This window comes from Piliocolobus tephrosceles, chromosome 8 (assembly GCF_002776525.5).
Source record: "Piliocolobus tephrosceles isolate RC106 chromosome 8, ASM277652v3, whole genome shotgun sequence".
In the NCBI taxonomy this organism is placed as follows: Eukaryota; Metazoa; Chordata; class Mammalia; order Primates; family Cercopithecidae; genus Piliocolobus; species Piliocolobus tephrosceles.
In genome coordinates this window covers 139,579,040-139,645,864 of record NC_045441.1, presented here as the reverse complement: position 1 = coordinate 139,645,864, position 66,825 = coordinate 139,579,040, and the positions used below count along the sequence as shown (strand labels likewise).

The 66,825-nt window shown below is 52.3% G+C and overlaps 5 protein-coding genes across 8 annotated transcripts in view; 4 read left to right on the top strand and 1 right to left on the bottom strand.

Annotated features, from left to right (window-relative positions):
- The window catches only part of CHPF2 (chondroitin polymerizing factor 2), a 6,750-nt gene extending 265 nt beyond the window's left edge, over nucleotides 1–6,485 (bottom strand). The window contains exons 1-4 of one of the 2 annotated variants that reach the window (XM_023225332.3): nucleotides 4,246–6,485; nucleotides 2,894–3,458; nucleotides 1,948–2,130; nucleotides 1–1,184 (exon numbers count right to left, since the gene is read on the bottom strand). The exon at nucleotides 1–1,184 is cut by the window's left edge and continues 265 nt beyond it. In XM_023225332.3, the coding sequence (XP_023081100.1) occupies nucleotides 1–1,184; nucleotides 1,948–2,130; nucleotides 2,894–3,458; nucleotides 4,246–4,508 (2,195 nt within the window). In that variant the 5' untranslated portion in view covers nucleotides 4,509–6,485. The remainder of the gene's footprint in view (nucleotides 1,185–1,947; nucleotides 2,131–2,893; nucleotides 3,459–4,245) is intronic. The other variant, XM_023225333.3, reaches the window with a different exon arrangement.
- Nucleotides 6,486–10,808: 4,323 nt separating this feature from the next.
- Nucleotides 10,809–26,678, top strand: LOC111551475 (ATP-binding cassette sub-family F member 2). The gene is made up of 15 exons (XM_023225418.1): nucleotides 10,809–11,023; nucleotides 11,686–11,885; nucleotides 13,230–13,442; nucleotides 14,111–14,293; nucleotides 14,376–14,547; nucleotides 15,622–15,717; nucleotides 16,538–16,640; nucleotides 19,002–19,097; nucleotides 19,288–19,407; nucleotides 19,496–19,585; nucleotides 19,958–20,068; nucleotides 22,110–22,172; nucleotides 22,407–22,535; nucleotides 23,068–23,271; nucleotides 23,967–26,678. The coding sequence occupies exons 2-15, from the start codon at nucleotides 11,729–11,731 to the stop codon at nucleotides 24,102–24,104; spliced, it is 1,875 nt and encodes a 624-aa protein (XP_023081186.1). The 5' UTR covers nucleotides 10,809–11,023; nucleotides 11,686–11,728; the 3' UTR covers nucleotides 24,105–26,678.
- Nucleotides 26,679–27,674: 996 nt separating this feature from the next.
- LOC111551458 (late histone H2B.L4) lies at nucleotides 27,675–30,616 on the top strand. Its single transcript, XM_023225387.2, has 2 exons — nucleotides 27,675–27,971; nucleotides 30,346–30,616. The coding sequence occupies exons 1-2, from the start codon at nucleotides 27,753–27,755 to the stop codon at nucleotides 30,580–30,582; spliced, it is 456 nt and encodes a 151-aa protein (XP_023081155.2). The 5' UTR covers nucleotides 27,675–27,752; the 3' UTR covers nucleotides 30,583–30,616.
- Nucleotides 30,617–32,985: 2,369 nt separating this feature from the next.
- Nucleotides 32,986–47,393, top strand: IQCA1L (IQ motif containing with AAA domain 1 like). Its single transcript, XM_023225325.1, has 19 exons — nucleotides 32,986–33,032; nucleotides 33,645–33,972; nucleotides 34,964–35,083; nucleotides 35,371–35,556; nucleotides 37,991–38,062; nucleotides 39,446–39,651; nucleotides 40,378–40,462; nucleotides 40,957–41,082; nucleotides 41,236–41,311; nucleotides 41,737–41,843; nucleotides 42,627–42,710; nucleotides 42,801–42,856; nucleotides 43,670–43,752; nucleotides 43,906–44,013; nucleotides 44,779–44,978; nucleotides 45,442–45,528; nucleotides 45,818–45,995; nucleotides 46,396–46,634; nucleotides 47,179–47,393. Exons 1-19 carry the CDS (start codon nucleotides 33,022–33,024, stop codon nucleotides 47,284–47,286), a joined length of 2,460 nt encoding a protein of 819 aa, XP_023081093.1. The 5' UTR covers nucleotides 32,986–33,021; the 3' UTR covers nucleotides 47,287–47,393.
- A 3,003-nt stretch (nucleotides 47,394–50,396) lies between these two features.
- On the top strand, nucleotides 50,397–62,180 carry ASB10 (ankyrin repeat and SOCS box containing 10). Of its 3 annotated transcripts, none has more exons than XM_023225519.1 (6): nucleotides 50,397–50,777; nucleotides 51,568–51,835; nucleotides 56,439–56,958; nucleotides 61,200–61,313; nucleotides 61,583–61,768; nucleotides 61,914–62,180. In XM_023225519.1, the coding sequence occupies exons 1-5, from the start codon at nucleotides 50,507–50,509 to the stop codon at nucleotides 61,766–61,768; spliced, it is 1,359 nt and encodes a 452-aa protein (XP_023081287.1). In that variant the 5' UTR covers nucleotides 50,397–50,506; the 3' UTR covers nucleotides 61,914–62,180. The 3 variants fall into 3 exon arrangements, with proteins under 3 accessions (XP_023081287.1, XP_023081288.1, XP_023081286.1); XM_023225518.2 differs by lacking the exon at nucleotides 50,397–50,777 and adding an exon at nucleotides 50,971–51,413; XM_023225520.1 differs by lacking the exons at nucleotides 50,397–50,777; nucleotides 61,200–61,313 and adding an exon at nucleotides 50,839–51,413.
- Nucleotides 62,181–66,825: the final 4,645 nt, after the last annotated feature.

Genomic DNA, 66,825 nt, shown 5'->3' with positions numbered 1-66,825 from the left:
TCCCGCAGGGAGAACTTCTGCACCAGCCCTGGCTCTACGGCCCGAAAGAGGTGGAGCCCTGAGAACCGGAGGAAAACATCCATCACCTCCAGCCCCTCCAGGGCTTCCTCCTCTTCCTGGCCTGCCAGTTCACCTGCCAGCCGGGCTCGGGCCGCCAGGTAGTCAGCGTTGTAGAAACAGCCCTCTGCAGAAGCCTGCCGGTCAAATCTCCCCCCTATAGGAGCCCCCCGGGAGGGGTCAGCACCAGGAGGGGAGGGGGGGTCAGGGCCAGCCCCCGGGGCCCCTGGGGGTGATCTGTGTGGTGACAGGGCGGGATTGAACTCCTGGAAATGAACTGGAAAGAAGGCCTGCCAGCCAGAGATGGCATTCATGCGACAGCGGTTGAGGACTTCGGGCCCAGGCCTCGTCCACACAGTGGTGAGGAAGAAAAGAGTGTCCACAGGGTGCTTCTTCGAGACCACGTCCATGAGTCGCACCTGGGAAGGGGCCTCTGCTCGCACGGCGAGCCAGGCCAGCCTCGTCCCGGGGTACCGTCGCTCTAACTCAGCTGCTGCAGCCTTCACCCCAAGAAATGGGTCTGGAGCTCCACGGCCACCTTCTCGTGGCCCGTAGACCAGCAACAGAGTGAGCAACGCATGTTCTCGTGGCTCCAGGACATTGGCTGCAAAGGCCTCGAGGAAAGCCGGGGCTGCAGCAGCTTCAGCCACCAGGAGCGGCAGCACCAGCTGCACTCGGGTGGCCTCAGTGACATAGGGCATAGGTAGGATTTCCACCCGGCTCAGTGGCCGCAGTAGGCTGACCCTGCGAGCCAGGGCCCGCCGGTGCCCACGCTGTGTCACACATTCCAATAGCAGGTCCAGGGTGTACTCCATGCCCCGTGCTGGGTCGAAGCGCCGGTAGCCGTTGAGCAGTCGCTGCTTCTGGAAGCGCAGGCGGGGTTGATAGCGCCGATTAAGCTGCTCCAAGGCAGTCTCCAACGCATCACCTACGTCCGCCCTGCTAGCCCCCTGTAGCGGGCACTTGGGAGCGCCATCTGCACAGGAGAAGGTGTGCTGCTCTGTGAAGTAGTCCCAGCCCAGCACCTCAAAGCGAGAGTGTGGTATGAAAGGAGCAGGGAGCCCAACGGGCCAGCTCAGCCCTGCCTCCCCTTCAGGGGTCAGCACGGTCAGGTTCCGGATCTGAGCCTGGGTTGGAGGGAATGCGCCTCAAGTTAGTGCCAGCTCCAGCTGCCTGGGCTGTGAGATTCAAACAGCTGAGCTCTGTCCCAACTCCATCAACACTTAGTGACAGGTCCCTCGCTAATCACTGAATCCCTTGTACGTTATTCTTCACCTCTAAAACGCAGACAGACAGGAATCCTACTCGCCTTACACAAATGCCATGAGACGGAGGTGGAAAATGTGCTTTTTGCACAGGTAAAAATATCTTGAAATAGAAGCTCAACAGCCTTTCTCTCCCATACCCAAAGGACTCACATCCTCTTCATAATCACACCCTTGTTTTCATCTATACTCCACCTCTGCCAACCCCGACATTCAACTTGAGAATTCTACCTTCCACCCTTCGGCTTTCTTGGGACAGATCTAGAAGTTAAGAACTTCAGAGTTTTTGCCTCCTCAGTGGACAGGCACTATTGAGGAAGAGCTAAAACTATTCTGTCTGAACACTGTGCAGAGCTTCCTGACCCTCAGAGTCTACTTGCAAACCCCTTTAGCTGCATTCAAGTTGTCCTGGGAGCTTACCTTATGATTGCTTTGGACCCCCAAAGACCTTTGTCCCTGTAGTTGTTTTAAATGTAAGTATGGTCAGCCTCTTCCTGCCCTGCCATTATATAGGGCCTAGACCAGCCCCACTGCCAGCTGCTCGCTCATTGTACGCCTGGACATCTCAGGCTCTCTCTGACCCTCCGACTGCAGTCCTCTGCCCACCTGCTCCTCTTCAGCTCACCTGCAGTTGTTCTATTTCACTGTAAGCCTGCTCCAACTCCAGAGCGCTGAAGCGTTTGTGGAGCCGGTACATGAGGGTACCTTCGGAGACAGGGTGCACGGCGAAGGCACTCAGGAAAGCCGAGCTCCCTTCCTTTTCAGGGTCCCTATTTTTGGCCAGTTCAAATGAGCGATACTGCTGCCCCTAGAGGGACAATCAGACCAATCAATGACACACACAAGAGTTGCCAGTCCCAAACCGCCCTTAACCATACTCAGTGTTCATGTCTGTTAGCACTGCTGCGTTAGAACAGAGGAGGCACCCTTTCCAGCACCTCGCTTAACCCCAGTTCTTTCACTGCCCACATTTTGGAAAGTAGAAAGTAGGCAATTAAGGACACTCTCAGCTACTCTCAGTGCACCGTCTATGGGCTAGCCCTGCTCTGCAAGGCGCCGTCACAGAAATAACATATTAAAAGTAATAAGGATACTCTCTTCCCCCAAAGATTCCCATTGTTCCTCAAGGGAATGAAAGAAGCAAGCCAGAAAATCTTCCCAATACTTTGGTTTGAGAGGATGAGCCACCTCTGGGTTCTTCCACTCTTCTCCGGGACAACAAACAGGGCAGCTCTCTGGGCTGGAAAAGTGATCACCTCACTTCTCTGGGGAGTAGCCATCTCTAAGACATGCCCACACTGCCATAACTGAAGTGCTGATATCGGGGGAGGTGTGGAGGGCAGGGGAGAAGGACTGGTGAGTAGGAGCACCCTTTGGTCTTGCTTAGGGGTTCCTAACAAAATACCACTTTTGATAGCCCCAGGTTCTCAGATTGCCAAAGGTGAGCAACGGAGGGCCCACGGGGCAGTCAGTGGCCAGGAAGGAGGAACAATGGCCTCCAAGGTGGAAGGCGAATCACTTATCCCCCACTAGCTTATCAGGGACTGGGACTGACTTGAAAGAGCTGTCACCTGGTGCTGTGAGACACAGCCGACACCCAGAGAGTCAATGAGGCAGCGTCCAAGCCACTCGTCAGGACGGGCACTGAGAATATCTCCTCGGCAGCCATCCAGATGTGGCCGCAGACGAAGCAGGAGACTCCGTGACAACAGGTAGCCAAAGCCCCCATGACAGTACCGGGCCTGCTCGCCTGCGCCAATGAACTCCTCCGCCCGGCCTAAGTACAGGTCTTGGTTGATGCTGAGGTGGCCAGCAAGGGCTGCCAGGCGGGGGGCCTGCACATATGTGTCATCCTGCATGATGAAGAACCAGTCGTAGTCGGCCCCAAAGTGTGTGTGAAGGTGGCGCAGGGTCTCTGACATGAGCCAGGCGGGCCGCTCATCCCCATGAGACACCACCTGCATCCCTGCTGGAGCCCGGGCCCCCCGCTGCCCAGTGAAGTAGAGTAACCGAGGGAAGTGATGGGCCACTGTACGGTTCACAGCCACGGCCAAAGTGGACAGTGTAGCTCGGGAGGTCAGGACAGCCACCAGCAACCGCTCACGGGAGCCCAGCTCTGTCTGGATGTACCGAGTCCTGTGGAGAGACCAGTGTGCCAGGGGTCAACTCCCTAATCTTTAGGAAGCCAGCTTGTTCAGTATATACATCCCCCTCTAGAAGTGAGTGAGCTGAGGCTGAGAAGGGAGAAACCTCCCCCCTTGTCAATATTAATTAGGTACTCAACTGAGTATCCACTAAGTAGCTGACACTGGAATTGATTTGGGAAGGGAGGGTGCCTACTATGGATAGATTAGATAGGTTAGATGCAATTCCTGCTCTGTTCAAGAACATGGAACCCTGGCAGGCGCGGTAGCTCACGCCTGTAATCCCAGCACTTTGAGAGGCCAAGGCGGGCAGATCACCTGAGGTCAGGAGTTCAAGACCAGCCTGACCAACATGGAGAAACTCCATCTCCACTAAAAATACAAAATTATCTGGCCATGGTGGTATGCGCCTGTAATACCGGCTACTCGGGAGGCTGAGGCAGGGGAATCACTTGAACCCGGGAGACAGAGGTTGCAGTGAGCCAATACTGCACCACTGCACTCCAGCCTGGGCGACAAGAGCAAGACTCCATCTCAAAACAAAACAAAACAAAAAAACACAAACAAAAAACAGTGAACCCTAATTTAACACCAATGAATGTGAGACTTTCTAAGACCTGAGAAGGAGGGAAAAAACAGGAAGAAACCATGATGGAAAATAAGCCAGAACTGCTCCAAGTCACCTGACACCAATTGCCAGCAGAAAGGCAGAGGCAAGGATTTACACCAGCCCAAAACAGGGCCAGTGTCTGGGGACTATGCATACATGTTGCTCTCACCTGAGCACCTTCTTGTAGGGCTTGTTGGGGTCCCTGTAGTAGGGGACAATCCGGGGTTTGAAGTCTTCATCACTTTGGTCTAGCCGAGCTCTCGAATCTGGATTCTGTGGCCCTCCTCGCTCCCCTACAGCCTCGACACAGGGATCTTCTCCCTCCCCCTGAATCCAGGAAACCCGCAGGAGGCTCAGGCTGCACCCCAGAGACAGCCCTAGGATGAGGGGAAGCGCTGGCCGCAGCAGGGCCAACAGGGAGCTCAGCCGCATGGTCGTAGGCCCTGCCAGGTGGGTGCCCAGGGGCACAGCCTCAAAGATCAATGGATTGATGGGTACCAGGCCAGTAGTAGGCTTGCAGTTTTAACCAGGGAACCTGGGGTCAGTGAGGCCAATGACAGAGCAAGGCCCGCGGGCTTCCAGGCCCAGCATCCCCAAGAAGATTGTCCTGTCTTCACAGTTCCTTCTGCCTGCTCTTCAAAGGTGAAGGTGTCAGATCCAACCCCCAGCCAAAACGGTAATAAATGTAACAATCAATGTCACTCACACTGGGATTATGGTCTGTCTTCCACTAGAAAGAGGAGGAAGTAAAACTCAATACTGCCAAAGCTAACCCAAAAAGGAGCACTACACACATCTGCAGACTGGGCCTAAGTCAACAGATGACAGCAAGTGATTAGGGAAAAGCACACCATCCATCAAAACAACAGCCCCCAAACAGAGGAGCCGGAGCATGCCTCTGGCACCGGTTCTCAGGCAGGCTACTGCGGCAGGCCCAGCGGGCACAAGGGAAGGGGCCAGAGCCTCTTTCTACTCTGCTCCCTGCGTGTGAGGAGACGCAATGGCTACAGGAAAGCGGTCAGGAGCCACTCGCATGGCACACACAAGTTCTGCCCACCCGAATGAGGTAGATCGGTGACTCAGCACTGACAGCCTCTCAGGAGCACCATGGCCGATGGAGCCATCTTGCAGGGCATTCTCCTCGGAACCCCAGCTGCTGAGGAGACAGCAGGCAGGGACTGGAACTCCTACTGTGTGCAAGCGATTCGGTGCCTGGTTTAACCAAGGTCCCAGGGAGCAAACGAAACAAACCAAAAGCAAACAGAGAGGACAAGCAGCAACTAAAGACAACGCCAGGGTCCTGGGAACTCAAAGAGAAGCGCGGCCGGCTTCCGACAGGACCCCTGCCGGGGTCCCAGAGTCCCTGCTCTACCTCTTGGCGATCAGAGACCAAATCTAGCCCTAGAACGAAGGCCCGACGCGAGTCTTCGCCGTTCGTCTCAAAACAGAAACTGGCCACGTCACCGGGCTGCTAGGAAGGGGGCTCGGGAGTCCAGCTCGGGTCGTTCTGCGAGCCGGGGTCGGAGGTCGCGGCTGGGAGACTGGGGCACAGACCTCGTTCTCAGGCCCGTCGGCGGGAGCGGAGGCCGCGCCAGAGACAGCACCGAGGCAGCGAGCGCAGGACCAGGAGGGACGCCCAAGGCCCTCGGGGAGGGGGCCCGGGTTTCAGGGCCGAGGGCCGGGGGCCGGGGGCCGGCGGACGCCGGGTAAAGGACAGCCAGGGGCTACCGGCGTCCAGGGAAGGGGCGGGGCGGAGGCGTGGGGACCAAGAGCGGCGTCCCACACGCGCCTGGCAGAGAGCAGGGACGGGGAAGGGGGAACAGACCCCAGTTCCCGCTGAGGCGCCGGCTCCGCCGCTGCAGCCGCTGCCACCTCACAGCCCCTGTCCGCAGCTTCCTCTTCCGCTGCCTGTCAGTCACCCGTCTCTATGGTGACCGCATCCGGCCGCTCGCTCCGCCCGCGCGCTCTCTATGGTCGCTCCCACGGCTTAACCGCACAGCGCATAGCCTCGGCCGGGATGCGAGCTGCCTGGCTCCCGCCGGCAGCCCCTCAGTGAGACGCGTGCGCCCCCACATAGGCGAATCCAGGCAAATCCAGAGTGGACCAAAGCTGCCCCGTAGCTTGGGCTGAACCCTGTCAGCCCTGGAAAAAGCATACCCCCACCCTCGAGAGCGCTTTTCTCCCAATTGGCTGGGGAATCCCATCAGCCTTTCAGTTGCCTAAGAAATGTTTGTTGTTTGCCAAACACGTACCTAAGTTCCGGGCATCTTCGTGAGTGCTGGGTAAACAAGTGGTGGACGAGATGGGCATGGTCCCTGCTCTCAGGGAACTGTAAGTTGAGGGAGACAGGTAATAAACACACTTGACATAGCAAGAATAAAACAGGTAGAAATCCCAATCTGTGATAAGTACCATTGCAGAAAAGCACAGAGTCCTGTGGAAAAACTAAACAGAAAGTATTAAATTAGATTGGGAATTTGGTAATGCTGAGATCCAAAGGTTCAGGAAGAGTTATCCAGACATGAAGTGGACAGTTTTCCAGGCAAAGAAAAGAGCACCAGAATGTCCTGAGAGAGGAAAGAGATTGGCTTGGAGAAGAACTGGGAAAGCCCAGGGCATCTTAGAGCCTGGTGAGGGGAGAACAGCCCCAGGTAAGGCTGGGGAACAGGGAACAGGTAGGGCATTGGGACCACCACAGTGGTTCCCCAACCAGAATGGCACTCTCCCTAAGGAGCAATTTGGAAATGTACGGGGCAATTTTGTTGTCAAATGACTGGGGGAGAGGAGCCAAGGAGGCTCCGTGTCTTGCACATTGCAAGATAGTATCACACAAGAAAACTGTCCAGATCCCACGCAGCTTTCACATGTCCTACTGAACATTCATATAGGTTAAAAAAAAAAAAAAAAGGAAAACACTGGTTATAATCATCTGATGTGCCTGTGTCTTATATACAAAAACAAAGTAATCTTGTAGGGGTGTGAAATGTGCTGAATTTTTAAGGAATGTAACCACCATGTTAACAGAAGGAAGACTGTACTTTGTTGTGTTCAGGAATTTATTCGGAGTTACTCACCATTTTGGAGAACTGTGTCACTGATAGCAGTGTTATTCATAGCGTTCGGTCTGCATGTCTGCATTTGCACTGCCACAGTCAAGGTGCTCCTATGCATAAGTACAAGCATCTGACTAATTATGCTTTCTAGCATACTGAAATAAAAGTATTATCTTATTATAAAGGATTTCCTTTTATTTCTTCTTTCTGCTTTGATTCAGACACTATAATTTTTTTGAAATTATGTATATAGTTAGGCTATACCATCTATAAACTTCATTTCAAAATAGTAAACGGGGAGTTGTAAAAATGTTATTAAAATGGAACATTGGGGCTGGTAAAGTTAAGAACCACTCAAGAATATCTTGTATGTATATCTTATATATATACCATTCTAGGAGTATATAAGATAGAACTCACTGATATATTGCCTATGAGCACGTGTTCTCCCTGTTTTAGTCTCATCCTTAGACTGCAACTGAATCTTTTCTCATCAGCTGGCACATGGTAGGTGGTAAATGACTTGCTGGAAGAGACTCTGGGAAACAGCAGAGACACTTAGCTCAAGGTCAGAAGATTTCTAGACCAGCGCTGTCCAATACAAATCTAGTGCAAGCCACAAATGTGAGCCATATATGTTGTTTAGAATTTTTTAGTAACCACATTTTTTAAGAGTTAAAAAAAGGTAAAATTAATTTTAATATTTTATTGTATTATTAAATATATCCAAATCATTTCAACATGTAGTCAATATGAAAAATTATTGATGAGATACTTTACATTTTTTTGTACGGAATATTTGAAATCTGATGTGTATTGCACACTTAACAGCAAATCTCAATTCAGACTGGTCACATTTCAAGTGCTCCATAGCCACGTATGGCTGGAGCATATTCAACAGTATAGGTCCATATCCTTTTCAGTTACTAAGTTCCTAGGTAATTCTCCAAGAGACATTTCCCTCCTTGGGTCTCCATTTCTTCCTAATTTAAACAGAGTCTAAGCCAAATGTTCTTGTTTCCCGCACTGACCTGCTGTGATTTTTTTCAAATTTAGCCAGTCCTTTTCTTATCTCTCTTTACTCACCTGCTTTTCTCCCCCATTTTCCCATTTCTCATTCCCTATTTCTTCTCCCCTCATCCCAAGTTCTTTTCTCTGGCTAAACCCAGGGCGGGGTGGGCAGGGGGAGGGATGGTGGCTCACACCTGTAATACCAGCATTTCAGGAGGTTGAGGAAGGAGGATGTCTTGAGCCCATGAGTTTGAGCCCAGCCTGGGCAACATAGGAAGACACGATCTCTATAAAAAATTTTAAAATTGTAGCCAGGTGCAGTGGCTTATGCCTGGGATTGTAATCCCAGCACTTTGGGAGGCCAAAGTGGGCAGATCGTTTGAACCCAGGAGTTCCAGACCAGCCTGGGCAACATGGCAAAACCTCATCTCTGAAAGAAAAAAAAAAACACAAAAATTAGCCAGGCATGGTGGTACTTGTCTGTAGTCCCAGCTACTTGGGAGGCCAACATGGGAGGATCGCTTGAGCCCAGGAGGTCGAGGTTGCAGTGAGCCATGATCACACCACTGTACTCCAGTCTAGGCAACAGAGCTGCCCAGAGCTGCTTGTCACCTTAGTTTCCTAATCTGTAAAATGGTAATAATACTCACCTCACAGTTTGTTGGCGGTGGGGTGGGGAGGTTAATGTGATGGCATAAATGAAAAAGCATAATAAATATTGTTCTCTGTAAACCACATTTTTAAACGAGGCTGGGAAAGGAGAAGCCTATTTCTCCCAGGTGGCAAAGGCACTTGAATCTGTGTTTTTTGTTGTGTTTTGTTTTTTGAGACAGGGTCTTGCTCTGTCACCCAGGTTGGAGTGCTGTGGTACGATCTCGGCTTGCTGCAACCTCAACCTTCTGGGTAGCTGGAACCACAGGTGTATGCTACCACACCTGGCTAATTTTTTTTTTTTTTTTTTTAATAGAATAGGGCTTTGCCATGTTGCCAAGGCTGGTCTTGAACTCCTGAGCTCAAAACATCCACCTACCTCCGCCTCCCAAAGTGCTGGGAATACAGTCACGAGCCACCACGCCTGGCCAAATGAGTGCTTTTTATGTGATCCACAGTCATAACTCCTTTGCTTCATACAGAAGGGCTTTGCAGTCATTTAACTGTATTCTTTTTGTAACTATCATTCCCATTTTACAGAGGAGAACATGTACTTTGCCCAAGGCCACACAATGAAGCGTAGAACTGGGGTTATGCTCTTAATTATGCAATGTCAAGTGAGGTCTCCACCTAGGTACCCCAGCAACACACAAAAGTCACTTCTTTTAGGGCACTTAATGTCATGGTCTCAAGTTCTGTTTTTGTTGTTGTTGTTTTGTTTTTTTCTTCTTTTTTTAGAGACAGGGTCTAGCTCTGTCACCCATTCTGGAGTGTAGTGGTGTGATTATAGTTCACTGCAGCCTTGAACTCCTGGGCTCAAATGATCCTCCCACCACGGCCTTCCAAAGCGCTTGGATTACAGGTGTGAGTCACCACACCCAGCTTGTTTACTTTTCACATGTTCCTTCTGCATTATGAGCTCCTTGAGGGCAGGGAGTGACTTTGCACCATTGCAACTCCAGCACACATATCTGAGCCTGACAGATAGTAGGCACTTCGTTGGTGGAGGATATTCTAGGAAAATATATGTTCAAAGGCATGCAGGTGTAAAATAGCATGGTTAACCTCCGAACTATTTAAGTAGGTAACTTCTACAGAAGTATTTGAGTTTGAGAAGAAAAACTAGTTCTCACTTTTTGAGTCACGGACTGTGGACGAAAAGGTGCCGCATTTGGAGAATATGCTCACGGGGAGCAATAGCTTCCTTTGCTTCCCCAAGTATCACTGATGGTGAGGCTCCTGCTGCACAGGAGCCTGGAGAAGTAACAAAGATCACAAAGGGCCTGCCTCGTACTTGAGGCTAAACATTTGGAGTTTACAATGTAGGTAAGGTGAAGTCCGTGAGAGACTGTATTTATTTTTAAACCATCCAGCCCAAAATGTCATGTGAGAGATTTTAAACAGTGAGACTCAAAGGGAAAGTAAGGGGCCCGGAGCATGGCTAACCAATAACAAAACGAATCTCGGCCAAAGGACCTTTTTATCTCAGGGCTCTTTCCACGAAACTTGCATGGCTTCAGTGGAAACCTAACAATTCTGGAGTGGGTAGGCTAAGCGGCCGAGGTTCCAAAACAACGTCTGGCACCTTCTAAAAGTTTAACAATGAACCAGCCTCTAAAATTACGGTTTCATGAAATCAAGGCGCTTTCTTTCGTGAAAGAATTCCGTTGGCAACATCTTAGCAGGGATGCCCCGCTTTCCGGGACCCCTGCCCAGCGTCCCCTTCATTTCAGTCCTTCTCCGCTCACCTCCCATTGTTTCGACCTACTCCCGCTGAGGCAAGCTGGGAGGTGTAGTTGCACGCCCTGCTGCCTGAGTCGGTTAGGTAGCTCTAAAAACTCGTAACTCCACAACAGCTCAATCGATTTTCGAGAGGTGGGGTAAAGCCTGGAAGGCTCAGCCGGCTTATCCGGCGAGCAACCTGGGATTTGCAGTTTCCAGCGCCCGAAGTGTGCCCGCTAGCAGAGAGCTCTTGGACTCTAATCCCGCCCCTTCCCCGAGCCTCGCGCATCCTGATGGCGTCACGTGGCCCCGCGAGGTCTCTGGGATACATGGTAGTCCTGAAGCCGGGTCTCACTCTTGGCCGCTGCAACTTGAGGACTACACTTCCCAGGAGGCAGCGCGGCGGCGCGCCGAGAACCACCCGAGGTCGTGATTGGCTGGTGAGCCGGCCGCACGCGGAGGAGCCTAAGGAGCAGCTCTGTTGCGACAGAGGCCGAGCAGCAAGGCCCAGTGAGTTAGGGGAAGGGGCGCTGTAGGGAGAGGGTGCCTGCAGGTGATGTGGAAGGAGGATTAGAAGAGGAAGGAGGAACGGGGTTTGGATGGAGGTTTCTGCGAGGGGGAAGATAGAGCTCAGGGAGAGAATCTCACGGGCGGGGTGGGGGAGTACCCCAGGGTGACGAGCGTGGAGACTCGGAGGGGACTCACGCGGGCGAGGACGAGTGCGTCCCGGCAAGAGGCTGGGTTCTGCGGCCGGGTGATGTGGAGAGGGACGACCGAGAAGAGGCCCGAGACGGACGGGAGAAGGAAGCCCGGAAAGTGAGGCGGCCAGCTGAGTGCGGAGCGCCAAGTTGTAGGGAAACCAGAGACGGGGACCTCCGCTGAGGGACAGAACCTGGTTCCCAGCCGGAGGCCCTGAAAGAAGGAGCGTTTCCAAAGTGAGGCAGTTCGTGGGGGACTGGTGCCTGTGGAAAAAGATGTTAAGATTAGAAGAGCGGCTGAGAATCGGCTTTGATTTGAGAGACCCTGACCAAGTTGGGAGAGACGAGGCAGGGGCAGGCCAGGGCATCAGAGGCTGGATATTGACAGGAAGATTCCTGAGAGGGATGGAGCAGGGCCCAGGCATTCTTACTAGTAAGTTTAGAGTTTGGGGGTGTCTGTTTGCCTTCCTTCAGGCACCCTGAAAGAACAGTTAACCTACCCCTGTGGGTCATCATCATGCCCTCCGACCTAGCCAAGAAGAAGGCAGCCAAAAAGAAGGAGGCTGCCAAAGCTCGACAGCGGCCCAGAAAAGGACATGAAGAAAATGGAGATGCTGTCACAGAACCACAGGTGGCAGAGGAGAAGAATGAGGCCAATGGCAGAGAGACCACAGGTGAATTGAGGGAGGGGTGAGTTGGGAATGGTTGCTAAGACTTAAGGCATGCCCCAGCCAGAGTCGGAATCTTGATGCTGGGGGCAGTGGAGAATGTATCTGGTGTCATGCAACTTTTCATGATGAATCAAATCAGTAGAGTTGGAATTTGTGCCACCCTATCATTGAGCGAGGAAGCCGAAGACAAGGTTCTCACATACTCAGTGGCAAGCAGAAGTGGGAGTTGCTGAGCTGTCTTGCTGCTCTATCAGACTGTGAGGAGGGGCTAGGTTCCCTGCCCCTTTCTCAGTTTCCATTTCTATGCATGGTGGCCGATGTGCCAGGTTCTGTGCTACATTATACGCTTGTCCTCACAGGGCTAGTGGCTCTCCCTACAAGAGAGTAACTTATGGGTTGTTTCATGGGGTTTTTCCTGGGAGAGAGCTCCCTTTCTGTTATTTATATTTTGGGAAATATTTATTATTTCTCAAGTGTGAGACATGGTGCTATACACTGAGGCACTACAGTCTTCCTTCCAAAAACTTACCATCTAGACGGGGAAACATGGCAATATGCGGTAAAGACTATTCCAGGCCCTTGGCAGTCCAATCCCAGCCCTCTTCCCTGCCCCCTGCAAACTCCCTAAACAGCCTTCTGCTCCATGCAGACTATTTTTTATCCCTTGAATAGTCACCACATCTCTGTTCTTTCACACACTGAATTCTAATACCATCATGTTTTTGCTAGCTACATTTGACATTTCTGTCAAGGCCTAGCTCAGGATAGTGAAGCGTCTCTCAGTCAAACCTGACCTCAATATTTCCATTCTCTATACGCTTTTGCTTTCTTTTAGTGTTACTTACCTTTTTATGTTGTATCTCCTGTTTCTTTGTCTAAATTGTGTCATCTTTGAGTGCAAGGACTAGATCTTGGGTTTTTTTATGAACTTCTTCTCAGATAGACACTAAGTAAATGTTTGAAGAGGAAACGAGAATTAGTTGTGCAAATTGTAACAGGCATTCAGAAAAGGGGGAGTTAGAAAGCGATTAGAAGGAGCAATAAAGTCAGGCTGTGGGGAAGTTTTATTCCTGGCCACAGTAGTGGAGGACAGAAGTTATGAATGATGGGAGTAAGTAAACAGATATGAAGGGACAAAACAAGGGCAAGAGAGGTTATAATTAAAAGGACGGGTGTCAAAACGAGCAGGGTGTCAGGGCAGCTCTGTGTCAGTGTGCACTCTGTGAAGCTTGGGAAACATCTGAGTCTGCTCAGCAGGATGGGAACCCAGTCCTTCAGGATGTTCCTCTTTGTGGAGAGCTGAGTCTGTCTCACAGCCATCTTCCCAAACTGCTTTTCTATCCCCAGAAATAGATTTGCTGACCAAGGAGCTAGAGGACTTTGAGATGAAGAAAGCTGCTGCTCGAGCTGTCACTGGCGTCCTGGCCTCTCACCCCAACAGTACAGATGTTCACATTATCAACCTCTCACTCACCTTCCATGGTCAAGAGCTGCTCAGTGACACCAAACTGGAATTAAACTCAGGCCGTCGTTATGGCCTCATTGGTTTAAATGGAATTGGTGAGGCCCTTGGAAGGGGAAGTGGGAGGTATCTCTCCTTGGCTCATCTGTCACTCACAAGTATTTATTAGCACCAACTGTGTTCAGAGCAAAGCGTTTAGAATGTGGGTGGGAGACCAGATACGTCCAGGGGAAAGGAACTAGCAGTGCAGAGCAGTATGTGGTATGTACAGGTTGAGTATCCCTTATCTGAAATGCTTGGAACCAGAAGTGTTTTGGATCTTGGAATATTTGCATTATACTTACCGGCTGAGCATCCCTAATCCAAAAACCTGAAATCCTCCCATGAGCATTTCCTTTAAGCGTCATGTCAGCTCTGAAAAGGTTTTGGATTTTGGAGCATTTTGGATTTTCGGATTAGGGTGCGTCCACCCTGTACCACATGAGTAGTTACAGACAGCAGGTGCTGGAGAAGTTGGTCAGGGGCGTGTGAAGCTGTGGTAAATGAAAAAAGCTTCAGAGAAGGGGTGCGGCAAGAATTGGAGGAAAGTTAGAAAGGAATCCCAAGAATGGGGGCTGGGAAGGTTTGAACGAATAAAGGGAAGAAAGGTCCTCAAAAAAAAAAAAAAATTGGATGAGGTCCCAGTCTGGCTGGGGTGGAAGAGCTAGTGGTGAAGAGGAATAGGGGAAGCTCAGTGTACCAAGCGTCTGCTTCTCTCCTATCTCAGGAAAGTCCATGCTGCTCTCCGCTATTGGGAAACGTGAAGTGCCCATCCCTGAGCACATTGACATCTACCATCTGACTCGAGAGATGCCCCCTAGTGACAAGACACCCTTGCAGTGTGTGATGGAAGTTGACACAGAGCGGGCCATGCTGGAGAGGGAGGCAGAGCGGCTGGCTCATGAGGATGGTAGGGCTCCAGACCTGGGCATGGGGGTGGGCGTCCTCCCAGAAAGGCCCCCAGGAGCCTCATGGCCATACCCTGTCCACAGCGGAGTGTGAGAAACTCATGGAGCTCTACGAGCGCCTGGAGGAGCTGGATGCTGACAAGGCAGAGATGAGGGCCTCGCGGATCTTACATGGACTGGGTTTCACACCTGCCATGCAGCGCAAGAAGCTAAAAGACTTCAGTGGGGGCTGGAGGATGAGGGTTGCCCTTGCCAGGTGAGTCCCTCCCTCCTTCCTTACCGCCATAACTCCCCCATCTCTCCAGAGCTCAGTGTTCACTCCAGTGGAACTGTTTGGAACAGGAGTCATCGGTAAGTGTCAAAATAGACATGGACATCTGCAGTGTAGAGGGGGTTGTTGTGTATGGGTTAGAGAGCGAGCTTCCTGGCTGAAGTGGTAGAGTGACTCAGTTTTCTTTTGGATTCCCAGCACCCAGCACAGAGTTTAGAGATCCTAAGGGTAGTCCTAGGTAAAACGGTAGGGTAGGTCTGTTTCTGTCCTCCCACCAGGATTCCCTTTCCACCTTTTTTGTGCTGTACTCCTGCTAATTCCAGCTGTAAAGATAAAATGTTAGACGGCGATTATGATAGCTATCATTCTTACTCTGTTGTGGCCTGGACTCTAAGTGAGCTTCTATAGATGAGCATTCCCCCAATAATGCCCCCTGAGTCACTAAACAGGTAATTCCTTGCCCCATCATTCTCTGTGAAGGGAATTTATAAGACTTGATATACTGCTCTAGAAAGTTGCCTGCGTGTGCCTTAGAACATGAGCACAGTGGCTCCACGTGCTAGCAAGGATTAGCTGTCTCTGGTTCACCCAAGGAGCTTTTAAAAACACAGATTTCTGGTTTGGGAACCAGAACTTTAGAGGAACCAGAGCTTTAGAGTCTATCCCTTGCTAGACTCTGGCCACCCCACCAGATAGGTCTATCTTCAGACCTTCAGATAGGTCTAATTTGTTTTAGCAGTTTATTTCCTCTGTATCTTTTTGTCGCCTCTATAGTACCCAACTTCAGTGCACAAGGCTTATCAACTCATAGAGACTTCTACAGCCTTGCCTCAAAGTGTCCTTATATGTTTCTGAGTCCCGTATTCTACTCTTTAGTCTCTCCTCTTTGACTCTTGTTTCTGTCCTACTTCTTTTCCCTCTGAAGTATAGAGCCTAAAATTGATTTCAAGACTCAAGCCAGGAGCCTACTCAGAATTGCATGTAGCAGGCAAGTTGGTCCCTCCTGTGTCACATCCATTATAATTCTGAGGTGCTTCTGTCTCCTTTACTGTCCTTCAGAGCCCTCTTTATTCGGCCTTTCATGCTGCTCCTGGATGAGCCCACCAACCACCTGGACCTAGATGCTTGTGTGTGGTTGGAAGAAGAACTAAAAACGTAAGAGGGTAGAATGGGGGATGTGAGTGGGCCGGTCCCAAAGCGGGGAATCTAGAAAATGGATGCCTAGAAACTACACTGCTGTTAGAGCGGTGAGAAAGGAACTGAAGGAAGGCCGGAGTTCGCTTGCTTGGACAAGCAATGAGCACCTTTAGGGCTGTTTAGGGCTGGCCGTTTTGTTTGATTGTTTTTCTTTAGTTTGAAATTTATGAGCATTAAAAAAAAAAAAAATCCTTGTTGATTTTTTCCATATTTCAAATTCAAGATCTTAAAGACATTTTTTTTTTCTTAATTGTATAAAGCAAAAAAAGGAGGTCTTCCATCTAAGATCATGAAGCAATGACAAAGGAAAATACAGCCAATATGGTCATGGTCCTACGGCTAAAGAACTGAATAAGCTGGAATACTGTACCAATTTTAAAAGAAGGCTTTTAGTGGTACAGTGACTTAGTACCTTCTTTCAAAAAGTAAAGCATTTTGTTTTTTATTGTGTCTTCCCACCCACAGTTTTGGATACATTCGTGGGTGTATTTGTGTACATACACATTTCTGTTTACTAGCACTGTGGCTACTGTCTCCACTCCATTCTGTTGAAAATTAGAACAGAAGATTGAGGAAACTCAGGCTGTCTCGCCACACTGAAAGATGTCCCTTAGAGTTAGATTGTTAAGTGGTGGCTTAGGTGCTTGCTGACAACCAGGAATTGGACAACACATCTAAAAGGTGCTTAGGAATAAGGATGGGGCTGACTCTCAGTTCACCTGTTGTCAGCTAGCTCCCATGGTTGAGCTCTTCACTGATTGGTTCTTTGGCTTTGCAGTTTTAAGCGCATCTTGGTCCTCGTCTCCCATTCCCAGGATTTTCTGAATGGTGTCTGTACCAACATCATTCACATGCACAACAAGAAACTGAAGTATTATACGGTGAGTGGGCCTTGGCTTCTTTCTGGTAATCTCTGTGCTTACCAAATCTCTGAAATTCTCTTTAAAAAAAAAATAAGAATGCCAGTGTGGTGACTCATGCCTATAATCCCAGCACTTTGGGAGGCTGAGGTGGGTGGGTCACTTGAGGTCAGGAGTTCGAGACTAGCCTGGCCAACATGGTGAAACCCTATCTCTACTAAAAATACAAAAAAATTAGTCAGGTATAGTGGTAGGTGCCTGTAGTCCCAGCTACTTGGGAAGCTAAGGCAGGAGAATCACTTGAACCCTGGAGGTGGAGGTTGCAGTGAGCTGAGATCACGCCACTGTACTCCAGCCTGGGTGACAGAGCGAGACTCCGTCTCAAAAAAAGAAAAGGATATGGACAAGGAGTCCTGCCACCTGTTTTATTTTAATCCCAAAGTCATTGTGTCCAGGCCATAGGCCATGGATTGGCAGCCTGTGCACATGGTGTATGTCTGCCTTGTGGCAAAGAAGTTGACTTTTCACGGTGCTCAGGCAGGCCCTGCTGCCATCTGCCTTGCCTTTTTGTTTCTGGAGACAGAATCTCATTCCGTCACCCAGGCTGGCACGATCTCAGCTCACTGCAACCTCTACCTTCTGAATCCAAGCGATTCTTGTACCTCAGCGTTCCGAGTAGCTGGGACTACAGGCATGCGCCCCCACGCCTGGCTAGTTTTTGTATTTTTAGTAGAGACAGGGTTTTGCCATATTGGCCAGGCTGGTCTTAAACTCCTGACCTCAGGTGATCTGCCCACCTCGGCCTCCCAAAGTGCTGGAATAACAGGCATGACCCACTGCACCAGGCCTCTCTCTGCCTTCTTGAATGCCGTCTTAACTCTGCTTCACTGGAGTTAACACATTTACCCCATCTTCCATGACCGCAGGAGGATGGGGATCAGGATCTCAACAGCCCACTGTTGTGCCTTGCTTTTTCATTTTATATTTCAAAAAGCATATAAGAAATTAACAATTGATGTCCTCTTCATTCATAGTCATAGGAGTATTAGTTTTTAACATAGCCTTTCAGACACTTCACGTATACTTGCATGCATTTGTAGAAAAGTTCATATATACATATCTTTTTATACAATTGCAGCATTTTTTTTTTGGTGTTCTTGAGACCGAGTCTTGTTCCGTTGCCAGGCTGGACTGCAGTGGAGCAATCTGGGCTCACTGCAACCTCCGCCTCCCAGGTTCAAGGGATTTTCCTGCCTCGGCCTCCTGAGTAGCTGGGACTACAGGTGCGCGCTGCCATGCCCAGCTAATTTTTGTATTTTTAGTAGAGACGGGGTTTCACCATATTGGCCAGGATGGTCTCGCTCTCTTGACCTCGTGATCCACCTGCCTCAGCCTCCCAAAGTGCTGGGATTACAGGCGTGAGCCACTGCGCCCGGCCTCTTTTTTCCTGAGATGGGGTCTGTCTTTGTCTCCCAGGCTGGAGTCCAGTGGCATGATACTGGCTCACTGCAACCTCTGCCTCTCAGGTTCAAGTGATCCTCCCACCTCAGCCTTGCAAGTAACTGGGACCACAGGCACATGCCACCATACCTGGCTAATTTTTATATTTTTAGTAGAGGCAGGGTTTCGCCATGTTGACCAGGCTGCTCCCAAACTCCTGGCCTCAAGTCCACCCACCTCAGCCTCCCAAAGTGTTGGGATTGCAGGCGTGAGCCACTGCAACTGGCCACAGTTACAATTTTAATAATCATTCTGTAGGTTGCTTTTTAAATTTAGTATATTTTGGACCGCTTTCCATGTGAGTATATATAAATCAACCACTATCTTCAGTGACTGCACAGTATTTCGTTATGTGTTTATCCTGTAACGTGTTAGGCCCTTTCTGATTGATATTTAGCTTGAGTCCAGTTTTTATTTGCAGATAGAAGCCATGGTAGTCCACTCATGCGGGGTTTGTCAGCTTCTAAATCTGACTGGTCTGTTTTCCCCTCTGGAGACAGCTCTTGTAGTCTTTTGTGGGGCTTCAGCCTGTAGGGGCTGGGAGAGGAATGGGAGGTGGTATTGGAAGGCTCTCAGTCTCATGACGTCTCTATGACCATGATTTTCAGAGCTACTCCCATTGCCACAGGTGTCTTTCTGGCTAACCTAAGGATTTGTGCTGGAGCCTGACCCTGGCTGGGCTGAGCAAGGGGCATAGAATTGAAAAGACTCTTATTTGAGGTTAGGATATGCTTCTGTAATGCACTTCCTCTCTTCTTACTGCACAGCCTTAGAGCCAGGGCCGAGTCAGTGCCATCCCTCATCCCCCTAAACTCTGAATGAGAATCCAGGATTGAAACCCAGGTTAAAGCTGCCCGCCTTACTTGGCACATTTCCATGCAGGGTAATTATGATCAGTATGTGAAGACGCGGCTAGAGCTGGAGGAGAACCAGATGAAGAGGTTTCACTGGGAGCAAGATCAGATTGCACACATGAAGGTAGGGAGACTGCAGAGTCAGGCTCATGGCTTCCTGTCCAAAACAAGCAGGGGGCTTGGATGAGGGCATTTGGACAAATTGGGGTGATGGGGGAGGTTGGGAAGAAGTTACGATCACCATTTTTGCCCTAGATTGAAGATGAATTGTTGAGCGCCTGCACGTACTCCAAGCTCCCTTTGGTCTCTTTTAGAACTACATTGCGAGGTTTGGTCATGGCAGTGCCAAGCTGGCCCGGCAGGCCCAGAGCAAGGAGAAGACGCTACAGAAAATGATGGCATCAGGACTGACAGAGAGGGTCGTGAGCGACAAGGTGGGGTGTGATTGGGTGGGGTTGTGTGGCCTAAGGTGAGATGGATAAGAAGGGAGCCAACTTGATACATGCCCTCTTTTCTGCCTAGACACTGTCATTTTATTTCCCACCATGTGGCAAGATCCCTCCACCTGTCATTATGGTGCAAAATGTGAGCTTCAAGTATACAAAAGATGGGGTAAGTTCAGGGCAGGGCATGGGTGGCTGGGGTGTATCTTACAGGGTAAGTGGCAGCTCATGGGAGCCGCTCTTGTCCTGTGCTGACCACACCTGCTAGCCCACGCGCTCTGGGGAATTTTCAGGTGTGGCAGCTGGGATGCCTTCATCCAAGGCTGCTCACAGGCCCTTCTTTGTGTATATGGAAAGAAGACTACTCAGCTGGGTTGGTGGGCGGAGGCAGTGGGGGAGGCGGGGTCTACTATGAGTGCTTGCTCCCACTACTCTTCCTTCCTCCTCTCTTGGTGACTGGGGAGTCAGCGGGCTTGGTCTGCCGGTCGGAGCAAATTTTTACTCTAGCCTTGTGTCCGTATCTCTCTCATCCCTACCTCAGCCTTGCATCTACAATAATCTAGAATTTGGAATTGACCTTGACACACGAGTGGCTCTGGTAGGGCCCAATGGAGCAGGGAAGTCAACTCTTCTGAAGCTGCTAACTGGAGAGGTACAGTGCCAAGGTGGGCGTGGATCCTTCTAAGATTAGGCCTTGCGATGGCTAAGGAAGAGGGAAGTGATGCAGCGGCTACTACTTGGGGAGGGCCTGAGTAGCCTGGTGGTGAGTGAGCCATCTGCAGGGGCAGGGCAGCAGACAGGAGAGGGGGAATGTCTGGTTGGATGGTGCTGAGGCTGGGGGCTGTTTTCCTGGGAGAGGGATGTAGGGAGGAGTCTTTTATAGTGTGTGTGTGTGAATACGTGTATTTGAGCACATTTCTATTTTTTTTTGACACGGAGTCTCACTCTTGCCCAGGCTAGAGTGCAATGGTGCGATCTGAGCTCATTGCAACCCCCATCCCCCGGGTTCAAGCAATTCTCCTGCCTCAGCCTCCCAAGTAGCTGGGATTACAGGCATGCACCACAGCTAATTTTTTTGTGTTTTAGTAGAGATGAGGTTTCACCATGTTCATCAGGCTGGTCTTGAACTCCTGACCTCATGATCTGCCTGCCTTGGCCTCCCAAAGTGCTGGGATTTCAGGCATGAGCCACCATGCCTGGCCCATGTTTCTATTTTCAATCAGAGCATTTAGAATACAAGGACATCTGTGCGTTTTAGAGATGCTGCAGATTCTCAAGTAATGTCATTTCATTAATATTGATGAAAAATAGAAATGATTCCCAGCTGGGACCACTGTCTTTGTGGAGTTTGCACTTTCCCCTTAACGTCTACATGGGTTTTCCCCGGTACTTCAGTTTCTTCCTGCATCCCAAAGCTGCGCCTGTCAGGTTACTTGGCATGTCTCAGTGGTTCCAGTCTGAATGAGTGTGGGTGTGTGTGAGCGCACCTATAATGGAATGGCGTCCTCTTCAGGGCTGGTTCTTGCCTTGTTCCCCGGGTTGTGGGATGGGCTCCGGCTGCCCATGATCCTAAACTTGAATTAGCAGGTTGGAAAATGATAGCATGAATGAGTATAAATTATTGTAAAAGAAAAATTGATAAAGTTTATGATAATCATACAAATGCACTCAGCAAACCAGCCACATTCATGATTATTTTTGAACTGTGTGGTGACAGGAGGTGCTCCTTACGATTTTCCCTTTGCAAACATTTATTCCTTGGTTTAACCCACCACTCTTACAATTGCCATCACTCACTGATTCACCAAAAATTGGGTAAATAACTTACCTCATTTCTATTAATCTTTCTTAAGTGTATGTATAGCTCACATGTATTTTAATGTTGAATATTAGAAGTGACTGGGTCTTTTGGCCAGGCGCCGTGGCTCACACCTATAATCCCAGCGCTTTGGGAGGCCGAGGCCAGATCACTTGAGATCAGGAGTTTGAGACAAGCCTGGCCAACATGGTGAAACCCCGTCTTTACTAAAAATGCAAAAAAATTAGCCAGGCATGGTGGCAGGTGTCTGTAATCCCAGTTACTCTAGAATCTCTTGAGCCTGGGACAGAGAGGTTGCAGTGAGCTGAGATCGCGCCACTGCACTCCAGCCTGGGTGACAGAGTGAGACTCCCTCTTAAAAAAAAGAATCTTTGAATCTTTATTTAGAAGTTTGGGGATCTTTTTTTGTGAGCAAAAATGCTACAGGAACCTAATTTTTGTTTATATCAGTTAGCCTGTGGCAAAATTAGTTTTGTTATATGTGGTTTCACTTAAAATGAAACTATTAAATAGGTTCTGTGTCTAAGAACCTATCGATGACAGTGACAACTTTGAGGACTTAACTGTTTTTAATTTTAGAAAATGTATGTTGCACCTACATCCAAGTCCTTTGTTATACAGCATAGTGCATTCTGCAGTAGACATTTCATAACTACTTAAATTGTATCTTTGCCTCTTGAGAACATCTGCTTCAGTACATCTTCCTAAATATTTTTAGAGTGGCCAGAATAGCAGTGTGTGAGTTGGTGATGTATTCTTTTTAGGAAGTTGAGTCTTGTTCAGTGTGAACATGTGTGTGTTTGCCTGCTCTGCCTGTGTCTTTAACTGGGCTTCCTTTGTTTCGCGTTTAACGTTTCTACTTGTTTCTTCCTAGTTACTGCCCACAGATGGCATGATCCGAAAACACTCTCATGTCAAGATAGGGCGTTACCATCAGGTACAGGCCTGGGGTTGGGATCCGGGGAATTGCCCAGGGTGTAGGAAAGGGCTGTATGTGGCCGAGTTCCAGCCAGCCGCCCCCACCCCCTGGCAGGAATTCCAGCCTAGGTGGCTCCTACCTGCTTCTTGAACCCAGAACAGGTGCCTGAGATAGAAATAGGAAGTTACCTAGTAGGGTTCTTTTTGAAGCGGGATGCCAGTCACACCCGGGTGGCTTCCATTTTTCCTGTAGCATTTACAAGAGCAGCTGGACTTAGATCTCTCGCCTTTGGAGTACATGATGAAGTGCTACCCAGAGATCAAGGAGAAGGAAGAAATGAGGAAGATCATTGGGCGATACGGTCTTACTGGGAAACAACAGGTCAGTAAAGGAGGGTGTGGTGAGGATGCCAGATAACTGGGAGACTGTGACTGGGTGGGCCAAGGGACACTGTCCTGGCAGGCTAGGTTTGGAAGCTGTCCAAACCAGAGTCTCCTCCCTTTGATTCCCCTAAGAACCTACTACCTTTTCTTTACTCTAGGTTGTTATGTAATGGAGCATTTTGAGGGGGCAAGGATAGCGTGCCAGTCTCTGACATGCCCTTGTGCCATAGTGCTTGAGGGCAAAGGAACTTGCAGTCTAGAAAACAAATTTCTGGATTCAGATCTGGAAGGATCCAGTTCATTAAGATTTAATTGTCAAGAGAGCAAGAGGTATGGGCTTAGTAATGGCAAGGGCTTCAGGTTTCCAGACGAGTCTCTTTCAGGCCTCAAGAGACTAGTGGGTCTCTCTGAGCCTCACTTTTTGTAAAATGGCGATGCTAATGGAGGAGTCAAGGAGAAACGAGGGAGAGATGAGCTGTGCTGGTTGGTGGGATAATGCCAAGTTATATGTAGGTCATGGTTCTATTCAGGTGAGCCCAATCCGGAACTTGTCAGATGGGCAGAAGTGCCGAGTGTGTCTGGCCTGGCTGGCCTGGCAGAACCCCCACATGCTCTTCCTGGACGAACCCACCAATCACCTGGATATCGAGACCATCGACGCCCTGGCAGATGCCATCAATGAGTTTGAGGGTGGTATGATGCTGGTCAGCCATGACTTCAGACTCATTCAGCAGGTGAGTCCCTGGCCAGGGGGTGATGCACAGCAGAGAGCTTCTAGAGGGTTGGGTAGGGTAGTCATGGCATGTGGAGGGTGCATCATACCCGCCTACTTAATTAAGAGAACGGGCTCAGAGCGTAGACACAAGTAGCGAGGACCAGTTCTTATGCCTCTTTGGGGCTACTTAGAATGCCTTAACTGAAACACTTCATTTCTTCAGTAGCTATCTGGAGATGTCAACCAACCTAGCATTTTGGGCCCAAATGGGAAAGAGAGTTGGGTAGAAAACCGGGTGCTTTTACTACTGTCCCAAGATTCTTCAGTCCAAAAATAGTGTTCTAAGAAGGATTTTGATTAGACAGAGAACTACCACAGTCCTTGGAGAAAAAGTTGTTGCTCATTCCTCTGAAGCTCTGGAGAAGATGGGAGGTGGAGAAAAGAAGGCTGAGAGTGAAACCTCTGAATAGATCTAGGCCCTGCCAGGGAGCTGACAATAGGAGTGACACAGCAGTTCCTGGCTTGGAAGGCTCCAAACCTGATTATGGTACCCTTGGGTGAGAACATCCCAGATAACTTAGAAGTAGTGAGACAGTGAGTTGGATATGGGTTTGGAGGGTGGAGTTTTCTTCCTAGATGCCCCTCAGGATAGTCTGCTGGGCAGAGGCAGGGACAGTGACTAGCCCAGGATTAAGTCTAGTTTTTGCTCTCTAGGTTGCACAGGAAATTTGGGTCTGTGAGAAGCAGACAATCACCAAGTGGCCTGGAGACATCCTGGCTTACAAGGAGCACCTCAAGTCCAAGCTGGTGGATGAGGAGCCCCAGCTCACCAAGAGGACCCACAACGTGTGAGCCCTCTACCTGGGCTCGGGTCAGGAGCTCCATCTGGGAACTAACAGCTGCTACCCTGACCAGCCGCTCAGGACAGGACCCTGGGGCTACACTCCTGCATTGCTGCAATACTGCTCCCCCAGCCTCTCCCCTGCCCCTCAACCTGCCTTAGCTGCACTCTCTTATCTACAGCTGGACAGTACCTGTCTGTTTCCTGTCCTCCTTCCAGTTACGTCTGTCCATGTCTGGACTCGGCTGGCCGTTCCCTCCAGCCCCTTGCTGGTTACTTACTCTGAGTGTGATGCAGTCAGAGGCACCAGCGGGTTAGCCCAAGGGCCCAAGCCCTGGATTTGGCCCGCGGAGGAGCTTAGGATCCTCGTTTTCTGGGTTTTGGTGATGTTGGAGGAGTACCCCCCAGCCCACCGCCCCGATTCCTTTTTGCTTCTGGTTTGGAGCTCTGGACCAGGACCTTCGTCCTGGTCAGTTTTTAAATAATTATTTAACAGTGTAACTTTTAGACCTGCGTGACATCTACAAAGCGCCCAATAAAGAAAGAGGAAGCCACGGTCCCTACCTTCCTTCTCGGGTCTCTGGGGCCTTCTCCCTGCAGTGCCAACATGCACTGCCCTCGGCAGGAGCTGGATCCAGCGTCAGTGTGTGGATGAGAACTGAAGACCAGTCCGTAGGAGCTGGAAGAACGTTCTCCCTTTACTGCTGATTTGAAATTGTACCTTTTCTCAGGCCTGTGATTCACAGACTTTAACATGAATCAGAATCACCTGGAGCACTCATGCGATCAGATTGCCAGATCTCGCCTCAGGGTTTCTGGTTCAGTAGGTTTTGGGGGAGACCAAGAACGTGAACATTTCTAACAAGTTTCCAGGTGATGCTGTTGTTGCTGGTCCAGGGGCTGTATTTGGAGAACCACTGTCCAGGAGCATGGTTTTCCGACTGTGATCTGAGGTTCTGCCCCAACTGCATAGGAGTTGGGCTGCTTGTTAAAAATGCAGGCCAGGTGCAGTGGCTCACACCTGTAATTCCAGCGCTTTGGGAGGCTGAGGCAGGTGGATCACTTGAGCTCAGGAGTTCAAGACCAGCCTGGGAAACATGACGAAACCCATCTTTACACACCTGGAATCCCACCTGCTCAGGTGGCTGGAGTGGATGGATTGCTTGAGCCCGGGAGGCGGAGGTTGCAGTGAGCTGAGATTGCACCACTGCATTCCAGCCTGGGTGACAGAGCAAAACCCCGTCTCAAAAAAATGCAGACTGGCCAGGCACAGTGGCTCACACCTGTATTCCGACTGCAAGCTTATCACCTTGGGAGGCCAATGTAGGAGGATCAATTGAGCCCAGAAGTTCAAGACCAGCCTGGGCAAAGTAGGGAGACCCCATCTCTACAAATAATAATAAAACGAACCGGGCATGGTACCATGTGCCTGTGTTCCCAGCTGCTCTGGAAAGAGGAGGCTCACTTGAGCCCAGGAGGTTGAGGCTGCAGTGAGCAGAGAACATGCCACTACACTCCAGCCTGAGGACAGACCGAGACACTGTCTCAAAAAATAAAGATTGCTGAGCATCAGACCTATTGATTAATCACGTTTGGTAGAAAGAGAAGTGCAGAGATGGCCCCGAGTTTGCATTTTCACACCAACGTCTGTGAACTTCTCTTCCTATTGGGATACAGGGAAGTTTGTATTTTTACCTGTCCACAGCCATAGTTTTCATCATCACTATTGAATTCACTTCCCCAGGGCTCTGCATACCTTGTCTGGGTCTTTTGAACTTCAGTAGCACCTCACCAGTGGCCATCCTTCCTGGTATGGATTCATCACTCTGCCTCTGAAATCAGCAGCCATCCCTATGGGAAGACACAGCCATGGTTTTTCAGTACTCATTATAATACAGCCAGGACTGGCGGGAGCAACTGTCCCAGATGGTGTTTAAACCCCTTAGGAGCTCATGGTCTTGTTGGAAAGCCAGTAAGACAGAACCATACAGGACACAAATTAGATGCTAAATTGTGATTTAGATAGGAGACAGAGGTATTCAAATAGGAGGGAAATTTCTTGTGAGTAGCTGCCCAGAGAGATGGAATTGGTGTACTCTCACTTGGAAAATGAGTAGGGTCTTCTCAGATGGCCACGAGGTCCAGGAACTGCCCTGGGCAACAGGGACAAGAGCCTCCCGTGAGACACTGCAGCAGAGACAGACGGGAGTCCTCTACCACTGACCCCAGAGAGTACTGGCTTGACTGCTTTATGCCTTAAGTGGGACCTGGAGCAAAATGGCCCAAGTTAGTCTGTCCTGAGTGTCCAGAGCCTTGGTTCAGGGGAGAAGGGCATCTGGAGAGTGGGCTGCTGGGATAATGGGAACAGGCAGGGACAGAGTCCCTGCTCCTTCAGCCAAGGAAGTGCTGGCTATTGCTAAGAATCTAGGTAGTCTCGTGATCTCCAGTCTCCATGCTAGGACACGAGGTCTTCAGAACCTGGAGGAATGGAAATAGTCTAGTCAGCTTACTTGTCGAGAAAAATGTCAACCTTGGTAATTTAAAGAATGCTTTAAAAGTCCACAAAATACATATTTCTAAAATTAGTGGTGCCTTGTTTTGGATTGAGAAATGCCCTGTTAGTTCTCTTAAGCCTTAGCACGTAGGGTGTGACCGGCCATTCAGAGCTGGGTGGAGAGGTAAGTTGATTGAGGGGTTGCTCGCGTTAACACAGCCAGCAGGTGATGCTGGTGTTTGGAACCCTTCCCCCGCCTCTTGATTTGAAACATCCTCTTTCTGCCCAAGCCCCAATATGTTTCATATTGCTCCAGGTTTCTTTAATCATAGCATTCAAGGGCCTGAAATATTTGTTCCCCCATAGGTGCTAGTGAGACAATTGACTTTCCATTTTGCAATGGCCTTTTCTTCCTTTACTGCTAACTCCCAAGACCCCACGTCTGCTTTTCTGGTGAGCACCTATTGCTTTTCTGCTTCTCGCCGCCTCCAGTGGTCTTCCTCCCTGTCAGCCTCTTCACCACCTGGGGGGCTTCTGCTCTCTGCATCTAGTCCAGGCTCAGGCATTGTGCTCATCTTCTGCCTTCAGTCCAAGCCTCGTTATACTCTGCTCACACTGATTCCACTCTACCTTTCACACCATTTCTTTCTCTCTCATTCTTCCCAATTAAAGAATACATCCTACAAAGATCCATCCTACAATGGGCATATGAAGGGTATCCTTCATATACCCATTTGTGCCAATAAGCGGCCTGTAGCTACTCAAGCCCTCCTCACCATGGGTACCACCACTTTTAGCCCCTTCACCCTTCTCTGGTGGTTTGATGTGAACCAGTCTTGTCTCTTCAGCTCCACTGGGGCCCAGTGGGGGAGGGAACCTGCATTCCTTTTGGAGTCCCCAGCACTCTGAGCTGCGCTGGCACCTGTGTGCTCCGTGATTACAGGCTGGTGGGCTGGAGTTGGCCTGAACTTTTAACAAGTGCGTAAATACACTGGGAGATGGTTGGGTGGGGGAGGGGACTTGGTGAAGGGTTTCTTAATTCGGAGGGATTACTTGCCGGAGAGGAAGGAACAATTAGTCTCTTTTCAAGGTTAGCCCAGAGCATGTTCTGGATTGGGATTGAGTCACGCCTCTTAACCTCCCACCCCACCACTCTCCCAGGTGCATGTCCCCAGCCACACCTGGTGGGGCAGCTGACTTGATAAAAAGTAGCTCCGAGGGGGTGGGCGGGGGCTATTCGAGGAGCAGGAGGATGAGCGCTGAGTATGGACAGCGGCAGCAGCCCGGGGGCCGTGGGGGTCGCAGTTCTGGGAACAAAAAGTCCAAAAAGCGCTGTCGGCGCAAGGAATCCTACTCCATGTATATCTACAAGGTGCTGAAGCAGGTGAGTGGAGAGCAAGGATGTGTGTGTGGGATGCCCTCGCACAGCGCCTTGAAAGGGAACTGGCTGGAAGCGGGGACCCTGAGGTTAGTGTTGGCACTGGGGCAAGTGGCTCAGGCAGGCTGGGCCCGTCTTGAGGTAGCGGGACCTGATTTCCGAGGTCTCTACCTCTCAGGATCTTTGGCACCGGTGACAGGGGACAGTGTGCTCCCTGACACCCTCTAGAAGTTTATGGGAATGATGATAATATGATTAGGTGGGACATAATTTTTTTTTTTTTTTTGACACGGAATCTCGCTCTGTCGCCCGGGCTGGAGTGCAGTGGCATGATCTCAGCTCACTGCAACCTCCACCTCCTGGGTTCCCGCCATTCTCCTGCCTCAACCTCCCGAGTAGCTGGGACTACAGGCGCCCGCCACCACGCCCAGCTAATTTTTTGTATTTTCAGTAGAGACGGGGTTTCATCGTGTTAGCCAGGATGGTCTTGACCTCCTGACCTTGTGATCCACCCGCCTCGGCCTCCCAAAGTGTTGGGATTACAGGCGTGAGCCACCGCACCCGGCCCAGGTGGGACATAATTAAAGGACGAGGACCACACTTTCTGTGCCAGGCTGAAGGTGATCGGGTGCCAAACACATTATGATACAAAGTGTGTTGGTGGTGACTGAGGAGAGGAGTGTTCGGTGTGAACTGGAGTCTTGGGGAAGGTCTTCTGGACAAGTGGCACTCAGTTCTTTGAGGGGCTTAGGGTTTGTCCACGTTACAGACAAAAGAGCTTGAGGCCCCTAAAGGCTCCATGGGGTTCCTGCATCATGTGGCCTGACAGCGGCAGTGTCCCAGCTCCCCTGGCTTTGGGCAAGCCTCTAGCATCCTTCCTGTGTGTCCCTCTCCCCAACACACTGGGGCTGCAGGTGCCCTACATTCATGCATGAAAAGCCGCTTGGAACACTGACAATCAGTTTGTCTGGAGGATCCAAAGCCACTGCTCAGCAGGGCCAAGGCCAGGAGGAAGCGGGGGTAGCCATGTGTTGCCTGCCCTAGGTCTCCAACCTGCTTGAAACTCTTACCCCTCTGTTAGGGCAGGCCCCAGAGGTAATGCCTGTCTCCAGTCCAAATCCCATTAGCAGTTTTAATGAATTGACAACCTGGGTGCCTGGCAATGTTCTTGTAGGGTTGGGGGTGGGTGGGTCCAGCACTGATATGGGTTGGCTGAAGAGATGCACCAGATGACAGACTCCGGTGCCCTGAAGAAAGTGGGGTAGGAGTGGGTATCACTGAGCCCTGTGTCTTAGTCTGACTGTGAGGGGCAAAAATTGCAACTGATGGGTGAGACCAGGCCTGGACTCGCAGAGGAGAGTGCTGCTGAGGGATAACCCCTTGACCTCCCGATGTGGGTGAGAGCCCTAAGGAGAACGGGGCGTGCTGACAGCAGAGGGGGTTTGGGCAGAACCAGCCTTGTGCCAGGCGCAGATTTGCTGCTGGCAGTCGAGATCAGAGGTAGCAGGGAGGGTGGGTGGGACAGAGCCTCTTGGTTCTAGTGCTGTCCCCATCTCTGACTCCATGTAGGTTGTGGGACAGTCATTTCTCTCCCACTTCACATCTGACCAGGTCTACCTACTCACATTTCAGGACTGCTGTCAGGTCCCATTGCTTTATTAGAGATCACTTAGTTCAAAAGCTTGTGTGACAGAAGAGGAAACTGAGGCCCAGAGAAAAGGGCCATATTTGAGGTCGTAGCAATTCACAATACAGCCACAGAACAGGACTCCTCCCTCCTGGTTCGGGGCTGCCACTGTCACATGCACATGCCCACTGGTTATGTGCTCCACCAAGTTATGTGCACAAACCTTTTGACCCCACAGTCCCACCTCTGGAAATAACCTTCCCTATGCTCACACCAGATTCAAAGATGGACATTTACCATAGCACCATCTAATGGCAAAAAAACAAAAAACACCCCAAACCCAAACCCAAACCCGGAATGTTCATGAAGAGAGGAATGGTGATAGGAAGTATGACACATCCATACCATGGAACATACGCAAATGTATCAGTGAAACCAGCAAGATGCATGTGTAACTGGTACCATTTGTTAAATGTAGATTCTTGTGCATGATCATACAAGGAACTTAATCATGTTACCTCTTGCAGTTGAAAACTTCTTTTAAAAAACTTGGATATACCATAGTAGTACAAAGAAAACACAAATCCCTATTTCCATGACTGTTGGCCTCTGGGAAGGGGCTGGTGAGGAGCCTCCCTGCTTTCTGCCTCTGGCTTCCTAGAACCCCCAGCTCAAGGGTGAGGCTTGCAGTGTAGGCAGAACCCCCCTCCCCCAGCCCCTTCCATTAACCGAGTGGTGCTGCCCTCTCTCCAGGTGCACCCTGACATCGGCATCTCTGCCAAGGCCATGAGCATCATGAACTCGTTTGTAAACGATGTGTTTGAGCGGCTGGCATGTGAGGCTGCCCGGCTGGCCCAGTACTCGGGCCGGACCACCCTGACATCCCGAGAAGTCCAGACAGCCGTGCGTCTGCTGCTGCCTGGGGAGCTGGCCAAGCACGCTGTGTCCGAGGGCACCAAGGCTGTCACCAAGTACACCAGCTCCAAGTGACCCAGGGTCTGACAAAAATAAAGGCTGAACTGTTTCTGTGCACTGTGGTGATTTGAAAGAAGGGTGTGTGAGGCCAGGGTGTGGTCTGGAGCAAGGGTGTCCTCACTTCGAGGCTACCACAGGTGAAGCAGCACTTCTTCAGATGTCTTAGAAACTGCTTTCTAGGTGTATCCCATGAACAACGTGTGATAGCTTTGTAAACATGTGAATGTTCTATTTGGTAGTGAGCTGAAATAGGACCTGGGACTGTACTAGCATCTGGATTTACTGCCAGCTGATTCCCTCTCTGGGCCTGAAATTCCTCCTGTGTGGTCCTCTTTCAGGCTGTGCCTTCCCCATGTCATTTCCCACCAACTGTCATTGCGTCCTAGATGACAGACACTATTGTTTGAAGGGGCCACATAGATCTATTCAAGATAAAAAACTGAAGGCCCAGACCAGCTTCTAAATAACCTACTGAGATCAGTATGATTTTTCAGTTTCCCCTTTATTTCAGTACAAATCAGGGGGATGTTTTTGAAATTCCTAACTTCCCCAATTTTATTTGGAAAAATTTGAAACCCACAGAAAAACTGCAAGAAGTACCACAGCCACTCCTATGTCCTTACCTAGATTTACTGCTCACCGTTTAACCACTTGCTTTTCCTGTCTCATGCAGCCTCTGCTTATCTTGTGGGCACATGACCCATAAATCCTCTTCCAAGCTTGGACAGGATGAAGCGGTGGGATTTAGACAAACCTCCAATCCTCCTTTGTTCCCTTTGTAATTGGACAGACCTAGCTTGTGGTCACTTTCATCTCCATGTATTGAAAAGGCATCGCCTTATAGTAATAGCTGACGTTCAGCAGCAGCTACCTAGGTCACATGTATTTTCTCATACCTCAAGCCTCACCTCAAGGCTCTGTGAGCTGAGGACTAATGATCCACATTTACATCCACAGCTAGCAAGGGGCAGGCCCAGGAGATCTGGCCCTGAAGTTTCACTCCTGCCCACTCTGCCCTGCGTTCATACCTTGCCCTGCCAGGCATGACCTGGGCCAGCAGGAGCCAAAGCAGCTGGGAGCTTGTTAGAAAGGCAAGCTTTTGGGTCCCCCCTCAGATCTGGAGCAGAATCTATCTATCTATCTATCTATCTATCTATCTATCTATCTATCTATCTATCTATCTATTTTTGAGACAGTTTCACTCTGTTGCCCAGGCTGGAGTGCAGTGGTGCCATCTTGGTTCACTGCAACCTCTCCCCATCCCAGGTTCAAGCTTTTCTCCTGCCTCAGCCTCCTGAATAGCTGGGATTACAGGCATGTGCCACCACGCCTGGCTAATTTTTATATTTTTAGTAGAGATGGGGTTTCACCATGTTGACTAGGCTGGTCTTGAACTCCCAACCTCAGGAGATCCACCTGCCCTGGCCTCCCAAAGTGCCGGTATTACAGGCATGAGCCACTGTGCCCAGCCTGGAATCTGAATTGTAATGAGACCCTCAGGTAGCTCGTAGGCACCTTCGAGTTAAGAGTCCTCCTATTTGTTCCTCCTTGCTGCTGTCTCCCTTCTATCCCTTTCCCTGGCCCTGTTCCTCATAGATTTACTTATTCATAAGTCTCTACATGACACTGAGCCAAAAAGCTCACCCCAGCTGACCAGCCGTAGGCTGCTAGTGGTATAATATTTTGTGTTTTTGGAAAACTTGTCTCCTGAACTTGTAGCAGTGATGGGAGGCGGTACCCACAGGTGACCAAGTGAGCCCCAAGCATGCAGAACAGCATCCACTATGCTTTCTAGCATGATCCTTCACGTGGGTCTGGCTCATGGGAATGGTGTGAACTCTTGGCAGGCCCCAAGGAGGCAAGCATGGTTATACTCACTTTCACCCACGGGGGCAACTGGGCCTTCAGGGCCTTCTGATTCCAAATCAGTGCCTTTCCCTTCCACCACACGGGCCTCCCCGTGCCATCATCCAGAGAGTGGAGGGCTGTGGGGCTCAGGAGGCGTGGGTCCAGAGGGGGAACAGAGGCTGCTCACAGTGAGAAGCTGCGGTGATGCCTTGTTGGGGGGTAATGTCTTTAGGACGGATGTATTCAGAGTGCCAAAGCTTTTAGGAGACTTCAAATAGAGACTTATTTCACTTGTTCCTTACAAGAAAAATGGCCAAAGTTGGACAATATGTTCTGCCCTAAGCTTCCAAAGCTTGTTCTGTGGGAGCCTGAAGCCACCCACCCACAGTCCCTTCAGTGTACTGCTTCCAGGACGTCCTCCGAGATAATGTGCCCATTCTGTGCCACCAGTCCTAGAACTCTCCTCAGCCCTAGAACACTGGCACAATGGGTCAGAACTCTTAAAACCAGGCTGTTCTGCCCTGTGGCCCTGGGAGTCAGGGAGCCACAGAGGTTCTGTGAATTCCACCACCAGCAAACAAGGGGCAGCGTGGAGGAGTGGGCACAATGTCTGAGGGGTGAGTGAGGGGCTGGAGTGGGGCTCCCAGGGCAGAGAGAGCAAAGGTCAGAGCACCTCCTTGGTCCTGAGAGGCTGGGGCAGAGTGGCAGTTTGGGTGCTGGGCCGCTCCAGCTGCTGCTGCTGCTGCCCTGGCAGCTTTCACGGTGGAAACTTCCCTCCGACAGTTAATTCCAGAAGCAGGGCTCTGCTCTGAGGAAGGGACCCTCCTCCACATTCATCCCTCACCCCCACTTCCCACCCACCAGCCCAGATCACTGCAGCATCCATGGGCTGCCCCACACCTGGCGGGCCCCACTGCCCCTGACTCCGGAAGACCCCTTCCTCACCGGAGCCTCAAGCCTGGGCCGGCTTTCCCCCAACCCCCCAAAAGTCATGCCCATTCTCTCTGCTAATCCTATAGCGGAGCCCAATCCCACACTCTCCCTAAGACCAGGTCAGTGTCCACTCATTGCCCTGCGGGCTCCTTACCTCATTGAAGTCCATTTCGGGAGCCATGAGTGGTATCACACCTTCTGGTACCCCGAGCCCACACTCCTCAAAAGGCCAGGCGGCTCCGTCTCCCCACTCCTCCGCGGCTCAGAGCACGCGGCGCCCGCCACCCTCTCTCCAGAGCTTACCAGCGCCTCTGGGAGTCCTCCCACGTGATCCTGCAGGAGCTGCTGGACCAAGAGCAGCCTCTGCTCGAACCTGTGCCCGACCGGGAGCGGCAGTCCTTCCGGTACAGGCTCGCGTCGCTCTACCTGCACTACCTGGGGCTGCTGCGCCGCTTCGACACCGTCTATGATCAGATGGTGCAGCCGCAGAAGCGGCGGCTGCTGCGACGCCTGCTGGACGGCGTGGCGGGCCGCGTGCTGGAGCTCAAGGACGAGCTGGTGCGCGCCGACCTCTGTGAAAACCCCTGCCTGGACCGCGTGCTGCAGGATGTCAAGCTCACCCCGGTACGTGTGCGCAGCCGCGAAGCCACGCCCCCGTCCAGCTAGCAGCAGGGGAGAGGCGGGGTGGGACCCGCCTTGACCACCTGGGACACAGAGCCATGCCCCGGCCAGCTTGGAGTTGGGTGGGGTAGGGATGGGGCCGACCACCCCCTGCCTACCCGTCACCCCACGGATATCCCTGGTGTTGGGACACCTGCTAGGGAAGGAAGGAAGGCAGAGAAGATCAGAGGATGGAGTTTGGCCTTGTGGGAAGGGCTTCAGGAAGCTTGGCGGTGGGGGTTGTGCATGGAGGTACTTAGGGGTTGGATGGAGTCAGGGTGAGGTCCCCTGCATGACTGGGAAGACCCACAAACCGCAGGGAATTGGTGAGGAGAGTCCTCTAGAGCCTCCTCAAAGTGTGGTCCCTGGACCAGCCGCATTGACATCACAAATGAGAAACTCTGCATCCTTAACCCGCTAAATCTGCATCTGCATTTTATCAAGACCCTCCAGTGATCTGTGTGCACGGGCAAGTTCTAGAAGGCTGTTCTAGGGCACAGAGCTTCTGCAGGGCCTCCAGTCAGGTTCAGCGTTCAGTAACTGCTTCATATCCAAGACTGTCTCAAAGTTTCCCCAACCAGCTGCAGAGTGCACTTGGTAGGGCGGGCGGCCATGGGGAAGATTCCCCAGGCCCTGCCATTCTGATGTAGTAGTCTGGGGAGGACCTAGGAATCTGCATTTAAGAGCTTCCCAGTTGATTCTGATGCACAACCAGGTTTGAGACCACTGCCACCTAGCATGATCCTCCAGAATTCAACTCCAGCCAGAGGATGGGGGCAGAAGAAAAGAGGAATGACTTTTGGGGGCATCTGCCCCATTTAAGTTTCCTACCTCAGGACTCTAAAATGGAGGAAAACAGTGCTGGGGGTGTGTAAGTCCCTGAAAATGGTAATGGATTGGCCAGATGGCTCAGACTTTTGATTCCTGACCCTCCTCCCCCAACATTGCTGCAAAGGCTGATCTGGAGGTTCCAATCCCCAAATACTTCCTGCTGGAGCAGTCTACCGCTGTGCGGGAGCGAGGGCTGATACTGGCCAAGATCCTGTCCAGACTGGAGCCAGAGTCCTCCCGGAAGGTAAACGGGGTGATGCCCTCCTGGAATCTTCCATACCCCTTCTCCTGAAAGCCTCCAGAATGCAGAGAGGCCCTTCCCTGCCCTCTACGAGATGCCCTTTAGGTAATCCCTGGCCTCCTTCGAGGCTATTCTTGTGCTCATGATAACCCTCCAACGCCAAGACAAGACTTGGGCTCCCGGATACTCTGGGAGGACGGTGCCCTGGTGTATCCTTTGATGGCCAGTCTCCCAGCGGCCCACCCTGGATGCAAGCTGTGCTCCTGCTCTTTTGCCCCTGCTCTGGCCAGAGCTTTATAGGAATGCACCGGACTGAGGCCATAATTCTAGTGCAAAAGGCAGAGCGGGCCAGGCAAGGCCGGCTTCGAGCCACCTTCATGCGAGAGATTCGAAGAGATGAGGAGCAAGATCGGAGGATTCGGGAGGACGGATGGCACAAGTTCAGTCAGTGCCAAGCAGCTGTCACCATACAGAAGGTAGCCCTAGGTGCCCAGGAGGAGGGCCAGGGTAGAGTCACCTCATTCAAGAAGCCTGCTGGGCTCAGCAATTGATCACAGGAGTGCAGGCGCTTGGATTCTGTAGCCCCACAACTAGTTATTTATTTATTTATTTACTTATTTATTTTTGAGATGCATTCTCGCTCTATTGCCCAGGCTGGAATGCAGTGGCATGATCTCAGCTCACTGCAACCTCTGTCTCCTGGGTTCAAGCGATTCTTGTGCTTCGGCCTCCTGAGTAGCCAGGGCTACAGTCCTCCGACAATATACCCAGCTAATTTTTGTATTTTTAGTAGAGATGGGTTTCACCATGTTGGCCAGGCCGCTCGCGAACTCCTGACTTCAAGTGATCTACCCACCTCAGCCTCCCAAAGTGCTGGGATTACAGGCATGAGCCACCATGCCCAGTCCCCACGACTAGATTCTAAACTAGTCAGTACTTTAATCAGTCAGCAAGCATGTATCTTACTTGTTTATTATTTAATCTACATCTATATTTTCAAAAGGGTTTGCAGTAGGATACCTTAAAAGTCCCAGGAACGGAAGGATCATTAAAATTAGAGAAGAAAAATCCATAATAGAGTAGCAGAACAGAATAGATGATCACTCCAGAAACTCTTAAGACTGTTGAAAATGAGCCACTAAAATGTATCCTGCTGAGGCTGGAGTATTGCTTGAGCCCTGAGCAATGTAGCAAGACCCCATCTCTTAAAACAAGAAAGGATCCTGAGCCTCCTGGAAACTAAGACAGAGGGAAACTTGATCATGATGAATTAATTTGATAACTGATGTGATCTGAGCATTCCCAAACTCTGCGCCTTCCGGGTCACCTTTTAACATGGAAATAACATAATTTCCATAATTTTATCCCCTGTCCCACCTCACTGCAGAAAGCCCTTCTCTGTCTTCAGGTTCCCCGAGCATTCTTACCATCCTGGTTGTCACACCTCTCCTTTGCTCTGGACAGCCACTCTGCACCTCTCTGGGTCAGCCTCTGCTGTCTGCCTTGGTGTGTGAACATGGCCTCTCCCACCATTCCTTAAAATGCTGCTAACACACGCTGGTGGTAGTGGTTAACAGCTTGACCAGAGACTGGAGGAGCCCCGGGAAAATTCCAGTGCAGGAATAGACCACTTTCTGTTCATGCAGCTGTCGCTGCCCCTAAGGCCACCAGCCCTGCTCTGTCACAGAAACCTCTTGCCACCTTTTCTTTCCAGGAAGAGTTGACCTGGGGCGGGCCTCTTTCTCTCTCAAATCAGTCTCCCCCTCCTTCCTCTCTCTCTCAAATCCCAATACCTCAAAAACCTCTGCCTCCTAGCCCACTAGAGAAAACTTAGAACTTCCCACCGAAAGATGAAAGCAGGTAACCATCTAGCAAACAATAGTGATTCTATGAAGATATATCATCTGCAAATGGGATAGATTCGTGTGTTAGTAATCAGTGCACTGAGCATGTCGGTCTGAGGCAGGATGACTGTATCAATGTCTGACTGAGAAGAAGGTTCTCGACAGCAGGGCTCACTAAGGCAAAGAAGTCAAGAAGGGGGATAGACCCCAAAGATGGAGTCCTACTTCCCCTGTAGACCAAAGCAGGTCATTTTGTGCCTGTTGCCAGACATCAAGAGTACAGAAATATTGCATGCTGGTCTTAGAGTCGTCCAGAGCACTGAGAAAAGGAAAAAACGTATGAAGGACCCAGTCATGGCGGGCCTGGCCTGTGGTGGTCACAGGAGTGGGAGGACGAAGCCCAGATGAGAAGTGCAGGAACCAGCCCCAGCTCCTGGAGGTGCCGGGAGGCAGATGGAAAGCACTGGCTGACCTGGGCCCTGGCTCTGCCCTCCTATGCCCAGTGTCCCCAACCTCTGGTCCCACTAGCACTCAGTGATCCTGGAGTCTGAAAGTGGTTGGGCCTGGGAGAAAGGGCACAGGTCCAGCTCTGCACAGATAGCATCTTGGGCCTGGGAGAGGTCATGTCCAGTCTCTGGCCTCAGTTCCCTTGGGTCAAAAATGTAGGATTAACTGAGGAGCTCCACAGTCCCTGCAGCGCCAATGTCTATGTGCCTGGGTGGAGTCAGATATTTATTCCAGCTGCTCTGGGGATTCTGAGGAGTGGGTGTAGGGAATGTGTAGGGTGCTTGAGCTCTGATCTGTCCCTCAAAAGAGATAGCAGATTAGGGTGGCGAGGGAAAGGAAGAAATCCCTGGGGGGCCCTGGCCAGTTGGCTTGAGTGCCCACCTGAAACCACCCTGTTCTAGGCTGTTCCTGCTCAGTGTGCACCTGAGCAGGCTTCCCCAGGGCTCCTCCCCACCCCACCTGAAATCTCTAGTGTGACCCTCTCGGACCCTCTCTGAGAGACAGGCTGCTGCAGCGTGGAGAGTGCGTGTCCCATGTGTCTCCTACATCCCTCCGCCAGGTATGGAAAGGCTACCTGCAGAGGAAACGCACTCAGCAGGACCGGCGGACAGAAATGGAGTTCATTGGCATGGTGAGCTCAACCTGCCCACCGTGGTGGGGCCTGGAACACAGGGCTGGCCAGGGCAGGGCCCCCACCCAGAGCACAGTCTTCTTCCAGCCCCACTTTGCCCACGGTGCTCTCCACTCAGGCCGGTGGAGAGCCTGGGAGAGAAAGAGGCAGAAGGACAGGAAAGCCCCCAGGCCATATCCCTTCATACCCTTCTTCCTGTAGAGATCTGGCCCCTGGCAGCAGCTCACCTGTGAGGCCAGGAGGGGTATTGTGTAGAGCATCCTGGACCCCACGTTCCCACCCCCCACTGGAAGGAGGGGCTACAGGGGTGGACCCCCAGAGGGAAGAGGCCACAAAGCCAGCAGGGGCACCCACACTGCCCCCTCAAGCCTCTGGTAGCCACAGGGAAACACCAGGGACTGTGTTGGGGTAGGGACACACTCCCCAAACCAGGCCTTTCTAGGTCGTGTGCCTGTGTGCATACATGTGTGCCTGGCCAAAGTGATCAGCCCTGGCTCCTTGAATCTGTCTATCCCCTGTTCTCTGTCCTCTCACCCAGCTGATCTCCACTGACTTAGGAAAGGCAGGCGGAGACTGGAGGGGTGGCGGGAGCATGCTCCCTGAGGGAAGGGCTTTGCCCTGGGCAGATCCTGTGGAGGCCTGGCTGCCAGAAGGAGCTGGGGAGGGGGCTGGGCTGGGGATTGGAGGGACGGGAGGGAAGGGAGCCTTCCCAGGTCTGGTGACATCTCGGCAGGCTGGGAGGCTACCACTGGAGGTTTGGGGCCTTGGGAGGAAGGAGGGGCCAGGGGCTGCTGTGTGGGAGTGGAGGTCAGAGACTTGTTGAGGGGCCAGAGGGCTGGACCCCCAGGAGATGAGAGCAGGCTGAAAGAGGCAGGGGTTGGCTTCAGCAGGGAGGGGTCCGTGCACAGCAGTGGGTGAGGAATGAGCCTGGCCGCCCGGGCCTATCAACAGTGTGAGCTCAGCGTTTTCAGTAATTGTCTCTGCGCAGAGTGATATTTAAAATACATTTGGGAGCCAATGAGGCGGGAAAGTGGCTGCAAAAGCGGCTGCCAACTCGGCCGCGGGGCGGGGGTGCAGGCGGGGGCTGGGGCCGGAGGCTCCAGGGGAGGGTGTGCTGGGGAAATCGGGCAGGGGCCAGCCCGGATGCATCTAGCAAACTCATTATTAGAGTAATTTACACAGACGAATTCGGCTCCAAACACAGTTTCTTCCAATGCAGGCATGCCCGTTGTTCCGTGTGGGTGTGTGTGTGAGGCCTTGCATGAGTGTCGTGTTGGGGAAGGAGCGGGTACAGGCGTGTGTGCCCGAGGCTGGTGGCTGCATCCAGACTGGATGCTGGTTCCTCCCACTCCTGAGCCCCTCAACCTCTCTTCCACTCCCCAGCTCCCCTCACCCAACCAGGTAGAGCACCTGAGCATCATCTCCCAGGCCTGCCTCTGGGAGGATGTCCGGAGGCTCCGCCAGGTAGAGAAGGAGGAGGAATTCCAGGCGGCAATGGTGAAGGCCCATGATTCTCTGGCAGAGACAGAGGGGCCTGACATGAAGGAGAAGATGAAGGAGCAAATCCGACAGTGGTTTATCGAGTGCCAGTCAGTGTCCTCAGCTGACCCTACCCTCGTCCTTCATTCCCTTCACTCAGGGTCCCTCAGGGCTGCTCCTGCTCCATCCCCCACAGGGGTTCTGCCTTCTAGTCCAGATTGGCCCTTTTCTCCTCTACCCCCAGGTCCCCAACACACTGCTGACCCTGTTGGTTTCAACAACCTTGGGCCCCCAGTGTACAGGACCATCTCCACACCTGACTTCCCATTTCCATAAGGGAGAGAAAGTGCCAGAATAGGGTGGGGAAAGCACCCATGGATGCCCCCTGAGTGATCTGTCCTCTTGTTTGTAACAATCCATTCCTCCCCTGTCTCCCTCTGTCTCCCCGGTCCTTTACTTTTCTCTGGCGTTCTCCATCCATCCACCCACCCTTTTATCCACCTCTCCATCTACCTATCCATCCATCCACCCATCTACCCATCTACCCACCTCTCTATCTATCCTTCCACCTGTCGATCTGCCCATCTACCCACCCACCCTTCTACCCACCTCTCCATCTATCCATCTGTCCATCCACCCACCCACCTACCCACCTCTCCATCTCCCCATCCATCCATCCATCCATCCATCCATCCATCCATCCATCCATCCATCCATCCATCCATCTATCCATCCATCCATGCATCCACCCGCCCTTCTACCCACCTCTCTGTCTACCTATCCATCCATCCATTCATCTATTCATCTTTCTGTTCAATCATCTTATGTTCACTTAGCAATCTTACTGGCCGGTTCCCTGATTATCCAGATGCGTCTTCAGGTGGATCCTACTCAATCTTTGCAGACAAAACTCCAGAACAGGTACCCTGTTGGAGGTGAGGCAGACGGTTTTTTTGTGGCAGGTGGAGTCTGAGGCTACAGAGAATAGTGAGTGGGGTGGAGTAGGGGGTCAGCCTCAATGGAGGCAGAGGTGGCTGGGGGAAATGCAAGCAGCTAGAAAGACGGCATGGGGAAGAGGAGCAAGGAGCAGCTGTGGCTGGAGCAGGCATTGTGACTGGGAAAGGAAGGATGTCTGGGTAGACTGCAGTGGCTCCAGATCCCATGGCCAGGAGACAACAGTGGCTCTGACCAGAATGCTCCTTCTTGGGCACCCTTTCTCCCTGGACCCCAGTGGAGTCTCTGCATGCTCAGCTGTCCCGACCCCATCAGTTACTCTAGGCCTAGGGAATCCTTGGTTCACCCCAGTCGCAGGCCCTGGGCCTGAGAGATCTCCAGCCCTCTTCTGTAAAATCCAGGGCTCTCTTTTGTAAAATCCCCTTGATCTTCTCTGAAATGTCTTGTGTCATTGGTCACAGGTGAGAATGGAACTGGAAATGCAGGTCCAAGAGAACAAAAAAAAGGAACGAGAGAAGAGCAAGGAAAAAGGAAAGGATGAAAAAAAGAAGAAGAAGAAAGGAAAGGAAGAAAAGGCCAAGAAGGGGGTAAGATACCTCCCGAATGCATGGTGTGAGGGACAGGGAGGAGCAAGGTGTGGGGGAACTCGTGGTAGGAAGATGGGTTCAGGTAAGGTTAGGGCCAGAGTCTGTGCTAGGTAGAGGTGATGAAGTCAAGGTCAAAGGATGTTTATATTCTAGGAAGTGGACGCAGTGCTGCAAGTGTTGCCATCCAAATGTATCCCTATGATCAGTGCCGGGCATGAGGAATACTTAAGTAAGAGGGGAGACGGCTGGGGAAGAGTGTCTGTGCTTTGTGGGACCTGGGGCCCTGGGTCCTGGAGAAAGTGGGCATCTGCCACATGGACCATGAAGTGGCAGTGTGCGTGTGTAGGCAAAGGGGACAATACCAAATGAGGAGAGGGAGGTATGGTGTGATTCTTTGGGTGGGGGCATTACAGGTTTGGGTCTGAATCCTGTGGCCACAGGCCTTGGGGTCAAGTCTATCTGCCATCTGGGTAGAAACAATGCCAGGCTGGTGGGTGGGGACAGAGTAACCAGCCAGGGCCTGGCTCCTGACCTGTGTGCACACATGTGTCTGTGTATGCACGTATGTGTGCATGTGCTTGTGCACACGTGCATGTGTGTGTGTATACACCCGGGACTCTGACCTTCACACATCCATCCACTCTCTGCGGTCAGATACATGGAAGAACCAGCGTGAGAGCATATACCCCAGTCAGAATTATGACTCCGAGACCCTCCGGGAGGAGAAGAGGAAGGAGGTGGAGCTGGAGATCCGGATACAGGTGTGAGCGCAGGGTCAGGGCTTCCCGGCAGGCCACTACCCTGTACCCTCCCCCACGACCCACACTTCCAGCCAGATTCAGGCTCCTCCCCAGCCATTTCTCTGCATCTCTCTTGTCCTGAACACCCAACCCCAGTCCCCAGCTCATCATCTGTAGACTTTGCTGCCTCCATGCATGGTCCTAGCTCCACCTGCTGCCCACGTCAGTTCCCACCTTCCTCTGCCTCCCCCGGTCTCGCTTTCTCCCAGGGCTGATGGAGCAGGGATGTGGAGGGTATGGATGGGACTCGGAGCCAGGGTGTCCACACCCCACCACCATCCTCAGGAACCCTCTGACAACGTGTCCCACCCATGCCGTGGGCTTCAGGAGTGTTCAATCATGTGGTCTTTCACGAAACCCATGAGGAAAATACCATGGTTTTCCTGATGGTACACATGGGAAACTGAGGCTAAGCAGTTATGCAACCGTTTAGGTCACAGAGACCTCAGTGGGGGGATGTTGGGCTTGAATTCCATCTGGGGGCTTCTCGGCACGTTGAAGGCTGTTAAGAATGGGGATCCTGGGACAACAGGAAGAGGATCAGGACTGGGTGTGAACAGGTGCTGGGAGGGAGGGAGGAATGCAGAGAAATGTGTGGGAAGGGCTGTCCCTGCTGCCTTCATCAGGCTCACTGGGCTCTTCTGTAAGGCTCCTCCTCTCCTTCCCATCCCTGCCTGCCTGCTCCTCTCCCACCTGTCCTCCCAGCCCCAGGCCACCCAGCCACACCTCAGCTGTCTCCCCTAGGTGGATGAGCTGATGCGTCAGGAGCTGAGGAACCTCCGTCTGGTTGTGGACAAGGAGGAAGAAAGACCTTTGAGGGCTCCAAAGGCAAGATGACGGGCTGGGACTGGGCAGGGGAGGGCACACAGTGGAGGCAAGGAACAGGGCACAATGACCTATGTGCTTGTTTCCAACCAGAAAACACCTGGGAAGAAAACTGGGAAAAAGAAGGAAAAAGATCTGACCCCAAACAGGTAGCAGAGCCTGTCATGCCCACTTTGCATGGTGGTGGTGGTGGAGCAAGTCCCAGTCCAGGACAGGTCCTGCCTCTGCTGCTGTGAGACCTTGGGAAAGTCGCTTTCCCTCTCTGACTCCCTGACCTTGTTCACCAAGTACCTGCCCTGCCAAACTCACATGACAACTGTGGGGATCAAGCAAAGGCACAAGAAAGGGCTCTGTACATGAAATGCAGAGCGAGATCTCAATGGAGTTTATAATCAGGTCATTGCTCTCCACTTCCAGATCCTCCCTCCAACCTTTGCCTTAACCACCTCTGTCTCTGCCAAAGCCATTTCCCCCTGGACTTCCCACTCTAGGGCATTAAGGGACTCGTCAGTGGTCCCTTCCTGCTGACTTACCTGGTAGAGAGAGCACATAAGCACCTTGACGTCAGCTGCTTGGCTGTCTCTCCCAGGAGCACTCACGTCTTAAATGTAGTTTCTAAGAAGAGGGCAATGCTTAACTCAAATGACTAGATTTCTAATGGTGGATCTTTGGCCAGGGGGCAGACTGACGAGTGTCACAGAGGCCCCTGTCACCCTCACACCGCTCTTACAGAGCACCCACTGGGGGAGGCTTGCCTCCTAGGACAGTGATTTGGTGCCATACTTGATTCTGCCTGTTTGCAGGCACTGTAGATATTTTTGACCACAGAATGCTGGGCAGGAGAACCACTGATCCCCTGTCTTCATGACAACAGCCCCCCATCTCTGCCTCCATTTCCCTGTGTTCTCACTTGCTAACGTCCCTTGTGGTGGTGGGGGTCTTCCTGTGCCATCCTCTGCCAGGTCTGTGGAGTCTCTGTATGAAGAGCTTGTTATTTCTGGACTTCTAAGGAAGAGTGAGTCAGTAGCATTGAAAGACTACGTAGGTGAGACCCCTCCCAGAATGCCTGCTCCCAGTCTGTGGCCAGGTGCCAAAGCTCCCCTATCCCCCACCCACTGGCCCCGCCTTCCCGGTGGCTGATTGCCTGATTGCCACTCGGAGAGGGTGCCTCTCACTCAGTGGCTGCCTATCACCACAGGTGACTTCCTCTATCTTGGATCTGCTCTGAGTTTGGCAAAGAAGTTGCCCATGCCATCCCTGTTTGACATACGACAGAATGTGGCTTTGTATGCGGTCCTTCGGCTTGGTGAGAGGCCCTGGGGGTGTGAGGAGCCAGCTCTGGGCAGGCAACCCTCGGGGTCAGGGCTGGGGTCAGGGTAGGGTGGCTGAGGTGGGCATGTCCAGCCTGAGCCTCCAAGCCCCAGGTCCTCCTGCCCTGCCCAGGCCCTGCTGGAGGTCACACCCAGATTGGGCCACCCCAGAAATCAGGTGGGCCCCTGACCTGCTGAAGAGGTCACACTGCCAGCACCTTACTCAATCCCAAGGGACAACCCAGCGTCTGTCCCGCTGCCAGAAGACCCCCAGCCCTACACCCCCGGAGCTGAAGAGCTTTCTGAAGTGGTTTATTCTGTGCCTTCCTTTTTTTTTTTTTTGAGATAGAGTCTCACTCTGTTGCCCAGGCTGGAGTGCAGTGGCACAATCTCAGCTCATGGCAACCTCCGCCTCCCGTGTCCCATACCTTTCAGTTCCACCACTCATAATCCAGTAGTGGAAGCAGATGGAATGGAAAACAGAAAGGGCATTAGTCAGGGTAGCAGGCTCCCTCCCAGTCCCATGTACAGCTCCTCATACTGGAGACTCCTAAGCCATTCAAAATCTCCTGCTGCCACTCCCGGCTCCCAGGCCTAGGGGACTAGGCGACCTGGTGGTATTGGGGAAGGTAGTATGCCCCGTGATCTGCACCTCCTCTCCCAGCCCCAGGCCCTTGGCCTGACCTTACACAGAGTCATCTCCAGCCCTGACTCCTGCTGCTGACCTGACACCTGGCTCTGGCCCATTTCCTTGCTCTCAGGCTCCCCGGATATCCATGCCATGGCCCCGCTCATCCGCTCCATCCTCCTGGTAGGCCCCTCTGGCATGGGGAAGAAGATGCTGGTCAGGGCAGTGTGCACAGAAACTGGCGCCAACCTGTTCGACCTGTCACCGGGCAACCTGCTGGGCAAATATCCTGGCAGGAGTGGGGCACAGATGATGGTGCATATAGTCTTTAAGGTCTGGAGCCCCCAGCTTTTGGCATTTATGGTTCTCAGACCTGTGGCAACAAAGGAGGGTGGTCTTTGAGATCAGGTCACCCATCAGCCTACTGGGTATGATTTCAGGTGCTGAACGAGTGAGGTCTCCCCTACCAACCCGGGCTAGGAGCTTGGGTTCCCCCTGCAGCCCCTGTGGTGGGGGAATGAAGGGAAAGGGGAGGACATAGAGCAACTTCTTTTCGTGGTGGGATGAGGCTGAATATGCAGCCCCCGATGGGGGGCAGTGACTCAGTTTACCCTGAGGTGTGAGGTATATGCAGCAGCAGGCTGGGAGGTGGGACTGGCAGGTGTGGGGAGTGGAGACTGGGCTCCAAGGTCAGCCCCTGCTCAAGGCCAGCCTTCATCCTGGCTTCTGACCAGCAGGGACATGACCCTTCTCCAGAAACATCTAATGTCTGATTTCTACTCTCCAACCCATCCAGGTAGCCCGACTCCTACAGCCCTCTGTGATTTGGATTGGAAATGCTGAGAAGAATTTCTATAAGAAGATCCCCAAAGAAGACAGGGAGGTGAGGGAGCGTGGACGTGAAGGTCATGTGGGCAGGTGGCGTGAGCTGGGGCTGGGCTGCAAGGCCTGGGCTTGTTCAAGTCACTCCAAACCCCACCCACTGAGGCCTTGCACATGCCCCTCTACTCCTCACACCTAGTTTCCTTGTCTCAAAGCAGGATGGGCAACCTCCTCATCCTGCTAGGGCTGAGGTGAGGCTGAGGGTGGGGTGGGCTCTGAGAACTTGGGAGCCCCGTACACTGGGCCGCCGTGCCCCAGCCGCACCACTCCTCCCTCTTCCCCTGGAGCAGATGGACCCAAAGCGGATAAAGAAGGACCTCACCAAGGCCTTGCGGCTGCTGACTCCTGGAGACCGTGTGATGCTGATTGGGACAACCTCCCAGCCGCAGCTGGCTGAGATTCGGGGGCTGTGCCAGGTCTACGAGCGGATCCTCTTCATGCCCCGGCCTGACTACGCGTCCCGCTATGGTGAGGCCTGGGGACACGGGGATGGCTGCCCCTACCAAAGCCTGCCCACCTCCTGCCCCATACCCCACTGCTGCTGCGAGCCCTCACCCCCACAGCCAGATCTTCTGGAAGGGCTGCTGGACAAGCAGCCCAGTAGCCTGGGTCCTGGCTTCGGCTCTGTGGACACAAGCAGGTGTTTTATGTCTTCCGAGGCTCTGCTTTGCTCGGGTTGAGTTGGGAGGATGACACTTGCCTAGCTTGAGATCCAGTACCTTCCCTGGGGAAGGGGAGCTGGTGGACGTGGAGCTGCTCCCTGAAGCACAAAGCTCCTTCCAGATCCAGGTGGGGGCTGCTCAGGCCTTGTTGCCCCTCCCTGGTGCCCACTGCCCCTCCAAGCCCCATGTCCTCCGCATGCCTGCAGTGCTCTGGAAGCGTATGATAGAGGCCCGGGGCGTCCAGCCAACCCAGCACTTGGACATCAGTGCCCTAGCCAAGGTCTCCGATGGCTACACACCAGGTCACATTCTCCAAGCCATCCAATCGGTGCTGAGTGAGCGGCGGTTCCTGCAACTGTCCAAGCGGCCCCTGGTGGCCTGTGAGTTCCTGGGACAACTGGCGAAGCTGGATCCAGTATACAGGGAGGAGGAGGAGGCCCTGAAGGTGAGGTGGCAGGGCCAGGGGCTGTGGGTAAGCAGCGCCCTTGGGGAGTCAGCCCCCTGAAGCACACCTCGGACCCCTCCCTCTGCTCCCACAAATTACCAGAAGACAATTGGTGGAAACCTGTGTGGAGCTCAGCTGGGAAGGGAGTAGAAAATCACCAGGAAATGCATCTGGGGCCGTCCCACCGGGTTTCCCTGAGGGTGGGAGCTTGCGAGGACCACCGGGGTATCAGGAGCCCTTTGTGAGTTCTGGTAACAGCTGCCACCCACCTTTCCCACCCCAGACTCAGTGCACCCGCCAAGGATGGCCTTGGGAGCACGGAGAGAGGGCTGCAGGTGTGGAGGGAAGAGGGCTTGCCCCCTAAGAATGGCTGACATCATACCGGAGGGATTTGGTGGGGAGCAAGGGAAACCCCAGCCCTAAAAGGACCCCTGAACCCAGGGGAAGAGGAGAAGAGGCTGCTGAGGAAACAATCTGTAAAAAGGGGAGGGGTGAGGTCAGGATGGGTCCGAGGGCCTTACCACTCCTGTGCCCACCAACCCAGGACTGGTACTTCAAGACCCCACTGGGCAAGAAGAGCATGAAACACAGGATGGAGCAGCTGGAGGCTGAGGAGGCCAAGCTGGCCAAGGAGAAGAAGAAAAGAAAGTGATAGCTAAGGCTTGTGGGCACCTGAGATTAGTGGCGTGGGACAGGGCAGTGGCCCAAGGGTAAAGGGATGGGGCAGAAGCATAAATGCCCAGATGACTTGGGGACAAACTCTTCTTGTCCATCCATGTCTGTGTCTTCCCACCCCTCCCTCTGTGTCCCCACCTGTGCCTGGCCCTGTCTAGCCCCCACGTCTCTCCTGGGCCCTGGCTCTTGCCAGCTCACTGCCGCCTCCCTGCTCTGGCTCCCAGATCCCTGTCCTCAGCCCCCACTTCCAGGTCTTCATCTCCTTGTCATTGTCCTATCCTGGCTCCCTGACTCTCTTCCTCCTTGAGGCATTTAAGGGAGAAAAAATAGGAAGAGGAGAGAGGGAAAGAGGAGAGAGGGGAGAAGGAAAGTCTGCAGTCAGAAAAAGCACAGGTCTGGAAGTTAACTGTCCCTGGTTCTAAACCCATTTGGCACTAACTCCCTGTGTAACCTGGAGAGTGCTTTCCTGTCTCCGGACCTCAGTTTCCTCACTTATAAAGCAAAGAGAGTCTGGACCAGGAATTTCTAAGGTCCCTTTTACCCTAGGGTTTGACTATTCTAGCAAAAGTGGCTGGGAATTCAGGGCAGGGAGGGTGCTTGGGCAGTGGTGGGGGCAGGATGGGAAGCAGGGCTCAGCAAGGCTGTGGGGAGGTGGTGGGGCTTTGTGACCAGGGCAAGGGCTGCTGGTAGACCCAATGCTGCAGTGGACATGGGAGTGCAGCATTGGATCAACCCAATTTCTCTGAGTATTCTTCATCTCTTTCCTAAACACCCTCCCCTGGCACTCTGACTGCCCCAGCTCTGCACTGCATCCTCTGGCCACAGCCTAGGGCTCAATGGGATAGGGCCTCCTGCTCCTAGGGTGGGAGTCCATCTGTGGGTTTCCCCTTGCTGGGGAGGGAACAGCTCAGGGGAGGACAGGGTCAGAGAACTTAGGGAGCAGGGGCAACAATACCACCAAGGGCTGGGGAGTCCCGGAGTGTTCTCTCGGAAGAGGCGGACCCGTGGACCATGTACACAGTGTGTGGATGAAGGCCAAGGTGTGTCCACAGGTAGTAAGAGAAAACAGGAGAGCTGAAACTACAAAACCCCTAGAAGAAAACATAGGGGAAATCTCCATGATGTTGGTCTGGGCAGAGATTTCTTGGATATGAACCCGAAAGCACAGACAATGAAAGCAAAAACAGACAAATGGGATTGTACCAAACTAAAAGGTCCCTGCACAGCAAAGGAAATGACAGAGTGAAGAGACAATCCACAGACTGGGAAAAATATGTGCAAATCAAACATCGGATAAGGGGCGAATATCCAAAATGCACAAGGAACTCAAACTACTAAATAATAACAAAAAAAAACCCTATTAAAAAATGAACAAAGGACTTGAACAGACATTTCTCGAAAGAAGACATACAAATGGCCAACAGATATCTGAAAATACGTTCAACAGCACTAATCATCAGAGAAATGTGAATCAAAAACAATGAGATATTATCTCACACCTGTTAGACGGGCTATTATAGAAAACTGAAAGATAAGTGTTGGCAAGGATATGGAGAAAAGGGGACTCTGCACTGTTGGTGGTGTTGTAAATTAGTACCATTTTGAAAAATAGAATGAAGGTTCCTCAAAAAACTAAAAATAGAATTACCTTATGATTCAGCAATCCCACTACTGGGTATATACCGAAAGGAATTGAAATCAGCATGAAGAAGAGATGTCTGCACCCCCACATCCACTGCAGCACTACTCACAATCACCGAAACGTGGAAACAACTGTTGTCCATCAATGGATGAATGGATTTTCAAATGCAATGTATCTGGAGGACATTGTGCTAAGTGAAATAAGCCAGGTGCAGAAAGACAAATACCGCATGATCTTGCTTATTGGAATCTTAAAAAGTCAAACTCATAGAAGAGTAGAATGCTGATTCCCAGAGGCTGGGGGCTCAGGGGAGGTGGACAGGGAAAGGAGAGACATTGGTCAGTGGGTATGATGTTACAGGTAGATAGGATAAGTTCAGGTGTTCTATTGCATAGCAAGGTGACTGTAGTGAATAATGATGTATATTTCAAAATAGCTAAAAGAGGATTTTAAATGTTCTGACCACAAAGAAATGGTAAATATCATTTGATAGATGTGATAATTACCCTGATATGATTACACATTATATACATGTATCAAAATATTATAGCCCCATAAATATATACAATTATTTGTCAATTAAAAATGAAACTTTTAAAAAAGCAATTGATTAAAAAAAATTTTTAAGCCAGTGTGAGCCAAAGGGGGCAAGACCACTGGGGCTGGAGCACCCTAAGCCCACGGTGGGCAGTGGTGGGTCAGAGCTGAGCCCCAGGGCTTGGTTTCTCATCTTCTTTCTCTTTTTTTTTCCTTTTGATCCACCCGGCCCCCAAACAAAAGTCAGTGCCTGAGTAGACAGAGACATTTCTCCTTTCTCACTCTCTAGCGAACACCCCAGGTAACCACGGCAGGGGAGAGATGCCACCCAAAGTCATCCAGGGAGATGGGGGGTTGGCATCAAGGGCAGGCATGGGGAGTTTGTGTGGCTGCCTGTGGGTTACGCTGTGTTACCAAAGCACATGTCTATCTTTAGGAGTCTCCTGAGGGGTGCCTCCCACAGCGAGGGCAATCCCTGTCACTCCTGTGAACTCGTTCCTTGGTTTGGGAGTGGGAAGGTGCAGGGCTAACAGATGACATTTGGAAGGGCAGGAAATACCTGGCACCCACAGGCCTTCCCAGTGGGATCAGAGCCCAGGCAGCTGGAGGCCGATTTGGTGAAACAGAGGAAAAACAAGAAAGAGCTTGAGGTCCTGGGTTCCCGTCCTGGCTCCACGGCAAGCTCTCTGTGATCCTGGGAAATCCGCTTCCCTCTAATGCCGAGATGACAGACTGGGCAGCATGGTCGGGGTGGTCCTTTCCACCCTGAGGTCATACAGCCCTGGAGTGAAGCTCAGAGTTGGAGGGCTCAGGCCTCGCTTGTTCTCCTGCCCCTCCCTCATTCCCCCACCCTGCCTGACAGCTGGGCCAATCAGGGCTATTTATGGCTTGGCCTAATGTTGTGCTCCCCTGTGCCTCCCATGCTGGGCTCCACCCAGCTCGGGCCCAGCACCCACCTGCCTAGTCCACCAGCAACATCGCTGGGAGTCCTGCTGCTTTGGCCCTCCCAGAATAAGCCATGCCCTGGGGAAAGAGCTCCTATCCCCACTGGGGACACCATCTGGGGTGCCTTACCTCTGCCCCTGCCTGCCGGGTCTGGAGGCCCCACTCCCGCCCAGCCTGGGAGACCCCTCGGCCATCACCACTGCTGTGTCAAGACATGGCCCTGCAGAATGCCCTCTACACCGGGGACCTGGCAAGGTTGCAGGAGCTGTTCCCCCCGCACAGCACAGCCGACCTGCTGCTGGAGAGCCGGGCCGCAGAGCCTCGCTGGAGCAGCCACCAGAGGGGTGAGGGGCATCTGGGGGGTGCTGAGAACCTGGGGGGCTGGGCTGACTGCCTCGGCCATAGAGGACCTAAGGGCTTGAGAGACAGGAGAAGCCCCCAGCTCTTTCTCCCCAACCTCGAAGCTTGCCCAATAGCCTAAACCTTGGCCCAGGAACACAGTCATGCGGAGCCCAGAATAGCTCCTGCTGGATGCGTGGCCAGGTCAGGCTCAGAGTGTGGGACACAGGGGCCTTCTGCCTCCGTCTGTATTTCCCTCCCGCTCTCTCTCTCTCTGCCTTTGGTATATACCTCTCCTCCTCCCCACTCCCCTCTCCCCGCCCACATGCTCATGAGTTGGACTCCAGAAGAGTGCAAGGGGCAGGGAGAGCCCCTCGATGACAGACACCCCCTCTGTGCCAGGCTGGTGGAGAAGCCCAGTAGAGGGTCTGAGGAACACCCCAAGTCTGGCCTGGGACCCATCGTCACCCGCACGGCCTCAGGACCTGCCCTTGCCTTCTGGCAGGCAGTGCTGGCTGGGGACGAGGGCTGCGTCTCCCGCATCCTCGCGGATTCCAGTACCGGCCTGGCTCCTGATTCCGTCTTTGATACCAGCGACCCAGAGCGATGGAGGGATTTCCGCTTCAACATCCGTGCTCTGAGTACGGGCCGGGGCCCTGGGGGGTCTCAGCGGGAGAGAGGGGAGGATTCAGATGGAGCTCCGGGCTCCCTCTTCCTGCCTCTGCCCACCTCACCCCATTGGCTGGAAGGTCTTTGCCTTCCCTGGGATCTGAGACCCACATCTCCCCTCCCTAGGACTGTGGTCTCTGACATACGAAGAGGAGCTGACCACCCCACTGCATGTGGCGGCCAGCCGTGGCCACACCGAAGTCCTGCGGCTGCTGCTGAGGCGGCGAGCAAGGCCAGACAGTGCCCCTGGGGGCCGCACCGCCCTGCACGAGGCCTGTGCTGCAGGCCACGCTGCCTGTGTTCATGTGCTGCTGGTGGCAGGAGCCGACCCCAACATCGCTGACCAGGATGGGAAACGCCCCCTGCATCTCTGCCGGGGGCCTGGCACCCTTGAGTGAGTGACCCCTCACCCCAACCCCCAGTTCCACTCTGAAGGGAAGCAAAGAGGCCTTCTCAGGGAGGATAGGGGAAAATGTCAGGGACATGGGGCAGAGCAGTCCAGGCTTGGGGCATGGGTCAGGGTGCAATTACTTCCCAAGCCATCCACCCATTGACCCCATGAACTTTGGAGTGGCCTGGACTTTCGACAGTTTTCTGGTCTCCCAGGGATGGATGGAGACTGTGGCAGGGGTGCAGTTGCATGGGCTGCATTGGGAAATTGCCTGGCTCCACTATGGGGAGGTGGTGTTGCTTAAAGTTTTTAAAGACACTCTGAGCTTATCCTTTGTTCCAGGCACTGTGCTAAGTACAACAGCAACTAAGTCCCTGAGGCCCTGCCCTCAGGGAGCTTACTGTCCAATGATCCAGACAGGGAGTAGAGGATGGTGGCCCCAGTGAGGACCTGCCTGTGTCCCTCTGGGCAGGGTCTGGTTCTCCATAACAGGTCTAGAATCTCCATATTGGTAGGGCACCCTCAGATCATGGGCTCAATGGACTCTCACTAACTAAACTCCCAAGAAACTGATGAATATACCCAAATGTGCCAATGTATCATTTATTGTAGGGAATAGTCCTTTGCAGTGACATAAATAACTGCACCCCATGTGTAAGCAATGCTAGAGGATGGGATCCCAATTACAATTTTGTGAACTAACTCTGCATCCTGTAGAGGCCCTCTCTGCCAACTGCACACCTGCGGATCTTGTCTCTTGCATGGGAAAGGTGCCAAATTATTGACCCTGAGGTTCTCCTTTCATGGACCCTCTCCTTGTTAGTCTCATCAGCCTCTAGAGGATTCCACAGACTTCCTCATACTATGGTTGAAGATGTGTTCTTTACTAGCGTGGCCCAGTGGAAACCTAATGTGAGCCACATATGCAATTTAGAATGTTCTAGCAACCCCATCAAAAAATGACAAATGGCCAGGCACGGTGGCTCACCCCTGTAATTCCAGCACTTTGGGAGGCTGAGGCAGGTGGCTCACTTGAGGCCAGGAGTCTGAGACCAGCCTGGCCAACATGCCCAAACCCTGTCTCTACTAAAAATACAAAAATTAGCTGGGCGTGGTGGCAGGCGCCTGTAATTCCAGCTACTTGGGAGGCTGAGGCAGGAGAATTGCTTAAACCTGGGAGGTGGAGGTTGCAGTAAGCGGAGATTAGATTGCACCACTGCACTCTAGCCTGGGAGAAAAAGTGAGACTGTCTCATATACACAAAAAAGACAAATATGTAAAATTAATTTTTAATGGTGGTAAAATATACATGAAATTTACCTTTGTAATCATTTTTTATTTATTTATTTTTTTCTGGAGACGCAGTCTTGCTCTGTCGCCCAGGCTGGAGTGCAGTGGCGCAATCTCAGCTCACTGCAAGCTCCACCTCCCACGTTCACGCCATTCTCCTGCCTCAGCCTCCCAAGTAGCTGGGACTACAGGCACCCGCCACCATGCCCAGCTAATGTTTTGTATTTTTAGTAGAGACGGGGTTTCACCATGTTAGCCAGGATGGTCTCGATCTCCTGACCTCGTGATCTGCCCGCCTCGGCCTCCCAAAGTGCTGGGATTACAGGCATAAGCCACCATGCCCAGCCCTTTGTAACCATTTTTAAGTGTACAGTTCGATGGCATTAAGCCACATTCGTGTTGTGGTTCAGTCATTGCCACCATCCATCTCCAAACCTTCTCATCTTCCCAAACTGAAATTCTATCCCCATCAAACACTAACCACCCACCCCATCCTCTCTCCCAAACCCTGGCAATCACTACTCTACTTTCTGCCTCTGAATGTGAACACTCTGGGGACCTCACATAAGTGGAATCATGCAGTATTTGTCCTTTTGTAACTGGCTTATTCCACTTAGCATGATGTCCTCAGACTTCACCCATGTTGTCCCATGTTTCAGAATTTCCTTCCTATCTAAGGCTAAATAACACTCCGTTATATGTGGGGAGCACATTTTGTTTATTCATTAACCCACTGAGGGACACCTGGTTTGCTTCCACATTTTGGCTATTGCGAATAATGTTGCTATGGACATGTGGGTACAAATATCTGTGAAGCAGGTTAAATTTATTATATTTTATTTAACACAACAAATCCAAAGTGTTATCATGTTGACATGTAATCAATATAAAATTGAGGCCGGGCGCAGTGGCCCATGTCTATAATCCCAGCACTTTGGGAAGCTGAGCCGGATGGATCACCTGAGGTCAGAGTTCGAGACCAGCCTGGCCAACATGGTGAAACTGTCTCTACTAAAAATACAAAAATTAGCTGGACATGGTGGCGGGCACCTGTAATCCCAGCTACTCAGGAGGCTGAGGCAGGAGAATCGCTTGAACCCAGGAAGTGGAGGTTTTAGTGAGCCAAGATCGTGCCACTGCACTCCAGCCTGGGCAAAAGAGGGAAACTCCATCTCAAACAAACAAACAAACAAACAAAAATCAGCCAGGCGTGGTGGTGCACACCTGTAATCTCAGCTACTCAGGAGGCTGAGGTAGGAGGATCACTTGAGCCTGTGAGGCGGAGGTTGCAGTGACTGGAGATCATGCCACTGTACTCCAGCCTGGGCAACAGAAAGAGACCTCATCTCAAAAGAAAAAAAGAGAGAGAGAGAGAGAGAGGGTCTTTCTCTCAGTCACCCAGTCTGGATTTGCAGTGGTGTGTTCATAGCTCACTGCAGTCTCAAACTACCGGGCTCAAACAATCCTCTTGCCTCAGCCTACAGAGTAGATGGGACTACTACAGGCCCACGCCACCATTCCCAGCTAATTTTTTGTGGAGATGGGTCTCACTTTGTTGCCCAGGATAGTCTTGAACTCCTGGGCTAAAGTGATTCTCCACTGCCCCTAGCCGGCTCTGAAGAAGAAGGAGGAGGAGGAGGAGGAAGAGGAGGAGAAAAGGCGTGCATATAACACAGCACGTCTCAGTTAGGATTAGCCACATTTCAAGAACTTGATAGCCACCTGTGGCTAGTGGCTACCACTGGATAGTGAAGGATCCCACATTTTTATTTCTGACCATGTTCCCACCAGCCTCCCTGAGATCACACCCAGGGATAATCCTTCCTTCCTTTGTGAGGAAACAAATGTATTTTAAAATTATTATGGAGACGTTTAAACGTATAGAAAGGCAGACAGGATAATGAAGTGAGCCCCCACAATCCATCACCCTCTATACCTCCCACTCCCCCTGCCATTTTGAGCTCTTACAATGGCAGGTGTTCGGGGGTTGTCTCACGTGCTGCTCACAGTCACCTTGGAAGATGAAGCTGTTATAATTATCCGAATTCTACACAGGAGGGAACTGGAGCTCAGAGAGGCCAAGTCCTGTTAGCCTTGAAGTGAGGTACACACATTGCTGTGACTCCCTGTGCTTCTTGCCATCTTGGAGTAAATCCAGTTGGCCAATTTCAGTCTTTTTTATTTTTTATTTTTCCATTTTGAGAAGGAGGTTCACTGTGTCACCCAGGCTGGAGTGTAGTGGCATGATCTCAGCTCACTGCAGTCTCTGCCTCCTGGGTTCAAGCAATTCTCCTGTCTCAGCCTCCCAAGTAGCTGGGATTACAGACATCCACCACCGCACCTGGCTAATTTTTGTATCTTTAGTAGAGACAGAGTTTCACCATGTTGGCCAGGCTGGTCTGAAACTCCTGACCTCAGATGATCCGCCCACCTTGGCCTCCCAAAGTGCTGGGATTATAGGCATGAGCCACCACACCCAGCCAATCAGTCTTGTTCTTTGTCCCACTGCCCCATTTCCATGTGCACCCACTGCCAGCCTCCACGATCCCTTCCTCCTCTAGTCCCAGCATGCAGAGGCCCCCAATGGTCCTGCTGCCCCTGGACCCAAACAGCAGCCCTCCCCCTACCAGCCATATCAACTTGCATGAGATCCTCAGATCTCAGTTTCCTCCTTTGTGGCATAAGTGTCCAAAGAAAGCCTACCAAGGGAATGTAGTGAGGATGAAATTAGCTACTACATGTAAAACCCTTAGCAGGCGCCTGTTCTAACCGCTCATGTGATAACTGCTGGTGACGTTTATTCTCACGGATGATTTAGTGGATTATCCCAACAAAAAGTATTTGGATGTTAAAGAAGGACACTGTTGGCTGGGCACAGTGGCTCATGCCTATAATCCAGCACTTTGGGAGGCCAAGGCAGGTGGATCACTTGAGGTCAGGAGTTCAAGACCAGCCTGGCAAACATGGTGAAACCCTATCTCTACTAAATACACAAAAAACTAGCCGAGCATGGTGGGGGCCGCCTGTAATCCCAGCTACTCTGGAGGCTGAGGCAGGAGAATGGCATGAACCTGGGAGGCAGAGGTTGCAGTGAGCTGAGATCGCGCCACTGCCCTTCTGCCTGGGCAATAGAACAAGACTCAGTCTCCAAAAAAAAAAGAAGAGGACTGTTGATATTGCAGAATGGTGCCGGGATGACCAGTGACGGGCAGGATGGAGGGTGGGTGCGGGGAGACAGAACAAAGAGCTACCCAAGTGTGTTCTTGCTGGGGCTCTGTGCCTGCTTTCCTCCCCACCACCATCTCCCCCCTAATAGGTGTGCGGAGCTGCTCCTGAGGTTTGGAGCAAGAGTGGATGGTCGGTCCGAGGAGGAAGAGGAGACCCCTTTGCATGTGGCTGCCCGGCTTGGCCATGTGGAGCTGGCAGATCTGCTTCTAAGACGGGGGGCATGTCCTGATGCCCGCGATGCTGAAGGCTGGACCCCACTGCTGGCTGCCTGTGACATCCACTGTCAGTCCACCGCTGATGCCAAGGCCACCACAGCCCGCTGCCTGCAGCTGTGCAGCTTGCTGCTTTCAGCTGGAGCAGACGCTGATGCTGCCGACCGGGACAAGCATCGACCCCTGCACCTGGCCTGTCGCCGTGGCCATGCAGCTGTCGTGGAGCTGCTCCTGTCCTGTGGCGTCAGCGCCAACGCCATGGACTATGGGGGACACACGCCCCTGCACTGTGCTCTGCAGGGCCCAGCTGCAGCCCTGGCCCAGAGCCCCGAGCACGTAGTTCGGGCTCTGCTCAACCACGGTGCCGTCCGTGTCTGGCCAGGGGCCCTCCCCAAGGTATGGGGGCTGCAGGCAGCAGGAGGGCCACCATGGTGAGGGGACAGGGAGACCTAGGCCTGTGCTTCGGTTTGCTTTGGAATGTGGCCTGTGCACATAGATTTGTTCCTTCTGTCTGTCTTTCATTCAGCATGTAAGCAAAGCCCAAATAGGGGTCAAGGTGAAGACACAGATCAGCGGGAAATGTGTGTGTGTGCCTGTGTTCACATGGTGTGCGTGTGTATCCATGTGTTCATGCACATATGTGCACGTATATACTGTGCATGTGTGATAAAGGTGGACTGGGGGCAGTGGGGCCAGATGATAAAGGATCCAAAAAGACAGAAGGAGTCAGGGTTGACGTGGGTGGTGGGCATTGTTTAAGGGTCTTCATCAGCACAACGAACTGCTGAAAATAGCATTTGAGGAAGCTCCCACAAGCAGTGGGATCAGTTCAGTGACAGACGCAGGTGAGGCTCCCCAAGGGAAGGGGGTGAGCCTGTTTCAGGAGCCTCAAGGTCCCCTGAATGTCTGAAAATGGACATGGTCCCACTTTCTGAGAATCTAGTAGGACCCACAGCCCCCAGAACAGCTGCCACTGTCCTGGCACCTGTGAACATGCCTTTCACTGTCAATTTCAATTTATATCCTACTTTATCTTAATTTCCCCTAAGTAGGTTCAACTTGAAGACCTGTGCTACTGATTCCCTGAGAGGGGGCCTTGCCCCATGCTGTGTCGTGTCTGGAGGAGCGTAGATAATCTCATGAAGAGCCCTGGGTCTGGGAATGGGGACATCCGTTCTCAGAGGAGATGGGTCAGAACTGAAACCACCCTCTAAGTAGGCAGGTCCCCTCTGGCCCAGCCCAGAGTCTTGTCCCACCCAGCCTTGCCTGTCCGGGGACCACCTGCTATCCCAGCCTCTCCCCTTTGCTCACAAACCTAGAAGCATCTGTCTGGATTCCTAAGCAAGACCAAATAATTAAACAGCCCAAGAGTTCGGCAGATTGGTCTCCCCTTTGGGAAAATACAAGAAAATCAACAATTAACACTAATTAATCTCCTATTAACACTAGATAATTAGGAGACAAGTAATTCCCTGTAATCTGACGGCAGCTCTGACAGCTAATGATTTCTCCAGCAGGCAGGGGCGGGAGGAGGGCCCGGCACAGCAAAAGGGTTTCCTGGGACCCCACAGCCCTGCTCCACCCCTCAGCCTGTCTCTGGGACCAAAGGGGCTGGCAGAGCAAAGTACCCCATTTGTCCCTTTCCATGATCTGCAGCCCTGCCAGCTGAGGGCTTTCTGTCCTCCCTGCACAGAAGCCTCCACCACCCATCTATGATGAAACGCCAGCCCCAGCCGGTTCTCTAGGAGCCACCACTTTGGACTTGGTGCTCAGGGGACCTGGATCCAGGATGCGACTTTGATGCTTGTTCGTGTGGCTGTAGGCAAGTCACTGCATGTGATACAGCCTCTCCCTAACAGGATGGAAAACTGTAGGAGAGCACTGGGGAAGAGTCGGAGCAAGCACAGCCTTGACTACACAGCAGGCACTGTTCTAAGCTGTATTTCCTGTTACAGGAGTTTCTCAGTCCTCCCAGCAACCTCTGAGGTCAGTGGTGACTAGGAGTGTAGGCTCTGGAGCCAGACACACTACCTGTGTGGCCTTCGGCAAGTTGCTGAATCTCCCTAGGCCTCAGTTTTGTCATCTGTAACATAGGGATATGACACTATGCCTTCTTCATAGGGTTAGTGTGAGAAGGGTTAATACACATCAAGCCTAGTGCTTAACACTTGTTAGCTAGTGTTGTTCTCGTTATGTAATGTATGAGAAAGCACTTGGAAAGCTTCTTGGCATCATCCCAATGAGGGTATCATTGGACACGGGAGTGCAAAGCAGGTTGGTGTAGCCGCACAGGCTTCCTGGAGGAGGCGGGACTGGGATGGGCAGTTTTGAAGGGAAGGAGGAGGAAGAGACAGGTATTTCAGGCACAGAGAGCTGATTGAGCCCAGTGCAAAGGTGGGGATCAACATGGGCCAGGAAGGACAGAGATGGGCCTGAGGGGGAAGTGGAGAGGAGAGTTGGAGAGAACCAGCCTGCTCTTCCCTAGCTCGGAGGAGTGAGGAAAAGAGGCCTCCCGGGACAGACTGGTGAGCACCGCTCAGATGCAGGGCTAGAAGCAGAGGGCCCAGGTGTGTAACATGCTTTCTCCAGGGACCCCTGGAAGACCAGGTCTCCTGCTCCCGCTGCTCATCGCTACTGCCATCTGACAGACAGAACGGTCTCCTCTCCTTGCAGACAGAGGCTGTTAAACCCCCACTGTTAGATGCAATTGTGTGTTTGGCCACGTGTAGGTTGTGTGTGAGATACTGCCCGAAAGAGAGTACTTACATGTTTGCAGATCTTAAAAGGCTCTGTGGCCATCACCTGTAGAGATGTAGTGAGAGTGGAGTGCAGTGGAGGAGGCACGAATCTGCTTTAGGTACCAAGTTCAGGCACAAGCAGGAGTCATGGTGCCCGTGTCAGGCCACTTTTCTGACCACGTGGACGGTCTGTCCACAGGCTGCTCCACTGCATGGCTTGCCCACTTGCTGCATTGGACCACCACCTCAGAGACCTTTCTTGACCACTCCATCTAGGACAGTGCCCTCCCAACCATACTCAGTCCCCTGCTCCTTTTTTTTTTTTTTTTTTTTTTTTTTTGAGACAAGGTCTCACTCTGTCGCCCACACGTGCAGTGGCACGATTCTGGCTCACTGCAACCTCTGCCTCCCAGGCTCAAGAGATTCTCCTGCCTTAGCCTCCCGAATAGCTGGGATTACAGGTGCCCGCCACTACTGCCTGGCTAATTTTTGTATTTTTGGTAGAGATGGGGTTTCACCATGTTGGCCAGGCTGGTCTCAAATTGCTGACCTCAAGTGATCCATCCACCTTGGCCTCCCAAAGTGCTGGGATTACAGGCATGAGCCACTGTGCCCGGCCCCTTCTTATTTTTCATTGCAGCAGCAGATCTGTGAGTGATGACTTCTGTGTTTATTATGCTTTCTTTCTGAAATAGAAGCTCTTGGATGACGAGGACTTTATTTTCCCCACTGCTGAATTTGAAGTGCTTGGCACATAGTAGGCCCTCAATAAATATTTGCCAAATGAACCAATGAAAGCATAAATCTGGCTCCAACTAGATTCCACTCCTGCTCCTATCAAATCCTCTCCTGCTCTTGCAGGCAGTCCATCGGCCTCTGGTTGCCTTGTCCCTTCTCCCTGAATACCCTCCTGGCTCTGGGGTTCCCTTGCCTCCAGAGCCCAGTCCTCCCTCTGTGAGTCCCCCACCCAGCCCCACCCCACTCCCTGGCCCGCTCTTGCAGGTGTCTCTACCCACACTTGGCATTGTATGGATTCTGTGATCTTTTTATCTGCTCAGGAGCTCCACCCACAGGTCAGGGACTCCTTCCAGCCAGCAGAAAACCCAGCCCAGAACCTTGTAGAGGTAGAGAGGAGAGCAGGATGATGGTATGGTTAAGGGCAAGTGGGCCACACTTCCAGGCCTGGACTGTGGGAACCACAACTTGGGCAAGTTAATTAACTTCTCTGTCCCTCAGTTTCCCTTGGCTGTAGTGAAGGAAATGGGATAATAACATAGGGATATTAACAGTCCATCCCTTGCAGGGACAACAGTGAAGAGTTCATACATGTAAAGCGCTAGAAAAATCATCTGGCCTGAGTTATGCACAATAGAAAGGTTAGCTGCTGTATTGGCTTCCTGGATCAAACAAAGTACCACAAACTGGATAGCTTAAAGCAACAGAAATGGAGTTCCCTTACAGCGGTGGAGGCTGGAAGTTTGAAATGCAGGTGTAGGCAGGGCTGGCTCCTTCTGAAGCCTCTGAGGGAGAATCTGTTCCATGGCGCACTTGTAGCTTCCAGTGGTTTCCCACAATCCTTGGTGTCCTTTGACTTGTACACGTGTCACTCCACTGTCTGCTTTTGTTGTCACATGTCTGTGTCCATGTCTGTGCCTCTGTTTTCTCTTCTTATAAGAACACCAGTCATATTGAATAGGGCCCACTGTAATGACCTCATTTTAACCTGATTACGTTTGCAAAGACCCTATTTCCAATTAAGATCCCATTCATAGGTACAGGGGGTTAGGTCTTCAATATATCTTTTGGGGAACAAAGTTCAACCCACAACAACGATTCTGGAGCTGTCTGGTCACTCTGTGTGGACTGACTGGCGACCCAACACGTCTTTGCCTCCCGCAGGTGCTGGAGCGCTGGAGCACGTGCCCTCAGACCATCGAGGTCCTGATGAACACCTACAGTGTTGTGCAGCTTCCGGAGGAGGCTGTGGGCCTGGTGCCTCCTGAAACTCTGCAGGTCAGATTCCAAAGCCCTGAACATAGAGCCTCTCATCCTGGCCCCAAGACTCCCACCCGCTAAACTGCAGCCCCCCATAGAAAGCATCCAAAGATGCACTCATGTCCCAGAAGAGAGAACTTGCAGAGTGAACACTCAAACATTCATTGTTTCTAAGAGGTTCCTTCCGGTAGATGCCCCACCCCTCCCTCACCTGCCTACCCTGTGAGGAGGAGCCGGCGCCACCTGTCTGAGGCTGCCCCTCACTGAGCCCCTTGTTCTGCCCCCAGAAACATCAGCGTTTCTACTCCTCCCTCTTCGCCTTGGTGAGGCAGCCCAGGTCGCTGCAGCATCTGAGCCGCTGTGCGCTCCGCTCCCACCTGGAGGGCAGCCTGCCCCACGCACTGCCCCGCCTCCCCCTGCCACCGCGCCTGCTCCGCTACCTGCAGCTGGATTTTGAGGGCGTGCTCTACTAGGTGAGCCCTGGGATCTGTGAGCAGTAACAGCTGCTTGGGGTCCAGGGATGGGTGGAAGGCAAGAGAAGCATTGGGGAAGGCCTTGGCCGGAACCGGCCTGTCCCCGAACCACCAGAAGCCTCTGAATCCAAACCTCTCCTTCCAGATGTCCACGGCCTTTTGAGAGGGCCTGAAAGCAGATGCCCCAGCCTACAGAGGGCGCACCTCTGCACTAACTCAGGCCAGGTAGCCTAGCAGCAGGAGGCCCAGCTACGCAGGCAGGTGTGGATGCTGCAATTCTCAATGCAGAGAAGTGGACTGACAGCGGCCGCCAGATGATGTCTGATGAAGACACACTCCTGTCGGGGCTCTCCTGGGGCCCCCTTCTAGCCTGTGCAAACCCTGTATGTGCATTAAAAATCTTCAGGTCTGTTTTGGTACTGTCTCCAGCAGACCTTCCTCTGAACCTGCTCCCTTGCCGGGGAGTCAGGATGGGCGGACTGATAGGGGCTCCCTGCCTGCCCCACGGTGCCAGCTGCATCACCTTCCCCTTTGGCATCAGCCAGCTGCTAAGAGGTCCCAGGCTTGTCAGCTCCATGAAATGACAGAATGACCACCAGGTGACAACGCGTTAGAAAAGGCCTAAAGGAGGTGGAGGGTGCACAGGGAGGCAGCGCAGAGAGTTGGGCAGAAAGACACAGGAACCCTTGGGGTAGGAAGGTGAGGCAGGAGAGCCACCCGGAAGGAGGGGCATGTGGGGTGGCCCATCGCGGAGGGTAGCCATGGCTCAGGTGAGAGCCAAAGGCCCAGGTTTAGAAAAACAGAACCAGTTCTGCCTATTGCCTGACACGGTAGGTCAGGGAGGACCAGAAGCACGCCTGGTTCCTGCCTCTTTTATGTGCTCTTTCCTTAAATTTAGTTCTGGCCGCAAGAGCGCTGAGTTGAAAGTTCCATGACCCAGGTTCTGGTCTTAACTCTGCCATTAACTTGCGGAACCTTAAGTCTCTTACCTCTCCGGGCTCACGTTTCTGCGTCTGTAAAAAGAGAGGGAGGAGAGTCCCTGAGAGTCACTGTAGTATCAGGATTTTCAGAACCTGCCAGAGGCCCCCGCAGCCTGCAACCACAGGCGGAGGGCAGGTGCTCGGGACAGGGCAGCCAGTCAAGTGCACCGTGATCTCTGACGTCAAGGGTCGCTGGACAGAGTTCCCTCGGGCGGCAAAGTGCGCACGCGCTAGAGCTCGCGACTTCCCCGCCAACTGGCACGAGCTAGGCGACGAAGGGCGGGGCCGGGAGGGCGCGAAGAGACAGGGGGTGGGCCTGGAGGGCGCGAGGCGGCCGGGGGCGGGGCCTGGAGGGCGCGAGGCTTTAGGCCACGCTGACCAGGGCCGGAAGTCCGGTTAGGCGTTGGGAAGCGGCTGAGGAGAAGCGCAGAGGAAGTGAGAGGGCCCGGATTCTCACCCTGGCCTCACGGACCTTGGGCTGAGCGGTCTGTCTGGCTTCAGGTGCTGGCGCGCGGCTCGGGGACGCGGGTGCGGTGGGCAAGCGGTGGAGGCTCCGCGCTGTGGAAACCCCAGGCGGATCCCGACCGCACAGACCCCACCTCGCGGGCAGGAAGCAGCTGCCCCAAGGCGTGCGCGGGAACCTGGTGCGCGAGGCCCACTGCTGTTGAGGGCCTGCGGGGCGCCTGTGGAGACCTCGGCTCGGGTCTGGGTCCCGGGGGACGACCTAGTGCTCTCTGGTTTGTTCTGTAGCCGTTCCAGGGCCTGCTGCGTTCAGGCACCGCTGCACCGGGGGCAAGGCCTGCCCTCCAGGCCCCACCAGGGTCCGCGTGCACAGGGTGGCCGGAGCGCGGCGTACAGGAGGAAGCGGCAGGTGCTGCCGAGCCCGGGACTGGGGGTTGGCGGTGCGAACTATTTCAGATCGGGTGACAGGGAGGGAAACTTGCTCTCTGAGGAGGTGACATTTAGAGACCTGAGTAGAGCAGATCAGCAGGAGTGGCAGGACGGACCGCCCTGGCTGCGGACGTGGGTCGGGGGGCACCTGCGGCGGTCCAGGCCAGAGGCAGTTGCAGCGGGCGAGATTCGGAATCCCTGGGGAGAACTGGGGGGCCGCTGCTGGGGGGATGTGGAGGGGCTGCAGAAAAGCGCTGCCTGGGAGGACTCGCAGGTTTTTGGCTTGGACTCCTGGTCGGAAGGTGGCGCCAGATGCTAAGGTGGGGAAGACGAGAAAGGAACGGGAAGCAGAAGGCCGTTGTTGGGGAGACGGCACTGGAGCCGCCTAGGAACCATCTCAGAGGCTGTGGCCTGGGCACGGGGATCTGGGCCCAAGTGGAGCGCAGGTCATGCAAGTGCGGGCTCGCTGGCGCAGGAAAGAGTTTGGAGCTCTGCTCCCAGGGAATCCCGACTCCCGGGATGACTTGCCCGAGAGAGTCCTGCTGGTAGATTTTGATGGAAATTCTATTCGATCGCATCCACTTGGTTCACTGTGTGCTTCCGGGTCCCCAGGTTTTAGGTGCTTCATGCCATGCTGGGAACGAGACACGCTCCTGCCCTCAGTGAATCTTCAGTCTAGTGTGAGAAACAAGCATGTGAACAACCAGTTAGAATACAAAGGGCAATAGGATGAATGTAAGATAAATGTGGGAGCAGGAGCTGGAGGCGTGAAGAGGAGGGCGAGGAATGGGGTTGAGATCTGGGAGGGCGTCCCAGAAGAAGGACCCTCCTCTAAAGTGATAGGAAGACGGGGGAGGATTTCTGGCCACATCTGGAGAGCCTGCGATCATGGGACGCCTTTTTAAGGACGGAGAAGGGAAGAAAGGCGATGTGGAGTGGTGGCTGTGAAGGGGCTGTGCACAACTTCACATACTGTCCCTTAGCGGGACAATGTCAGGAGGGTCCTCACTGGGGTTAGACATTCAGATTCTTGCGAGCCAGGGCGCTTCCTCCCCAGCCTCCTGGCTGTTGGTCCCGCGGGCCCAGAACCTCTCCCTGGTAATTGCTTTTCGTAATGTGTTTGCTCCAAACCAATTTCACGCCTCCGTGAGGACTCCGCCCTGCACTAGAGGCGCGGACATCCCCACCACCAACCTACCCACGAGTGAACGCGCGAGCTCACGCATACGGTACACATTTAACACAACAGACATACAGGGTTCGGGTACCAGGGGACGCTAAACATACTTAACCCTACACTCACGCACACTAGACGTTAAGACACTCATGTACGACACCCCTCCCCAAACAGTGCGTTCACAGTTAAGCACCTAGAGGCGTCCCGCGCGCTGGCCCTTGGAGCCTCAGTTAGTGGTTTCTTTGCCCTCGGCGCGTCTCCTGGACTATCGCCAGGGGGCGCTGCAGCACCCCGCACCTCCTTCGCTGTGCCCGCAGTTGTGCGCTGTTGCCACCAGAGGGTACCCGCGGCCAGACCCGACGCTGCCCACCATGAGAGGACTTTCTCTGGCCAATGAGTGGATTGGAGGTATAGATTTGTGGTCTTTGACTTGAATACTTTGTTTTTTCTCAGCATCCTTGGTGCTAGTTGGCAACACAGGTCAGGCCAGATGATGAGGCCGTGGTGGACACAGAGGGTAGATTAAAGATAAAATTCCCCTATAGGAGCATTTCCCAAATGTCAGAGAATATGGACAAAGCAGCACTTTTAGAATTCTGTTTTGGACAGTGAGACCAGGTACTTTCCCATAATGCGTCTGCTCAGGAATTCAGTGGGAAAACCATAGTTTTTTGCTGGTAAAGAAAGGAGCTAGCCCTGTTCAGATTTGACAGAGGCAAAGTCTGTACTTGGTACTGATGAGAGAGTAAGAAGTAGTTTTGGAGTGCTCTGGATTTCAGGGAAAATTAGTCCCTTCCTTTCTTGACCACTCTACTCTTTGTCTATTTAGTGCAGGAAGAACTCGTTTTGGAAGGTGTTTTTTCATATTCAGTTGACTCTTGCCCTTGCTTTTTGACTAGACAAAGTTTTTGTTGTTGTTGTTGTTTTTGTTTTGTTGGGTTTTTTTTTTGAGACGGAGTCTCACTCTGTCGCCCAGGCTGGAGTGCAGTGGCATGATCTCTGCTCACTGCAAGCTCCACCCTCTGGGTTCACGCCATTCTCCTGCCTCAGCCTCCCCAGTAGCTGGCACTACAGTTGCCCACCACCACGCCTGGCTAATTTTTTGTATATTTAGTAGAGATGGGGTTTCACCGTGTTAGTCAGGATGGTCTGGATCACCTGACCTTGTGATCCACCCACCTCGGCCTCCCAAAGTGCTGGGATTACAGGCGTGAGACACCGCGCTGGTCCTTGTTGTTCTTATTTGTAAGATAGGGTCCTGGTCTGTCACCCAGGCTAGAGTGCAGTGGCACAATCTCTGCACACTGAAGCCTCAACCTCCCCAGCTTAAGTGATCCTCCCATCTCAGCCTCCTGAGTAGTTAGGACTACAGGCATGTGCCACCATGCCTGGCCAATTTTTAAAATTTTTTTATAGAGACGGGGGTCTCACTGTGTTGTCCAGGCTGGCCTTGAACTCCTGGTCTCAAGTGGTTCTCCCACCTGGGCCTCCCAAAGTGTCGGGATTACAGACATAAACCACTGTACCCAGCCAGAGTAGATATTAATCACTATCCCTCACAGATGGAGATGTCAAAGAGGGGTCAAGGTCACAGGGCCCAGTGAGGGGTCAGAAAAGGAATTTGACTCCAGGTCTTTTTACTTTAGCCAATGCTTCTTTCCATTCACCATGTGGCCTCAGTTCTATGTTCTATGAAAGGGCAGGGAAAGGAAATGGGTTGCTGCAGTTGCCACTATGTATGCCAATGTTACTGAATGTCAAGGACTTCACAGAAGTCACACTTCGTATCTCTAGCATGCCAAGGGAACACATAGAGGATATAAATGGGTTATGAAATACAGTATCTAAGAAACACAAACCACACCAGGTCAGTAGAAGTACTTGAGGTCTCACTTGCCTCTGTTCAGAATTGGTGGCCCACTGGGATTTGTTGGCACTAAGTTTTAAGTATGTACTTCCTGGTCAGGCCCAGTGGCTCATGCCTATAATCCCAGCACTTTGGGAGGCCG

What these genes read in the sequence shown, in the direction of transcription:
- LOC111551458 (XM_023225387.2), top strand. Translation starts at nt 27,753, where the DNA reads ATGTCCCCAGCCACACCTGGTGGGGCAGCTGACTTGATAAAAAGTAGC. An exon ending in TCTACAAGGTGCTGAAGCAG is followed by an intron (nt 27,972 to 30,345) that starts GTGAGTGGAGAG and finishes CCCTCTCTCCAG; the next exon opens with GTGCACCCTGACATCGGCAT.
- LOC111551475 (XM_023225418.1), top strand. Translation starts at nt 11,729, where the DNA reads ATGCCCTCCGACCTAGCCAAGAAGAAGGCAGCCAAAAAGAAGGAGGCT. An exon ending in TTGGAAGAAGAACTAAAAAC is followed by an intron (nt 15,718 to 16,537) that starts GTAAGAGGGTAG and finishes TTGGCTTTGCAG; the next exon opens with TTTTAAGCGCATCTTGGTCC. An exon ending in AGAGGGTCGTGAGCGACAAG is followed by an intron (nt 19,408 to 19,495) that starts GTGGGGTGTGAT and finishes TTTTCTGCCTAG; the next exon opens with ACACTGTCATTTTATTTCCC.
- IQCA1L (XM_023225325.1), top strand. An exon ending in CAGCTGTCACCATACAGAAG is followed by an intron (nt 35,557 to 37,990) that starts GTAGCCCTAGGT and finishes TCCCTCCGCCAG; the next exon opens with GTATGGAAAGGCTACCTGCA. An exon ending in AAAGATCTGACCCCAAACAG is followed by an intron (nt 42,857 to 43,669) that starts GTAGCAGAGCCT and finishes ATCCTCTGCCAG; the next exon opens with GTCTGTGGAGTCTCTGTATG.
- ASB10 (XM_023225518.2), top strand. Translation starts at nt 51,098, where the DNA reads ATGCTCATGAGTTGGACTCCAGAAGAGTGCAAGGGGCAGGGAGAGCCC. An exon ending in CTTCAACATCCGTGCTCTGA is followed by an intron (nt 51,414 to 51,567) that starts GTACGGGCCGGG and finishes TCCCCTCCCTAG; the next exon opens with GACTGTGGTCTCTGACATAC. An exon ending in CGGGGGCCTGGCACCCTTGA is followed by an intron (nt 51,836 to 56,438) that starts GTGAGTGACCCC and finishes CCCCCCTAATAG; the next exon opens with GTGTGCGGAGCTGCTCCTGA.